Here is a 72,089-nt window from a genome sequence, read left to right on the forward strand (position 1 = left end):
ACGGGGACAGTTGAAAATGTGTGACCTGACCAGGGCTCGAACCCGGGACTTTCTGCTTTCGACTTTTTTCCTTTTTACCTTAACCATCGAACCTTCATCTGCTGAAAATAATATTTATTGAACAAACTAACAGCACATATATATAATGCAACAGTTCTTCAAGGTACAATTTAAACAAATACAAATGATTGTTAGGTTAACAAAAACATTAGAAAAACATTAAATACAACTAAATATAACACATTCTGTCTTCTTCCTTTTCTTATAAAGATGCAATAATCTTTACTGGACAAACTAACAGACAATGCAACAGTTCTTCAAGGTACAATTCAAACAAAAACAAATTGGTGTTAGTTTAACCAAAACATTAGAAAAACTTTAAATACAACAAGAATAACACATTCTGTTCTCTTCCTTTGTTTCCGATTCATGAGAACGTGGGTAAGGGTGTTGCATCATGTGACGGGTAGGCATGGCACACCCCAACTTGGAGGGGGTTCAAGGAAGACGCTGTGGAGATAACCGGCAAAAGTTTGTCGGTAAGATGGTTTTCGGGTAGGGTGCTATGCGCGGTCACAACTTTGTACCGGAAGTCGAGGACTGTATACGGACCACTCTGAAAGAGGTATTCTAAAGCCTGTCCTCGAAGTGTATGGTGCTTAGCAAGAGGGTAGTAAAATGTCTGGGGCAACAACAAGGAATCTGGGGTTACCGTCGTTGGCGGGACTCGGACGTAAAGGCCCACTATTCACTGGATGAGGAGCCAAACGTTTCATTTTGGGGGCCGTAAGATGGTGCTCGTCGGTGTCTTCGAGCTGACAGTCAGGGCAGAGTGGGGAAGTGGCCAGTCCTATGGATAAGTCGACTATTAGTTGGGAATTTGCCATAGACTAAAATATACCAGAGTGCAGACACAGAAGACGGTAAAAAGGGTGCATGCACACACACCCAAACCGTTCGCCAGTTAATGTCCGGATGCTGTAGCACCAGAGGGTCTTTAGGATTGGACAGCATAAACAAACGATAATAGTCAATTGTATGGGGGGTCTGGTGACTGGAAGATAGGCCCGAACGTACCTGAGTTCTATGAAACAATTGGCGACATGGTACAATAATGGAGAAATAGGTGCCACATTGATCGGTGGATCGAGAGAAGCTGGTCGGAGAATATCTAAGAGACTGCGTGTTAAGGACGGGATCGGCCCCCGCCAGAGCAGCAACATAGTATGGGCAAAGGGTGCAGAAGATCGTGCCCGCACGTTGATGATTCCGAGGCCACCTTTTGCTGGAGGCAGTGTTAGAGTGTTGGTGCGGACTTTAAAAAGTGCCCTTTCTGACAAAAAATATCCAAAGGCTTGACTGGATGCGGCGGCCAAGGGGTAACGGTAGTGGGAGGATCTGGGCGACGTGTACCAGTTTAGGGACGACATACATTTGACATAGGATACACGTTGGAGTTGATTTAAGTTACGGTGCACTTGACTGCGAACATGGTGCCGTATCGACTGCAAAAGCCGCCGGTAAGCGAGCGCCACTGTGTGATGTGTAGAGCTCGTAAATTCGATACCCAAGTAACGAAGAATGGTACTGACAGGGAGTGGGGTCGGCACCATAGCCGGGAGGCCGCGCCCAATGTGCATCATAGTAGATTTGTGGACATTAAGAATGCTACCCGAAATACGTCCATACTGGTGGAACCATTGGATTGCGTCATTGAGTTCTGTGGAGGAGCAGGTGAGAAAGAGGAGGTCGTCCGCATAAGCCCTGCAGTGAAAGGTGGAGTCACATGTGGGACCCTGCAGTCGAGAGGTAAGACCAGTGATGAGGGGCTCAAGTGCAATGGCATATAGTAAAGTAGACATAGGACATCCTTGACGCACAGAGCGGCGTATAGGAATCGGTCCTCCAAGCCTTCCATTTACTTGTACCACCGAGACCGCGGGAAGTAGTAACCGGCGAATGGCATCGACAAAGAGTAATTGGAACCCCATACGTGTCGCCACCATGAGGAGGAATGGGTGTCCAACGCGATCAAAGGCACTCGTGAAATCGATGGATACCAGTGCTGCACGAAGGCGACAAACTGCCGCCAGTGTGATGTCAGGGCATTCTCCTAGAGCTGTTTGTAGGGCGGCCCCACAACCACGTGCAGTTTTCTCCGGTGAAAGGACCGTAGGTAAGACGGTGCGTATGCGCGCTGCTAAGAGGCGTGCATAGATTTTATAGTCTGCATTCATTAACGTAAAGGGGCGACATGCAGAGACATGAAACCCACCCTTCCGCTTAGACACAGGTAGAAGAATGCCAGTGACGTATTCGGGTGGAATTGGGAAGGACGGAGTTCCTGAATCATTTCTGTCCAGCGTGGAAGCATTAACGTGGTGAACGCCAGGTAAAACTCCACGGGGAGACCATGCGGTCCTGGTGATTTGTTCTTGGCCCCCTTGTTGATCGCATCTACCACTTCTTCTGCAGTGATTGCAGACATCATGGACGTTGTCTCCGCTACAGTGGGGGTCCGATCAGGGGAAGGATGGAGATCATCAGAAATTGGCTATGCCATCAGTTCGTCGTCATAAAATTGGCGATAATGTTCAGCAACGGCAGACACCACTGCCGCCTGTGTTGTGTGGTGAACACCGTCGGAGGTCGTGTTGTTGGGGACGAAAAGTCGGTGTCGACGACGATGGTCGGATGCGGCATGGATTGTGGATGGCTTTTCGTCGTGGAGGAGGTCCTGTCGTCGAGAACGTACCACGGCACCATACAGTCGTGCACGTTGGAGAGAGAGGCTTTAGTACGCTGTCGTTCCCTATGGGTTTCAGGTGATGGAGGGAGCGAATCGAGCTCACGGAGGACGGAATAGTGAAAATTTGTGGTGCTTCCTTGCCACATTGCATGACGACCTTTCTGATCGCATGTTTGGCACATTTGAGCCACCAATGGAACGTGGATGTGTTCTGCGAGAGGCGCATTTCGCAAGACATCCATATAGTGGCAATACATTGTCGGCAGTATGGATCATTATGGAGGGAGGCATTAAGCTTCCAGTAACCTCTGATGCGCACATACTGACTGAGGTGGCAAAGCTAGGGAGCAAATGACAGCGCAATGGCCCGAAAATGCAAGGGGCCATCGTTCGGCTTGGGAGACTTCGTTGCCAAGGTGTGCAAAGACTTAAAACCGGTCCAGACTGCTCGCAGAATGTGCTGTATAATGGGTAAAACCGGGGATATTGCCTTGAACTTTCAAATGTCCACTAGATGAAAATCTTCGATTAAGGTGAGCAGCTCCGGGCACGGCGAATAACCAGGCATTTGGTCCTGCGGATGAGGACGCAGTTGAAATCGCCTCCCATGATAAGGTGATCATAGCGCCCAGAAAACAGAGGCGCCACGTCATGTCCGAAAAAAGTGGACCACTGCCGACGGTTCGTGGAGTCAGACGGAGGATAGATGATGAGGTGCGTATCGAAGATGGTAACAGCCATGCACCTGCCAGATGGAAGGATTGTCGTGTCCGTGAGTGGGATTCCTTCGCGTATGTAGAAAGCGACTCCACGCCCTGATTGATCACGTGTGGACGTGTATAAGTCGTAGCCGTAGACCGGTGGTAGCGTGGCAACGTGTACTTCCTGAAAAAGGGCGACGTCGACGTCAGAGGCCCGAAGCATGTCAGATAGGAGGTGCAGCTTGGGTGCAGTGCCGATCATGTTGATGTTAAGTGTGGCAAACCGGTACGTTTGTTTCAGTGGTGGTGGACGCGCATCTACCATCACCAAGGGGAGTATGAGGAGGTCATCGACAGGAAGTCCTGTCCCATGTGCTGCAGTGCCTTGCTTTTGATGTTAACAGGCAGCCTCGTCCGGGAGAGGCAACTCATCTGGAGGAGGAGGCGTACCTTCCTCAACCTCGTCGATCCATGCTCCTGTGCCGCGGGTCTGTCCAATGTCCATTGGAGTTGCATCGGGGTGAGAGAGATCTGGAGCTGTCGGCGGGGAGACAGGCGTCTCAACCTACTCACCGATCGTTTCATTGTGCGTGGCTACCTCCATGGTGGTCCCGTCCTGCGAAACGTCTCGTTCATCGTGGAAGCTGTCGCCGACCTCTGCGTGGAAATGTCGGCTGGTTGGGTGTCATCTTCGTCGTCTGTGGTAGCGACGCTTTGAGAGCCCGTGGGTGAACGGCGGTGGTGGTTGCGCCTACGTGGCGAGCGTTTTTTGCGCACGTGTTCCTCAGTGTCGGACGACGGCAAGGAGGAGCGTCGATCTAGTTCGAAGGCGTCGATGGGCACAATGAAATTGTCAAACAGGTGTTGTGAAGAAGTACTGGTCTCCTCAGCGTCCGGCGCGGGAGCTTGTTAGGCGGCGAAGTTGTCAGGTGGGACGTCTGCACCGTCCGTAGGTGAATGGGACGGTGTTGCGTGCCGATCGGAGGGACGGGACGACGGGCTGGACGAAACTGTAGACGTGGCAAGAGTGACCGGTAGGGCGGCCATCATGGGTGTGACGGAAGCGTCCGACAACGGGAGCTGCGCGACGCGTCGTTGAATGCATTCAGACCGTAGATGACCTTTCCCGCAACCGGAACAGGTGCGAGGTTGGCCGTCGTACATTATAATGGCACGGCAGCCTCCGATACGTAGATAGGAAGGCACATGTTTCTGCAACGAGATGTGGACCTGTCTGACACCGTTTAAAACGGAATAGTTTTGAAATTGTACCCATCGTTCGGCGACATGTTCCAGAACGTTGCCATAGGGACGGAGCGCCGCGCTGACGACGTCTGCAGGTAGTTAGAACGGCAGTGCGAAGATCCTTATCGTTCGTGTGCCGAGACCTGCGCGATCGACGGTAACGGATCCGACTTTGCCGTCGGAAAGTCCTCGTGAAGCACATTGTCGCACGCCGCATCGTTGATCATTTTAACGTATACATTACTGCTAACTATCGACAGGTGGATACCAGTTAGATCCGTTGGTGATACGAGTATTTTAACTTCGTCGCGAATAAATCGTTCTACCTCCAGGGCCTTGGGTCGGGCGAAGTCTGAACAAAAGTTGAAACGTAATATCTTGTTCCGATAGCTGTACGCCATGGTGGTCTAGAAGGGAAACGGCACTTACAGCGGCCCAAGTAAACACAAACACACGATGCGCGCCTCGCCTCCAGCACTCTGGCGCGTGACCGCCTCGCAGCACTGCCGGCGGCAGAATGTCGACTGAGCCACCGAGGACACAGAGGATAGGGCAGGGACTTATCTCTGGCGCGCTCCCCGTAGACTCACATTTACAACTTACTGCCCACACACTACATTCGTAGTGCCCCTGCCCTGTTCTGTTCTTTCAGACATGTCCAAAAGAAAAGATACCATTAGTGATCCCGCAGCTCTCGAAGAATGAAAGCGTGCCAAAGATAAGACCCTGCAGTCATGTAAGCAGGAGATCACAGGTTCGAGTCCCGGTCGGAGCACACATTTTCAGCTGTCCCCGTAGATATGAAGATACCATCTTGATATATGCAAAGTTATCTGGCGCAATATAACAGGTGTAGGCGAAACCAAGTTAATTGTTAAATTTTTTAGCGGCCATCTGACTCCTAAGTTACAGTTCTAGTGTCATTGAAAGAAAGTGTATGGTCAGCAGCGGGGACATACCCAAATCATGCGACATTAGTTATAGGTGACTAACCTACCGAGAAGAGATTGGGATGTCTATGTATTCACTGCGAAGGATATGGACAGACAGTCATGTGAAATTCTTTGGAATACGTTATCTGAAAATTGTCGTGAGTAGGTAGCTAGACAGCCCACACACAATGAAAATATCTTAGATCTTTTAGCTACAAATAGGCGGGCCCATGTCGACAATGTCAGTATAGAAACGGGGATTAGCGATCATGATCTCATTATACAATAGCAAATATGGCTACGAAATTTAATAAATCAGTCAAGAAGGCTAGGAGAGTGTTCCTGCTAGACAGAGCAGATAAAAAGTTGTTAGCATCTCACTTAGTGATTTTATATCACTTAGTTCTAGCAAGATGGACGTACAGGAATTAAGGGCAAAGGTTAATCAGATTGTAAATCATAGTCTGGAGAGTTATGTAACTAGTAGGTGGATGAAGGACCGAAAGTACCCACCATGGCTTAATAACGAAATTCGGAAGATGCTGAGTACGCTGAGGCTGTAGCACCCTCGGCTCAAGAGAGAACGCAAAAATTACAACAAGAAAAGGTTGGTAGAGATTCGTGCGTCTGTGAAAAGATACATGCGTTAAGTAAGCAACAACTATCATCCTTAGAAAAAGATCTGGCAGAGGACCCGATAAAATTCTGTCCTAGTAAGATCGCTAAGCAGGTCTAAGTCTTACATTCAGCCCCTTCTTGACCAGTCTGGTGTGGCAGTTGAAGATAGCAAAACGAAAGCCGTAAGTTTTAAATTTCACATTCAATAAGTCGGTCACGGAGGAAAATGGTAAAAACGTACCGTCATTTGACCATTGGACAGACTTCCGTATGGACAACATAGTAATAAGCACCGTGGCGTAGAGAAACAACTGAAAGACTTGAATGAAAATAAATCATCAGCTCCGAATGGAATCCCAATTCGGTTTTACAAAGAGTTCTCTACGGCATTGGCCCCTTACCTAGCTTGCATTTATAGTGAATCTCTCACCCAGCACAAAGTCCCAAGCAACTGGAGAAAAGCACAGGTGACTCCAGTATATAAGAACGATAAAAAACGGACCAGCAAAATTACAGATCAATATCTCTAACTTCGGTTTGTTTCAGAATCCTTGAACATATTCTCAGTTCGAATGTGATAAACTTTCTTGAGACTGACAAGCTTATGTCCACGAATCAGCATGGTTTTAAATGTATCACTCGTGCGAAACTCAGCTTGCCCTTTTATCAGATAGTATAGTGCCCTGCTTGACACGGTCAAGTCATTTAAATATCTGGTCGTAACGTTGAAAAGCGATATGAAATGGAATGAGCATGTGAGGACTGTAGTAGGGAAGGGGAATGGTTGACTTAGGATTATTGGAAGAATTTTAGGAACGAGCGGTTCACCTGTAAAGGAGATCGCATACAGGACACTGGTGCGACCCGTTCTGGAGTACTGTTCAAGTGTTTGGGATCCGTACCAGGTCGGATTGAAGGAAGACATCGAAGCAATTCGGAAGCAGGCTGCTAAATTCATTACCGGTAAGTTCGAACAACACGCATCCCTTACAGAGATGCTTCGGGAACTCAGATGGGAATTTCTGGAGGGAAGGTGACGTTCTTTTGACAAACGCTATTGGGAAAATTTAAAGAACTGGCATCTGAAGCTGATTCCAGAAGATTCTACTGCCGCCAACATACATTGGGCGTAAGGGGCACTAAGATAATATTAGTGAAATTAGGGCTCATACGGAGGCATATAGACAGTCGTTTTTCGCTCGCTCTATTAGCGAGTGGAACAGGAAAGGTTGAAATGGCTCTAAGCACTATAGGACTTAACATCCGACGTCGTCATTCCCCTAGACTTAGAACTACGTAAACCTAACTAACCTAAGGAACCCACATACATCCATGCCCGAGGCATACTTCGAACCTGCGACCGTAGCAGCAGCACGGTTCCGGACAGAAGTGCCTAGAACCGCTCGGCCACAGCAGCCGGCGAACAGGAAAGGAACTGATTAATAGTGGTACAGGGTACCCTCCGTCACGGACCGTAAGGTAGCTTGCGGAGTATCTGTGTAGATGTAGAAGTAGGTAGTTTCATGTTCCATGGATCATTTTGCACGTAAAATGGTAATGTGTGGCTTTACAGAAACGTCTTTCCTCACCTGTTCTTTCTAGTAACTTATTTCGCGATGTAGACGACTATATAATTTTTCAACAACGCTCATATTAGAAACATTTCCAGTTACCTTACGTAAAATTTCCTCACGGTTTAGTATGTGGTCAGCAGCACCAATTCACAAAATTCTCCTTCAGTTTTACTTTGACATATACAGTCCTGCTGCATCAGCCTCCTCGCGACAGCTGGTAGAGAGTACACAGTATTTCACTATCATCTCTCACCCCTCCCCCGCTTTGTCATGTCGATATTTCATAGTAGTTGATTTCTTTTGGTGAAAGACCTATTTCAGTGATATTAATGTCCTTCCGGAGGCTTTATTACTTGGATAATCGCGGATAGCACAATTTTCTCACGACCTCTACTTATTCCTCTTCGCAGGTCGTGGTCTATTGATTGGCGTCTCTGCCTCTAGATCACGGGATCCTGGGTTTGGTTCCCTGGCGGCTCGAAGATTTTTCTCGCTTGGGAACCGGGAGTTTGTGTTGTCTTTATTTTGCATCATCTTCATCGATGAGCAAGTTGCTGAAATGACATGAAATAGAAAGACTTGCACCAAGTGGCCGAACTATCCCTGACACGGTCTCCCGGCTAATAATGCCGCACGATCATTTCATTTCATTTGTTTATTCCTGATTGTTTCGCGTTTAGTCACATGATTTTCAGACCAAGGATAAGTTCGTGCATGTAACCCGTTTTTGCTACTGCAACATATAAAATCCAGCTGCTGAGCAAGGATTAATGAGTGCTTCAGACGTATTCAGTCATTAAACTACCGTAATTTAGGTACAAGAGGCTCTAAATAAAATCATTTTCTACATTAGGCTGCCTCATGCTGAAACTAAAACATTTGTTAAAACTTACTTTTAGACCCTCATTGCGGCAGTTCTCTTCAGGTCGACTAAAGATAACTGAAGATGACAGATGCAATGGTGGTCGAAACGTCGGTTTAAACACTGGTTTTAGTTTTAGAATAATGAAAGCTAATGACCAAAAGAATTTTATTCAAATTACGTATTCATAATTCGTGCAGTGACATGAACCAAAACCCTCAAGTCAAATATGGTAAACATCAGATCACAGTGACCACAATCTTTGTAAACCACTCAGTAGTGCTCCTTGAACATTTTTGTGATTCACAGTACCATTACACATGACGTGATGAGTTAATTTTCACATAGCGTATTAACCAGAAGAAGGTACAAGACGACAGAATGCATTTTAACAGCCGGCCGTTGTGGCCGAGCGGTTCTAGGCGCTTCAGTCCGGAACCGCACTGCTGCTACAGTCGCAGGTTCGAATCCTGCCGCGGGCATGGATGTGTGTAATGTCCTTAGCTTAGCTGCGCGGCCACTTCGGCCAGCTAAGTAGTTCTAAGTCTAGGGGACTGATGACCTCAGATGTTAAGTCCTATAGTGCTCAGAACCGTTTGAACCATTTGTATTTTAACGCGTTACATTTCGATCCTGGCAGATTACAACTGTCATACTGGGACTCGAGTCTGGAATCTTGCCTTTCACGGACATTGCTCTTATCGACTATGCTATTCATGGACGACTTCCTCTCCCCTATTTTTGGCACTTAACAACAACACTGCAAACACAACAATGTATGTTGCAGTCGTTAATGTAGTCTAAAATATTAATAGTAATATAGAGCGCAGAGGGCAGTGCAAATGTTATCCGCCCCGCAAAGCTGACCTGAACACGCCGAGACTCTGAGAGACGGAGGCGGCTGTTGGTTCATGTTAAATACGATCAATCGCACATAAGCTGAGAGTGTGGAATTGGAATTCCATGCGTTGAATTGTTTTTTGTTATAGCCTGTTGTGGTCATTACATGTCATACAGGACAGCATTTTCGTAGTCCCCAAGCAGATATGTGGTGATCTATTCATCCTCTTAACGATATTCCATTGAACACTTAGCAACTGCCTAACACGAAATCTACGTTTCTGGAATTGTCTGAATGTCCGTTCGTATTCCTATATCTGTTCAAGTAATAATAAGTGTCCACTTAAATCAGGCAAGCAGGAGTCTTTAATTTTATGCATTGTAACATTTATTTTAGATGCAGGAGCTCGTATACGTTACATAGTCTGTAACTGATGAGTATTTGGTCATTTTATGTATGATATTCGTTCCAGTGGGTAGATGCTAATCACAGTGCCACAGATTTATAATAATGGAATGAGGTAATAGCGACACCATTCGTATGTGATCTCTGCCAAATGCGAGCAATGCCCTTATCGATTGCTTTTTCCCAGTTCGAGTCCCAGTGGGCACACAGTTTTAATCTACCAGAATTTTTCAAAGGGAGCGCACACTCCGCTGTAGGGTGGGAAGTTCGTTCTTGTTCTATGTGTTTTCACGCACGTAAAAGTTACAGAACTGTGTTTGTATTATTATTATTCAGACGAGAAATGAGCTCAAGCGTCACCCAGGGTGATGCGGGGAAATTGCTTGATGCCTTAACCACTTAGAAAAGTGAATAATTATAGATTTTTTGTGCAATATACGCAACATAACCATTAGAAACTATATTAGTACCACGTAACTTCATGGTACACTTTGTAACTTCCCACACTCTACGTAGTCCACGTGCCACTACTGCTTATGCCAGATCCTTTGGTCTGATTTATAACCGGGCATCTGCTCCTTTCAGAAAAAGGAAAATACTGACATGGTCTTTTCTGACGATTGCTACTGTTGTACTGAATTACAGGCACCCGAGACAGACCTCAGAGTGGCTACAGCAGTCTGTGCAGAACTTTAGCAGTATCAGACCCGGCGGCCTGACCGGCTGAGTGGTAAGTTTGTGGGTGTGACGCCACAGCTGGTGGGCGGTTGCGGGCAGCAGGGACGTGACAAGAGGCAGCGGCCGGCGCACGTTCCAGCCAGCCGGCGGTCGCAGGGCAACTCTGTGTGCGCGGTCAGCTGTTGCCAGGGCTGGGGTAGCGCGCGGAACAGATGGCGCGCCGCTCAGGCTGCTGCATCTACCGTAACGGCGTCGTAACAAAGCACAACACCTGTTGAAGACAGCGTCCTTATAGAAGAAACTGCAATTGTAAAAGAGCATCCTAAAGGAGCCGTTTGATGATTTCGTTTCCTGATCAACAATTCAAACTTTCTGGCCTCCTACACTAGATTAGTAGAGCTGGAACTCGGCAATGTGAGTGCCGTACAAACCTGCCCCAGCCCTAGGGCAGCCCCGCACGATATTCTCAGTGAAACGAACCGGTGTCGTCAGTTCAAGAAGATCTGCGATGAAGCGACTAATAATTTTTTGGACATGTTCTGACAACTTTGAGGGCATAACGAACAATATTTTTGCATTTAGTCTGCTACGTGTAACTGCTCTGATTTAATAAAGTTATTGGATTTTAAACAATGTGGCGAACTGAGGACGTCCAATTTCCCATTCCTGAGCTCGTCTATGTAGGACGTCTCACGGCTAGCAAGCAATGAACTTGATTAACCGCTGAGTGGCTTTTACTAGGCGTTCCCTGACGATCACTTTCAAGCAGTTTCCCTGCAACCGTGTCGATGATGATTGAGCTCATTCGCGTATGAATGGTACCAATATAAATGCAACGCAGTAACTTCTGTGTGAGTGGTTCAAATGGTTCAAATGGCTCTGAGCACTATGGGACTCCCTAAGGACATCACAAACATCCATGCCCGAGGCAGGATTCGAACCTGCGACCGTAGCGGTCTTGCGGTTCCAGACTGCAGCGCCTTTAACCGCACGGCCACTTCGGCCGGCTGTATGAGTGAAAATACACATTACAAGAACGAATCTTTCATCTGCAGAGGAGTGTGCGGTGCTTTTGGATCATTCTGGCGGATTAATACTGTATGATCCCGGGGCTCGAACCCCGAATGCAGCTATTTGTGAAAAACTCAGACGATATGGTCATTGTGCGCAAAGGGCAAAAAGTTCACTGACGTATGGTTTCTTTATGACCTCATTCCAAAATTACGATTCTGTCGCATTACGATGACATCTGGCTACTGCGTCATACGTAAGACGACCAGATACTCATCAGGTACAGACCCTGTAGTGCATCTGAGCTCCTAGTTAAAGACCCATACACATAACCTTAAACGCAAAGTCTTGATTAATAATGTACGATGATGAGCAACGTTTAAGTAGCGGAAGTCTGATTTAAATGGACAATTAGTATCACTCTTGCAACTGCAGCGTGTGAGAACACATGCCTTGTAATGTCTCCACAGATATGTGGAGTGTCCCTGCTTCATACTCCTTTTTCTTGTGGCTCTTTCACTCACTTCCTCGTGCCTTATCATCTTTACACAGTTGGCTAAAGTGGGTAGCTTAAAATGTAGGGCCTAAGAGTTTTCTGCTGTGCTCTGAAATAGATACTGAGCACACTGCAATGCATGTTATGACACGGTATGGCTCACAATTCTAGAGTAAAGGTGCGTTCACTTGAACAGATATCGAAATACGTCACAAACAAACACATATTCGTGAAAAATATAGCCTTCAGTCTAGACAGTATCAATGTGTAGAGTAGAATATCCTTAAGAGTACGTACAGATCACCACACGTTTGCATGAGGACCACGAAAATTTCTAGACAGTTCTGTCGTACTTGACAAATAATGATCACACCAGGCTATAGAAGAAAACGGTTGGACACATAGAATGTGAACTCTGACCTCCTGATCTGAGGAGGCCTCTCGTTATCGGCAGCCGCATCCCGTCTCTCAGACTCTGGTCGTGCTGAGGTCAGCTTTGCAAGATGGATAACAGTAGCACTCCCCTCTGCGCTTAATATTACCATGAATACTTTAGGCATCATCAACAACTGCATCATATGTTATTGTGCGTGTAGTGGTGCTGTTGTGTTTGAAAAATAGTAGAGAAGTTGTCCCTGAATAGCTTCACCGATAAGATGAATACCCGTGAAAGACTAGATTCCATAATCGAATCCCAGAATTACAAACAGTTGTAATCTGGTAGGATCGAAACACTGCATGTTAAAATACGTCCTGTCATTTTTCAATTAGTCTAGTTAATGCTATCCACATGTTACTTTCTACCCATATTCTGCGGTGAACCATTTCATTTCTGACCTTCTCAATCTATTTACTGTTCAACATTCTTCTGCAGCTTCACATTTAAAATACTTCGAGCTATTTCCTCCCCACCTTTGTCACAATACACGGCTCACTTTGTAACGCCGGAAATGCATATCCTCCTATTTCCATCTATTGTACTACAAATTTTTTTCCCTTATTTTGTTACCGAGCGAGGTGGCGCAGTGGTTAGCACACTGGACTCGCATTCGGGAGGACGACGGTTCAATCCCGAGTCCGGCCATCCTGATTTAGGTTTTCCGTGATTTCCCTAAATCGCTTTAGGCAAATGCCGGGATGGTTCCTCTGAAAGGGCACGGCCGACTTCCTTCCCCGTCCTTCCATAATCCGATGAGACTGATGACCTCGCTGTTTGGTCTCTTCCAAAACAACCAACCAACCTTATTTTGTTACCTGAAGATATAAATATTGTTTTACTATTTCTATGTTGTTGTTGTTGTGGTCTTCAGTCCTGAGACTGGTTTGATGCAGCTCTCCATGCTACTCTATCCTGTGCAAGCTTCTTCATCTCCCAGTACCTACTGCAACCTACATCCTTCTGAATCTGCTTAGTGTATTGATCTCTTGGTCTCCCTCTACGATTTTTACCCTCCACGCTGCCCTCCAATGCTAAATTTGTGATCCCTTGATGCCTCAAAACATGTCCTACCAACCGATCCCTTCTTCTAGTCAAGTTATGCCACAAACGTCTCTTCTCCCCAATCCTATTCAATACCTCCTCATTAGTTACGTGATCTACCCACCTTATCTTGAGCATTCTTCTGTAACACCACATTTCGAAAGCTTCTATTCTCTTCTTGTCCAAACTGGTTATCGTCCATGTTTCACTTCCATACATGGCTACACTCCATACAAATACTTTCAGAAACGACTTCCTGACACTTAAATCTATACTCGATGTTAACAAATTTCTCTTCTTCAGAAACGATTTCCTTGCCATTGCCAGTCTACATTTTATATCCTCTCTACTTCGACCATCATCAGTTATTTTACTCCCTAAATAGCAAAACTCCTTTGTGCATTTATGTCGATGTATAATTGGTTTGTTTTGTAAATATTATTTGTCTTTTTACGCTGGGTCTTGCCTAGGGAAATCTATGCTATCGAACGAATACATCGATAGGTCGTGTGGAGAACCAAAGTGTTTAGGATCTTTGGTAGTGTTAACTCTGCCGCGTGGAGCGCGAGCAGAGCAGGGAGAGTCTGGCTGGAGTAGGGCGGTGGAGCAGGTGTGTTGTGTGACACTCCCGTGAGTTGCCGCGCTTTCGGGGTTTGGCAGCATGTAATTGCGCTTGACTTGGTATGATACGAGGGCGGTTCAGAAAGTAACCTCCGATTGGTCACAGTGCGGGTTGTGGGGGGAGTAGCGACGCCATCTGTGCGTTCACACACTCAACAGGTCAGTCGGCATCAAGCCGTGGTCGAGTGAACGTCGTACCTGCGCTAGTTTAGTTTTTGTGGCAGTTTTAAATGTGTGCTGCAATAGAAAACCCCGCCAAATGTGAAGTGCGTGCTGTCATAAGGTTTTTTACAGCCAAAGGATATTCTGCAGCAGCTATTCATCGTGAGCTTTGTGCCGTGTACGGACCAAGAGTTATGAGTGAAGGAGTTGTCCGTGAATGGGTACGTTTATTTAAAAGTGGACGAGAAAACGTTCATGATGAAGAGAGGAGTGGTAGACCATCATTGGTGACTGACGAACTCGTTCAGACAGTTGATGCAAAAGTTCGTGAAAATCGACGTTTCTCAATGTCGGAGTTGTCTACTGGTTTTCCACAGATTTCTAAGACTCTCTTGTACGAGATAGTGACAGCAAGATTGGGTTACCGTAAGTTCTGTGCACGATGGGTGCCCAAAATTCTTACCGACCACCACAAAACTCAAAGAATGGTCTCTGCATTAGACTTTCTGTCACGTTATGAGGACGAAGGAGAACCATTGTTAAACAGAATCGTGACCGGTGGCGAAACCTGGATTAAGTACGTGAACCCTGAGACAAAAGAACAATCAAAGATGTGGGCACATTCAAATTCGCCTACCAAACCAAGAAAAGCCTCGCAAGATTTTTCTGCCAGAAAACTGATGGCAACGGTGTTTTGGGATGCCAAGGGGGTGTTGTTGGTTGAATTCATGGAACGTGGTACGACCATTAATCAAGACGTGTACTGTGAAACAATAAAAAAGTTACGACGGGCTATACAGAACAAACGCCGTGGTATGCTAACTTCCGGTATCGTTTTCTTGCACGATAACGCCCGTCCTCACTCTGCTCGCAGAACAACGGCCCTTCTTGAGTCCTTCAAGTGGGACGTTATCAACCATCCACCTTACAGCCCAGACCTGGCGCCAAGTGGTTATCACCTCTTCATGCATTTGAAGAAATGGCTCGGGTCACAGCGGTTTGATGACGACGAAGAGCTCAAAGATGCGGTCACAGGCTGGCTCCAGGCACAAGCGGGTGATTTTTATGCAGAAGGAATTTCAAAGCTTGTGAAGAGATACGATAAGTGCCTCAATCGCTATGGAGACTATGTAGAAAAATAGTGCAAAGATGTAGTTGTAAGATGTATATATTAAAATATTTTTATTTAACTTGGTGTATTTTTTTAAATCAACCGGAGGTTACTTTCTGAACGGCCCTCGTAGTTTCTGACACGGTGTCGCGGACGGGAAACATTAGCTGGCGCACATCAAGAGCCCGTTTCGCCTGGCGACCGTGTCGAGAAGAAGGCGCGCCAACATCCAGCTTCTGCAACAGCGACGGCCGACAATGAGTGACTGTCGCCACCTCCTCGATCGACGGCTTCAAACCTTCACTCAACCAACAAGGAAGACTGGAAGCACGTAAAGTTTTAGAACTGTATGGCAGACCTCAGCTTTTCAAACTGTTCCATTTTCATAAGTAAAATTACAGCAACTTAGCATGAACATTTGTTGCACATTGTCCCAATTGCATTACCAAGCAAGGTCCCTTCCTTTTCCGGAATGAACCCGAGTGTCGTTGAAATTCAAACGCCAGCATTAAAGTAATATCATTCCATTTCACTGCTTTAATTTCAAAGTTGAGTTAAAGTATTCGTACCTGGCTACAATATTTAGATTACACAAGCAGAAATTAAGAGTGTGAGTTTTGTTACCATATTTTAGCTTACCTGTGACTGCAGCTCAGCTTGGTACGTACTAAATTTTACTATTGTTAATTGTTCAGAATCATTTAATTCAAGTTCAAAGTTAAATCTCTTATTTCTAACTTGCGTACATTCAAGTAGCTTTTGAAATGATTGTTGAGGTAGCCCAAGACTAAACTTATTTTATTGAATTTCGTAGTGCTTCAGAAACAATTCACTATTAATTTCAGTCACTAAATTAACTTTCAATTTTCCGGTTTTATTAATTCTTTTGCTAAATTAAGTCAGAGTGTAGCGAAATTTATTACTTCTGACAAACATTCAGTTTTCACACAACACGTGTCAACCTTCAGTCGCCACACTTTTAGTGCTAAATATATGTGCATTAATCTTTCATTTTCAGTTATTATAGTAGTTGTCCATGGGACTGGCGACCGTAATTTTCACCAAATCTCAAATATCTAATTAATGCCAATTAATTGTTAACGTAACGACCGCACATTTACTTTCTTTATTAACTTTACCCCTTTTTCCACCAATTTCATTTGCATTTTTCCTTTCATTTAGATGTAACCCTTTCCTCTCTCTTTACTGACAGATTAACTTCGGTGACGATTGCTTTTCCCAAGTTTCCATTAGGTACACGCGGTTTAATTTTTCACTGTCATTAAGGTCGATAAGTGAGGGGGAGGTTACAACTTCCATAAAATTCTGTGTTGGACACGTACATTTCTACACTTTTTTCTCTTGTTAAGGCCTTTATGAATACTTTAGGCATCATCAACAACTGCATCATATATTATTGTGAGTGTAAAAGCATTACAAATTGCGTGTAAAAGCATTACAATAGATATACTTGGATATCTTATTTATGAGGTTTTTTAAAACTGTACTGAACAAATTCTAAAAGCAACCAACTTGTCCCTTGCCATTGTTAACAGTCGAGGTCTTCAAATACAGAGATCGTCTGAAAGAGCAAGTGAGCGGAATGACAGAAGAAAGACAGGCGAAACAACTATTGAGATATAGACCGAGAGGAAGGAGGTACACTTCTTTTGGTGGGAATTATTCCCTTCACCCGTGCAGTTCTGTTTATTATGTCCTCCTAGCTTCTTCAGCCATACTTTATTCTGCATCGACATCATCATAATTGAAATAAGAACACCGTGAATTCATTGTCCCAGGAAGGGGAAACTTTATTGACACATTCCTGGGGTCAGATACATCACATGATCACACTGACAGAACCACAGGCACATAGACACAGGCAACAGAGCATGCACAATGTCGGCACTAGTACAGTGTATATCCACCTTTCGCTGCAATGCAGGCTGCTATTCTCCCATGGAGACGATCGTAGAGATGCTGGATGTAGTCCTGTGGAACGGCTTGCCATGCCATTTCCACCTGGCGCCTCAGTTGGACCAGCGTTCGTGTTGGACGTGCAGACCGCGTGAGACGACGCTTCATCCAGTCCCAAACATGATCAATGGGGGACAGATCCGGAGATCTTGCTGGCCAGGGTAGTTGACTTACACCTTCTAGAGCACGTTGGGTGGCACGGGATACATGCGGACGTGCATTGTCCTGTTGGAACAGCAAGTTCCCTTGCCGGTCTAGGAATGGTAGAACGATGGGTTCGATGACGGTTTGGATGTACCGTGCACTATTCAGTGTCCCCTCGACGATCACCAGTGGTGTACGGCCAGTGTAGGAAATCGCTCCCCACACCATGATGCCGGGTGTTGGCCCTGTGTGCCTCGGTCGTATGCAGTCCTGATTGTGGCGCTCACCTGCACGGCGCCAAACACGCATACGACCATCATTGGCACCAAGGCAGAAGCGACTCTCATCGCTGAAGACGACACGTCTCCATTCGTCCCTCCATTCACGCCTGTCGCGACACCACTGGAGGCGGGCTGCACGATGTTGGGGCGTGAGCGGAAGACGGCCTAACGGTGTGCGGGACCTTAGCCCAGCTTCATGGAGACGGTTGCGAATGGTCCTCGCCGATACCCCAGGAGCAACAGTGTCCCTAATTTGCTGGGAAGTGGCGGTGCGGTCCCCTACGGCACTGCGTAGGATCCTACGGTCTTGGCGTGCATCCGTGCGTCGCTGCGGTCCGGTCCCAGGTCGACGGGCCCGTGCACCTTCCGCCGACCACTGGCGACAACATCGATGTACTGTGGAGACCTCACGCCCCACGTGTTGAGCAATTCGGCGGTACGTCCACCCGGCGTCCCGCATGCCCACTATACGCCCTCGCTCAAAGTCCGTCAACTGCACATACGGTTCACGTCCACGCTGTCGCGGCATGCTACCAGTGTTAAAGACTGCGATGGAGCTCCGTATGCCACGGCAAACTGGCTGACACTGACGGCGGCGGTGCACAAATGCTGCGCAGCTAGCGCCATTCGACGGCCAACACCGCGGTTCCTGGTGTGTCCGCTGTGCCGTGCGTGTGATCATTGCTTGTACAGCCCTCTCGCTGTGTCCGGAGCAAGTATGGTGGGTCTGACACACCGGTGTCAATGTGTTCTTTTTTCCATTTCCAGGAGTGTATTTTCGTTGATATGCTGTTCACCTTTAGAGCTCATTCCATCTGGTTCTGGAATATTCCCTATTGTCGCATTTAGATCCTTACGCTAATAGGATCTGTGTCGATATACTTGTTCAGCTTTATCGAGTTACAATACTCTTGTGTTTAATCGTCTTTCCATTCCAGAGGGACAAATACTCCGATATCTGTTATATGACCTTGGTAAATATGACTTTAACCATTGTTTAACTTACATAACTTTCTATACTCTGCCCATTATCGTTGCCACTCCTCCACATGATCGTCCAGTCATTTCAACATCGCTATATATCATTAGGCAACCTTCTTTCGTACCATTTAGCTTCTTCTTAAGTTAATATGCCTGTTTGCACTATCATATGGTTAAACTCCTTGAACAGCTCTGTCTCCTTCCTACCCAACCTTCTCTCATTACAAGTTGCTGGTTTAAGACGTTCTTTTATTTTAAAAGTCATATCGTTCTCAAGTCTATATGTCTGACGTTGGTCAGTTGTAGAATTTTGAAATCTGTTTTACGTTCGCGTATTATGACATTCCTGGAGGCAAAAGATCTGCTCTATAGTAACCAAAATCGATTCGGAAAACAATTATCGCGTGAAACCCAGGTCGCTCTGTTCTTTCAAATGACACAGAAAGAAGTAGGTACAGGCCCCCATGTAGATGCCGTATTCCTTGAATTCCGGAAGACGATCGATACAGTTCCACATTGCCACTAATGAACAGATTACGAGCGTACGGAATATCTGACCAGCTGTGTTATGGGACTGAACTTTCTAACAAACAACGAGGAATTGAGAGAAGTCTTCAGACAGAAAAGTAACTTCGGGAGTGCCCGAGGGAGTGTTGTAGGAGTACTACCATTACTTTTCACAGCTCGTATAAATGACCTCATAGGTAACGTCGGAAGTTCCACAATGCTTTTTGCAGATGATGCTGTTGTATAAAGAGAAGTGGCGACGCTAGAAACTTGTAGCAAAATGTAGAAATACCCGTAGAGGATCGTCTTTTGGTGCAGGGAGTGGCGATTGACCCTCAAAATAAACAAATGTAGCACACTGCGAATACATAAACAGAAACACCCTTTATTGCATTATACTTCCATAGGCTTCCGCTACCAGAGTCAGTTGACATACAGGTTTTCTGAGTATCGTACTGCGCCATAAACACTATCCTGGAGAATCCAACGTTTCAGCCACAATTACAGTGGCCTCCTTCTGGGTGTAAGTGTAGTGGGCCCAGAACAAGGGCACCGTAACCGTGACCGAAACGCTGGTTTCTCCAATATTGCTTTTTACACTTTGACGCGGTACGATCAGTGCCAGACAGGACTGATGTAGGGAATAAAGAAGATCCAAAAACGAACAGCGCGTTTCGTTACAGGTTCATTTAGCAAGCACAAAAGCGTCACAGGAACTATCAACCACATCCAGTAGCAGTCGCTGCATCAGGGTAGTTTATTATTAGAGTTCCGAGAGCGTAGGGTCCTTTACGAGTCAACAACTGTATTGCTTCCTTCTGCGTACATCTCGTGAAAAGACCATGAAGATAGAATTAGAGAGATTCGAGATCATACGGAGGCTTACCGGTAATCTTTCTTTCCGCGAACTTTTCTCGACTGGAACACGAAAGTGCGAGATGACAGTCGTACACAAAGTACCCTCTGCCACACACCACAAGAGATCTTGTGGCGTGTAGATGTCGATTCAGATATAGGCCTCGGTTGTACCCGTCGAAATCCATCCCGGTTTGTATTCCTTTGAAGATCAATTCAGTGTTCCTTGACTGGGTTGCGGCGTCGTGCAGCTTCATCCCAGTTGTGAGACCGCCACTGCCTCTGAGCTGACAGGACTGTGTCTTCGGGTTTTCTCCCCCAGAGTGGTTGGCTTTTCTACGCCTATAGAGCCCATCCAGCCTCCACTTTCTCTTCTTCTCCTGCTGACTATCTCCTGTTTTTCTGCCTCGTTGCGTGGCTGTACTGCACCAACTGCTGTCCCATCTCTTGGGTGATCGTCCGGGCAGTCACTTTCCTTCCAATGGTCCCATGTTTACACATCTGAACGTCTTGTAGGTCCATTCTATCCACATGATCCTCCCAATTTTTTGCCTTGTCTTCATCGATTTATTCGTATCTCGTATTCGACACCGTCTTCATATCGACATATTTATTCTTTTGTTCCACGTTGTTATTCCATGTATCTTTCGTAGTACCTCCATTTCCATTGCCGTTAATTTTTGTTTTATCTTTTCCGTTGCTGCTCGTTTTTGTCATACATATGTCACAACGGGACGCACCATCATTCTATGGTGTGAAAAATTTGTTCCTCAATGTAACATTTTGCAGGCAACCGGCTATCATTACTCACTTTATCACTTGGTTTTTCACTTTTTAGCTGGTAGTAACAATCTCTATATAATTAAAATTCATCACTTGTTCAGTGAACACACCATCTCCTTCTAATTTACACCGGTACACCTGCCTAATATCGTCTAGTGCCCCCGCGAGCACGCAAAAATGCCGCAACACGACGTTGTATCCATTCGACTAATCTCTGAAGTAGTGCTGGAGGGAACTGACTCCATGAATCCTCCAGGGCCGTCCATACATCCGTTAGAGTACGACGGGGTGGAGATCTCTTCTCAACAGCACGTTGCAAGGCACCCCAGGTACACTCAATAATGTTCAGGTCTGGGACGTTTTGTGGCTAGCGGAAGTGTTTAAGCTCAGAAGAGTGTTCCTGGAGTCACTGTGTAGCAATTCTGGACGGCTGTGGTGTCGCATTGTTCCGCTGAAACTGCCCCAGTGCGTCGGAATGCACAATGGACATGAATGGATGCAGGTGATCACATAGGATGCTTGCGTACGTGTCACCTGTCAGTGGTCCAATATTACTCCAACTGCACACTCCTCACACAATTACAGAAACTCCACCAGATTGAATAGTCCCCTGCTGACATGCAGGATCTATGCTTTAGTGAGGTTGTCTCCATACCCGTACATCTCCATCCACTCGATACAATCTGAAACGAGACTCGTCCGACCAGGAGAACCTGTTTCCAGACATCAACAATCCAATGTCAGTGTTGACGGGCAGAGGCGAAGCGTAAAACTTTGTGACCTGCTGTCATCAAGGGTACACGAGTGGGCCTTCCGCCGCGAAAGCCCATAACGATGATGCTTCGTTGAATGGTTCGCACGCTCACTTGTTAATGGCCCGGTATTGAATTCTTCAGCAATTTGAGAAAGGGTTGCATTTCTATCATGTTGAACGATTCTCTTCAGTTGCCGTTGGTCCCGTTCTTGCAGTCGTAGCGATGTCGGAGATTTGATGTTCTGCCAGATTCCTGATATTCACGGTACACTCGTGAAATGGCCGTACGCGAAAATCCCCACTTCATCGCTAACTGGGAAATGCTGCGTCCCATCGCTCGTGCGCCAACTATAATACCACCGTTCAAACTCATTTAAATCTTGATAACCTGCCATTGTAGCAGCAGTAACCGATCTAACAACTGCGCCAGACACTTGTTGTCTTATACAGGCGTTGCCGACCGCAATGCCGTATTCTGCCTCGTTGCATACCTCTGTACTGGAATACGCATTCCTATACCAGTTTCTTTAGCGCTTCAGTGTACATTTTACAGGTGCTTTTAATATCACCATACTCTTAGTTTTCTTAGATGAGAACTCCAAGTTATATTGCTTAACTATTTTATTGGATTGGTGAAATCACGTTTGTAAATTATTCTCATTATTTGCTGTAAGTAGAGCATCATCAGCATAGAATATAATATTTACCACTTTATTCCCGATTTTATAGTCTGGTTTCCTTGTATGGCATCAGTGATGTGATCCACTATTATGTTAAACAGAAGCAGGGTTAGTGAGTGTCCTTGTACTATTTCTTTATCTATTAGAATTGCGTTTGTGAATCATTCGTGTCTTTTAATTCTCGTTCAAATGCCTCTGAGCACTATGGGACTCAACTGCTGTGGTCATCAGTCCCCTAGAACTTAGAACTACTTAAACCTAACTAACCTAAGGACATCACACACACCCATGCCCGAGGCAGGATTCGAACCTGCGACCGCAGCAGCAGCGCGGCTCCGTACTGGAGCGCTTAGAACCGCACGGCCACCGCGGCCGGCAATTCTCGTTCACTCTCTGTGTATTCTCGTATATCTTCTGTGGCTTTCATTAAACTCGTTACTACTCTCCTGACGAATAAGGTCTGAAGTCCTATCTAAGGCTTTTGACAAGTCAATGAAACACGGGTAAGCTGTGTTATTAAACTCTATGGATTTCTCCACAATCTGTCTTACAACAGGAATCTGCCATACGTCGCTCTCTGACAATCGAAACTCGGCTGGCTGAAAGAAGTGTGAAAATAATGCGGTACCTATTTCGGCTTACTTACAACACTCAATAGTTTTCGAGAAAATGACTGCCAATATCGACGCGACTTCATCAGTGCACGGGTGCATCGTAAAACCAACCAAGTTGGGCGGCAGAGCCGTAGTTAAGAGCACAGTTTCGAAAATTCAAATGCCGTCTTCAAATCCAGTCTTATGTTATTTCCTTCTTGTGCTGTCACGGAAGTATATCACGTCTGTATTTTTGTGACATCGTAAAACACAATGGAATTATTGACAAAATAAATAAGCATTTCAAATATTATTAAAAATAGATTATATCATCAGAATACAAGTAACAGTAACTGAAAATTAAAAACGTCAACGTTCTAATATTTCAATATTTTATTTCATTTTTACTGTAATTATTCGAGACAGCTGGTGCATTCACAAAAACATTCAAATCATTAATATTCGTACGACCGCGAGCAATGTGAGAACGCACATACACGATAGTCACATTTTTTGTGTGAATATGGTCAGAAAAACAACCTCGCGATCTGGCCATAATTTTTCGTTATACCACGCCTAACGAAGCATTTTCTTGAAAGCTCAATGTGCAGTCCTGAAGCACCGACTGCTCACCGACCAGCGCAGCGCCGCGAAACGGCATCAAGAAGGCGCTGACCCGAGCCCCAATGGACAGAGTGGGAAGTGTCATACCTCCAGTGAAAGTTCAACGCCCCCTGTCAACTCTGATTTAACCACGTGCACAGCGCTGGTCAGCCCAGTTCGGTCGCAGACTTCCAGACCATCGGTACTGAGTAATAGGAAGCCGATACTTAGCCTGCGTTCTGCGAGTAGTAATAATGGCTAAAGTACTTGCAACCAGGAGGCACAGGCAGCCACTTCATAAAGGCAGATCGAGTTTATTTTCTTTTTAGAAATAAAGTGTCAAACTAATTTCCAAATTTAATATGTGGATCATTTTTGATTCCTGCCACCGACCATTGCAACTTGTCTCCTTCCTTATTTATATCGGTGCAGACTGCCACGGCAGCCTGCAGTTGATCAACGAGTGCATTTTAATTGTATCACTTGTACTTGCGACTTACTTCGCTGTGTGAGGATAGTAGGGCACTTCTGTAATCGGTGAATGTAATTCATCATCTGTCAGTAAAATTATACGTCGCGGGCCACTTTGGTGGAATTACTTTTGATGATCATGTCGGTGTTCGAGTTTCATCGACAAACAAGCCATTCCACAAAGAGGGAACCTTTTTCCCACTACACGACTCAATACGTACAGAAACGGTTCCATTTTTACGTAAGGTCGCTAAACATTGTCCAGAATCAGATGATTTGTTTGTTTTGTGGGCTTTCCGGATTTAGTGGCTGTTGCGTGTACATTTTTATGTTGTTTAATAAATTGTCTTACGTCTTGATGGACTCGGGGGTCAAATTCGTCACTAACTTCTTGGAAAAAGAAAACAAATTTTTGTTACTTCATTACTCTATAGTTTTAATTAACTTTCCTACTGAATTTTACTTATTTTCTGTATCTCAGTGTGTTCATTAATATCCTTCTTTTTCTTTTGGAACATTCACCTGACTTCCTTCTGTGTTTCATAAAGATCGCCTTCCACATATTTTGTACATCTCTCCCAGTAAACCTCTTTTATTTTTCGAATATTCCAGTACACCCTATTACATGATTGACACTCTCTATAATCGACTGTAACAAACTTTACATTTTAAGAATGCTTTTTTCTTCTGAGTAGCTCATTCTTTAACATCTTCGCTAAACATGGTGTTCTGTATGTAGTGCTCCCTCCTATTACATGCACTCTTTCAATACCTAAAATTTCTCGTGCTACATCTTGCGTATTCAGACTAAGGTTAATACATCTAGCTTCTACATCTTGTTCGTCTAGACATTGGTTATTAATGCTTTTTTCATGTAGTCTGTTTTGATCCAGCATCTTAGTACTCTCATCCCCTATAACTTCAGTTTTAATCGTTTCTTCTCCTTGTTTGCTTTTCGGACTAAGTTTCAGAATTAATTTACACATCATCAGCCCATAACCAGATCGTACATTCGCTAACGTTAACATTATCACATATAATATTTAAATTACATGCATGATTCCATTGGTTATAATGTAATTAATAACCGAGCACTGATCTCTTGTATTACTCCAGATGTATTTATGCTGAGACTTTTATGTGTAACTAATACGTGATTCATTCAATGCCCAAAAATTAATTATGTCTCCTCCACTGTCATTTATTTGTATTTCATTAAATCTTTGTTTACTGCCTGGAGTAACTGAACTGCCAACGGTCCATTGAGATCTCCAATGAGCAAAACTTTTGCAGTTTTGGTAACAGTGTCAATAACAGCTTGAAGATTAATTACAAAACATTTCTCTTTCTCGTTCAGAACTGTCCACATCAGTTGTGTATGCATCTTGAGTACCCTTTCAAATGGTTCAAATGGCTCTAAGCACTATGGGACTTGACATCTGAGGTCATCAGTCCCCTAGACTTAGAACTACTTAAATCTGACTAACCTAAGGACAACACACACATCCATGCCCGAGGCAGGATTCGAACCTGCAACCGGAGCAGCACCGCGGTTCCGGACTGAAGTCCCTAGAACTGCTCGGCCACAACGGCCGGCTGAGTACCATTTCATTGACATAGATAACGTCAGTAATGTTATGACTAAATTTGTTGCGAATTAGGATCCCCACTCTTGCATGTAGATGTCTATCAATGCCACGGTAGAACAGTGCTTAACGTCCTCTTACGACTGAAACTTTCCCTTTTTTCTTTACCTGGTTCACTGCACTTACACTTATTTTGTGCTCTTCCATTTCCACAATAATTTCCTGCTCTTTATTACTCCATAATGCTATATTCCAAGTGGCAACTCTTAAGAACATTATTATACGATATTTTGTCGTTTCCTGAGGCATGATCTTCATGATTTCATCCATCCTGTTCCGAGGTTTATTGTTATTTCTGTGAGTAGCCTTTGAAGTTTTTCCTACCAGGCAAAAAGTTAATTTCAACTGGCAACACCCAACTTGTAGGACCTGAGTTTTGTTCTATAGGGTCTCCTTCATTAAAGATAATGAAGAAGAAAATGAAAGACGCCCTCAGGCATCGAAGCCTAATACTGTTGGGATCCTAAATATAAGTGTTGGCCTATGGAGGCCGATGGGAAAGAAAACAAAAGAAACCTGATACAAGTAAGTGGAAATAATGTGAGGCCTAGCTTAGGGACCATGTGGTTGCCACTCCCAAGAAGGGAATCTGTAATCTCACCAACTGATCAGTCTGGCATGAACGACCCAACCAGAACCACTGCTTCCGCCAGCATAGCTCATTGGTTCATTGAGACAAACAAACCCCACCACCACCACCAACTTAAGGTGGTAGTCCACGAGCAAGCCAGATTTTCTGTAGGGGTTTACTTCCCCGTCTCCGCCGCTCTAATGCCGAAGGGAAGGGGTGGAAACGAACAGAAATGAGGAAGACGGATCTTCTTGATACTCATTTTGTCTGGCTCCTCAAGACAGCCCCGTGGGAGAGCGCTTTATTTTGCTTCCAAGGCTACAGAATTGTTTCATTTGTTTTATTACGTCCCAAATTCTGGTGTTGTTGGCTAATACCACTTCTGTTGCTACTGAATACTTCGGTCTATGTATGGTTTACTGTCTGTGCATATTATGAGCTGTGGAGAGCACTCTGTTCAACGACACAAGAATTTTTCTTTTCCTCCTTCATTGGTTCTTCACTCCGCATTAGCAGGGAGAGACCGAATCCCTGATTTATTCCCCTTTGTAACCCCGTCACTTCTCTCGTGGTCTTCTGTTCTTATTGTTCTCTCTTGTTTCTTGCAATTAGTGTATGCTCTAACGCAAGGAAAAGGCCCGCACCACGGAGGGATTATCCGATTGGGACGCATATTGGTGGATATGATGTACATGTACAGACAAATAAATGATTACAGTTTCAGAAAAATTGGATGATTTATTCCAGATAAACAGTTTCACAAACTGAGTAAGCCAATAAAGAATTGGTCCACTTCTGGCTCTTACACAAGCAGTTATTCGGACTGGCACTGATTGACAGAGTTGTTGGATGTCTTCTTGAGGGGTATTTTCTTGAATTCTCGTGTTAGATCACTAAAATCCAACGGTTGTTGGAGGGCAATGCTCATAATGTTCCAAACGTTCTCAGTCGGGAATAGATATGACGACCTTGCTGGCCAAGGTAGGGTTTGGCAAACACGAAGCAGTAGAAACTCTCGTCGCGCATGAGCGGGCATTATCTTACTTAGATGTAAGCCCAGGACGGGTTTCCATGAAGGGCAACAAAACGGAAGGTGGAATATCGTCGACGTCCCATTGTGCTGTATGGATGACAACCAATTAAATGGCACCCCAGAGTATCTATCTTTCCTGGTCTTCGGGCCGTAAGGCGGGCGACAGTCGAGATAGCAACCCACCAATGTCTGGGGCGTCTCCAGACACTTCTTCTCGGTCGTCACAGCCCAGTTCGAAGCAGGACTCATCACTGAAGACAATTATACTCCAGTCTGTGAGATTCCAGGGCGAAGACGTGTCTGGTGAGACCCCAGACTGTAGTAGGATGCCATCCCGACTGTCGTCCGCCATCTACATGTACATCTACATTTATACTCCGCAAGCCACCCAACGGTGTGTGGCGAAGGGCACTTTGCGTGCCACTGTCATTACCTCCCTTTCCTGTTCCAGTCGCGTACGGTTCGCGGGAAGAACGACTGCCGGAAAGCCTCCGTGGGCGCTCGAATCTCTATAATTTTACATTCGTGATCTCCTCGGGAGGTATAAGTAGGGGAAAGCAATATATTCGATATCTCATCCACAAACGCACCCTCTCGAAACCTGGCGAGCAAGCTACACCGCGATGCAGAGCGCCCCTCTTGCAGAGTCTGCCACTTGAGTTTGTTAAACATCTCCGTAACGCTATCACGGTTACCAAATACCCTGTGACGAAACGCGCCGCTCTTCTTTGGATCTTCTCTATCTCCTCCGTCAACCCGATCTGGTACGGATCCCACACTGACGAGCAATACTCAAGTATAGGTCGAACGAGTGTTTTGTAAGCCACCTCCTTTGTTGATTGACTACATTTTCCAAGGACTCTCCCAATGAATCTCAACCTGGCACCCGCCTTACCAACAATTAATTTTATATGATCATTCCACTTCAAATCGTTCCGTACGCATACTCCCAGTTATTTTACAGAAGTAACTGCTACCAGTGTTCGTTCCGATATCATATAATCATACAATAAAGGATCCTTCTTTCTATGTATTCGCAATGCATTACATTTGTCTATGTTAAGGGTCAGTTGCCACACCCTGCACCAAGTGCATACGGTCCGACAAGCAAGACGGGTGGACTGGGGTGCCATTTCGTTTCGTAGAGGGACACGTTTGGCTGTCATCCACAGCACCTTCTTCCCAATTGAGGTCTGGAGCATAACAACAAACTCGGGATTTTGATGATCTAACGCGCCAGTTGGACAGAATTTGGCACGATGTTCTTCAAGATGACATCCATCAAATTTATAGATCAATTCCAAGATGAGTAACTGCTTGCATAAGGGCCGGAGGCTGGCCAACGCTTTATTGACTTGCTTAATTTGTGAAGGTCATGCTCTTAAATAAATTATCCAATTTTTCTGAAATTATAATTATTTGCTTGTCTCTCTATGTACATCACATCTACAGATTTCCGTCCTATTCGGATTGCTCCTACGTGGTGCGCCGTTTTTTTTTTTTTTTTTTTCTTTTCTATGTTCCTCTAAGAGTGTATATTACCATTTTTTCCCACAGAGTGAATCTATTTTTCTGAAGATTCAAATATTTTGCACCATGTTAGATTGTCGGACGCTTTTCTGGGTCGACAAATGAGATATCTTCAGTTTTCTTTCCATTTTGCTAGTCTGGGTGCGTCAGCTCCCAAACCGGTTCGCCGGCCGAAGTGGCCGTGCGGTTAAAGACGCTGCAGTCTGGAACCGCAAGACCGCTACAGTCGCAGGTTCGAATCCTGCCTCGGGCATGGATGTTTGTGATGTCCTTAGGTTAGTTAGGTTTAACTAGTTCTAAGTTCTAGGGGACTAATGACCTCAGCAGTTGAGTCCCATAGTGCTCAGAGCCATTTGAACCAAACCGGTTCAACAACAGATCTTGAATTTATCTGCCCCTGTTATTCAAAAGTCCAATGGTTTGCTACAGTTTCATTTAGCACTTTCTCTTGAATATTCATTTAGTTGCTACATCTTTTAATGATTTTAGAAATTCTTAAGGAATGCCAATTTTCCCTCCTGCCTTGTTTGATAGCTAGTTATCGCGGATTCTTTCACAACCCTACGCCTTACTAATTGATACTCATTTCGTCTTTTATCACTTCAGCAGGCAGTTCCTCCTCCTCATACAAGCCACTGATGTATTCTTTCGAATCAATTTTCTTCTCTGCTTTTAAACAGTGGAATTCCTTTTGTGCTTCTAACATTGACGCCCTTGCTTTTATTTTCATCGAACGTTTTTGTCTTTGCTGTACACTGAGTCTGTCCTTCCGACGATCATTTCCTTCCAGGTTTTTCACATTTTTCCGCAGCCATTTCGCATTAACTTCCCTGCGGTTTCTAATTATTTCATTTCCTGAACATCGGCTGTGACTATGTGTCCTAGGACTAGTGGAATGCCTCCTGCAACTGGCGACTACTGGAGAAAAATTTATTAAACAAGACTGCTACGTAGACAGAAATGTAAGACAGGTGGTACGTAAAAGTCATGGCGGAAGTCCACCGACCAGATGGCGCCAGGAATCCAGTGTTGCCACTGAAAATGGTCCTTCCTTATGCACCTAGAGTAATGGAGTCAGCCGAAAGTCGAAAGCTATGATCACAGCTTGGTATCTGAAGTGGGCATTTCGTGTTTACTATAAAGAATAATAAATTTATTCACTATATGTAGTCAAAGACGATCTGGCTCCTGTCAAGTCCTTCCAACCCACAGTTACTATAAAATGACATTAAAAGGTACGATAGCGTGGAGAGAAGTCTTGACCCCTGATTGGTTGGCGCAAACACTCGTTAAATACACCAGGAGGGAAAAGATATGGCTCGGAAACGACGCTTGTTCTTGTCCCCTTATCAACTGGTGGACACGTTTGGTATACTGATGCACAACACCGCCAAGATGTTGCGGATCAGTTACTTTGTTCCACTAACGTTGGGTTTCCCTATCCAAAGTCAGTTCATGGCCTGGCCGTTTTAGTTTAAATAATTAGCGTAATTGGACTTGATACAAGGAAACTTTTTTTATCTTCTGACTGGTTTGATATGGCCGACCACTAATTCCACTCCTGTGCAAACCACTTCATCACAGAACAGCACTTGCAACTTACGTCCTCAGTTATTTGCTGGATATATTCAGATCCCTGTTTTTCTCTACAGTTGTGGCTCTCTACAGCTCCCTCTAGTACCGTGGAACTCATTCCCTGATGTCTCAACAGATCATCATCTTATCATCCTGTCCCTTCTTCTTGCCAGTATTTTCCAGATATTCCTTTCCTCTCCGATTTTGCGAAGAACTTCCTCATTCCTTACCTTATCAGCTCACCTAATTTTAAACATTCGTCTGTAGCACCACACCTCAAATGCTTCGAGTCTTTTCTGTTCCGGTTTTCCCACAGGCCAGGTTTCACGACCATACAACGCTGTGCTCCAAACGTAAATTCTCAGTAATTTCTTCCTCAGATTAAGGGCTATTTTTCATACTAATAAACTTCTGTTGGCCAGGAATTCCCTTTTTGTCAGTGCTAGTTTACATTTGATGACATACTTGCTCTATCCGTCATTGGTTATTTTGCTGTCTAGGTAGCAAAATTCCTTAACTTCATCTACTTCGTGACCCTCAATCCTGATATAAGTTTCTTGCTGTTCTCAATTCTGCTAAGTCTCATTACTTTCGTCTTTCTTCGCTTTACTCTCAATCTCAGATCATTTAATTCTTTTTCCCTTTCACTCAGGTAGCAACGTCATCAGCGAATCTTATCATTGATATTCTTTCACCTTGAATTTTAATCCCACTCCTGAACCTTTCTTTTATTTCCATCATTACTTGTTCGCAGTACAGATTGAACAGTCGTGATGAAAGACTACATCCCTGTTTTACACCCTTTTTAATCCGAGCACTTCATTCTTGGTCGTCCACTCTATCATTCCCTCTTGTCTCTTGTACATACTGAATATTACTCCTTTATCCTTATAGCTTACTCATATTTTTCTCAAAATTTCTCAGAATATGGGACATCTTGCACCGTTTTAAATTGTGGAACGCTTTTCCCAGGTCTTGAAGACATATCTTGATTTTTCTTTCGTCTTGCTTCCATTATCAACCGCAACGTCATCATTGCTTCTCTGGTGCCTTTACCTTCCCTAAAACCAAACTGATCGTCATCTAACACATCCTTAATTTTCTTTCCCATTCTTCTGTATATTATTCTTATCAGCAACTTGGATGCATGAGCTTTTAATCGGATCGATAATTCTCACACTTGTCAGCTCTCGCAGTCTTCGGAATTGTATGGATGATATTTTTCCGAAAGTCAGACGGTATGTCGACAGACTCTCACATTCTACACACCAACGTGAATAGTCATTTTGTTACCACTTTCCCCAAATGATTTAGAAATTCTGGTGGAATGTTATCTATCCCTTCCACCTTATTTGATCTTAAGTCCTACAAAGCTCTCTTGAATTCTGATGCTAATACTGGATCCGCCATCTCTTCTAAATCGACTCCCGTGTTTTCTTCTGTCACATTACACAAATCTTCCCCCTCATAGAGGCCTTCAATGTACTCTTTCCACCTATCCGCTCTCTCCTTCACTTTTATCAGTGGAATTCCTGTTACACCCTTAAGTTACCGCCCTTGATTTTAGTTTCACCGAATGTTGTTTTGGCTTTCCTATATGCTGTCAGTTCTTTCGACAACCATTACTGTGATGTAAGTCGTGTATGATTACCGAAATAAAATCCAGTCTACGCTTTGTCTTGTTTATTCCAGGTTGAGACCTGGTGGCAACCTTGGTATCAAACTAGATCCTGCTGCTGTTGTACTTTCTGTATGCGTAGTGTTGGGTATATCCGTTTTGGGACAGGGCACTAGAGAAGGACTTATAGCTTAGCGACTGTTGTGCTGGAGCATTACAAAGCCTATGTCGGTCCACTGGATTCCGCAGGTTACGAAATCGGCACCTACTCGTAGCGCAATACAGCTACAGCATTTCGATCACTTAGCACCGATGGTTGAGTAAGTAGTTCTAGCAGCATCAATAGTAACAGTAACATTTTGCTTTATTTTGAATAGGCAACGGCCTTACCGCAGTGGATACACAGGTTCCCGTCAGATCACCGAAGTTGAGCGCTGTTGGGAGTGGCCGGCACTTTGATGGGAGACAATCCGGGCCGCCATACATAGTTGCCGTTTTTTGGGGTGCACTCAGCCTCGTGATGCCAATTAACGAGATACTCGACCGAATAGTAGCGGCTCCGGTCAACGAAAACCATCATAACGACCGGGAGAGCGGTGTGCTGCCCCCTCCCCCCTCCCGCCTCAATTCGCGTCCTCAGCTGAGGATGACACGGCAGTCGGGTGGTCCCGATGGGCCACTTGTGGCCTGCAGACGTAGTGCCTTGAAGTATAATGCCTTAGTATTTAACTTAAAGTGAATGTGGAATAGAACTGTAGCCAGAAGAACAGACAAGTTCAAGCAGGAGTCACGATCAGAGGTTTCCGTACAAACAGTATTATGTACATAGATTTTTCATCTATAGGTTTTGATGAGTGAGTTTGCAAGTGTCAAAAAATGTGACATAAATGACCGTTGCATTGACAGTGTAACGGCAGAATCATGAAAGGTTGCCAGAAAAATAAAATTAAGTATGAAGGTTAGCTGTATAAGCCTTGTAACTCAGGTAGAGACGGACAGTCCAAGCCGCTTTCGTCAGTCCATTAATAGGCCACTCACACTGATAAAGTGTGATTTCAAGTTCACTTATGTAAACTGGAGGTAACAAGCGACACAGTCACCCATCGTCTGCAAGAAAACAACGCAAACGGGAGTATGTAGAGGCCCTCAAACGTCAAAAACAACCAGAGAGCAGCGAGTAGAACAGTTCCAGCGAGCAGCAATAGTTTCAGACCGACAATATTCCAGATCCAGCAGCCTCGGAACAGAAGAAATACTTTAGTTGATCGATGAAAGATAGAAGTACAAAAATGTTCAGGGAAATACAGGAATACAAAAATACAAGTCAAGTCACTTAGGAATCAAATAAATCGGAAATGCAGGAAAGCTAAGGCGAAACGGCTGAATGAAAAATGTGGAGAAATCGAAAAAGAAATTATTGCAGGAGCGACTGACTTAGCATACACAGAAGTCAGAACAGCTTTCTTTAGAATTAAAATCCAAAGGTGGTAACATTAAAAGCGCAATGGGAGCTCCATTGTAAAATGTAAAGAAGAGGGCGGATGGGTGTAAACAGTACACTGAAGGCCTCTATGAGTGGGTAGAGTTGTCTGATGAAGTGATAGAAGAAGAAACAGAAGTCGATATAGAAGAGATAGAGGATCCAGTATTAGAATAAGAATTTGAAAGAGCTTTGGAAGATTTAAAATCGAATAAGGTAGCAGGGATAGATAACATTCCATCAGAATTTCTAAAATCATTGGCGTAAGTGGCACAAAACGACTATTCACGTTGGTGTGCGGAATCTATGAGTCTGGCGAATACCATCTGACTGTTGGGATAACATCACCCACACAATTTCGAACACTGTGAGAACTATTGTACAGTCATCTTAACAGCTCATGCATCCAAGTAACAACAGTAAGACACAGAAGAATGGAAAAGTAGAGGGTACGTTAGATGACGACCAGTTTGGCTGCAGGGAAGGTAAAGGTAACAGAGAGGCAGTTGTAACATTGCTGTTGATAATGCAAGTAAGACTGAAGACAAATCAAGACACGTTCGTATGATTTCTGGACCTGAAAAAAGCGTTCTACAGTGAAAACTGGTGCAAGATGTTAGAAATTCTAAGAAAAACAGGGGTAAACTATAGGGAAATAGGGTAATATAGAATATATACAAGAGCCAAGAGGAAAAAATAAGCGTGGAAGCCCAAGAAGGGTGTGCTCGGACTGAGAGGTGTGTAACACGGGAATGTAGTCTTTCACCCCTATTGTTCAATCTATAGATCGAAGAGGCAATGACGGGAATAAAAATAAAAAATAAATAAATTTAAAAAAAAGGTTGAAGAGTGGAATAAAAATCTTAAGGTGAAAGGATATCAATGATAAGATTCGATGATGACATTGCTGTCCTCAGTGAAAGTGAAGAAGAACTAAAGGATGTGTTGAATGGAATGAATTGTCTAATGAGTACAGAATATGGATTGAGAGTAAATAGAACAAAGACGAAAATAATGAGAAGTAGCAGAAATGAGAACAGCGAGAAACTTAACATCTAGATTGGTGATCACAAAGTTAAGAATTCAGCCACCTAAGCCAGCACAATAACCTAAGATGGACGGTGCAAAGAGGACATCAAAAGCAGACTAGCACTGGCGAAAAGGGCATTTCTGGATAAGAGAAGTCTATTAGTAGAAAATGTAGATCTTGTTTTCAGGAAGCAATTTCTGCGGACGTACGTATGGAGCACAGCATTGTACGGTACTGAAACATGGACTTTGGGAAAACTGAAATAGAAGATAATTGATGCATTCCAGATGTGGTGCTACAGACGAATGGTTAAGGGGGGTAGGACGTCAAATGAGCCGACTTGGAGCAGGAGAGGCATCACAGGACATTTTAATTTCCAGTGTGTATAATTTTACAAATAAATTCATAAAACTTTGTCAGAAACACCAGGAACTATTCAGGATTCACACTCATTGCAGTGGAAGTTCGAAAACATAACAAAATAATTTTTTTTACGTGCGAAATTTCATCGTTTCTTCACTTACTAAAGGCTGCATTTGTTGCTACAGGTACACTTTTCTTCATAAGTTAGAGAGATTCTTCGATGAATTTTGCACAGCATACATACCATACTCACAGGTGTATGAAACTCTAGAGTTTATTTATTTTATGAAACAACGAATGAACTGTTATATTTTAAACTTCATGCTTAGAAAAAACACAAATTTTATAGTTAATTACCTTAATTTTTACCACAGTTTTTAACAGAGTTGGAAAATTCTAGAGTTTCATACACATTTAAGTATGGTTTGTATGCTGCGCAAAATTCATCGAAGAATCTCTCTTACTTATGAAGAAAAGTGTACCCATAGCAACAAATACTTCCATTAGTAAGTGAAAAAAATGATGAAATTTCACTTGTAAAAAAAATCATTTCGTTATGTTTTCGAACTTCCACTCCTATGAATGTGAATTCTGAATCCTTCCTGGTCATGCTGACAAAGTTTTATGAATTTATTTGTAAAAGTATAGACAGTGGAAATTAAAATGTCCTGTGGTGCCTCTCCTGCTCCAAGTCGGCCCGTTTGACGTCCTACCCCCCTTAAAATTAGGTGGATGACAAGTTAAGCAAAGATGAGGTTCTTCGCAGAATCGGGAAGGAAGCACGGCCAAGAAAAAAGGGACAGGATGGAATGATACCTGTTCATCAGAGAATAGCTCCCAGGCTAATCTAGGGAGACAGAGGAAGACAAAGATTGGAATAAATGTAGCAAATAATTGAGGACGTAGGTTGCAAGTGCTACTGCGAGATGAAGATGGTGGCACAGGAGAGGAATTCGGGGCATGCTACAACAACCCAGTCAAAAATTTGACCTCTAGTTAATAGACTATAATACAAAACGAGTAAATTTTGTTATAAGGTACCAAGGATTCGAGGTGTAGAGGCAAGAGCGAAAAATGGGAGCAAAGCATAAAAATGGGAACATTGGAGTATCATGCAAGAAACCCTGTATCTGAATCAAGAACCCAAGGTTCAGTTTCTATGCAAATCTGACTCACCTAACTGTGAAATAAATCTCAGATGATGAAAGAATACGCTTGAATAGCCGTCTGTCACTCTGCAACTTTCATCTCAGAGGGTAGTTAGCACAATAGGTGTGAATAATTACTTGCGTTGCGGACGGAAAAGCAAAGGAACAGTGCGTGTCAGATAAGACCGCTCACAACTCAGCTCTCTGGCGTTCATCGTGTTCCGTGTGTGTCGGTGGCAGCAGCAGATTGACTGCAAAGTGTGGCTACTAAGGGGGTCGGGCGAAGTGGCGCCTAGCCAGCGGTGGTGGGGAGCAGATCACGTGCTGCGAATGTGAACACGTGAATCCACTTCTCCCAACATGTTGGCTACCGTTGTCTCTGGGGCTCATCACGGTACCCTATCCAGGTTCGTAGCTTCGAGCCCTCCGACTTCCCAGCCGTTCCTTCTATACTGCAATGCAGCAAATTATGCAGCTCTAGTGATTGAGCGAGAGGTACAACTTTCATTGGATGTATAAACCTAGTTGCGCCTAGCAGTACGGATTAAAATAATATAACCTTGAAAGAATGATGAAGGACAGACTGCCAAATAACGAAAACTCTGTGAAAGGAAGCACGTTCGAAGCAATAAAATTTAAATAATATCAATTAGGAAACACTTCCCAATTTTATACAAAATTATATTTATTTGATCAAGAACCGGCTTTCGGCTTCTGAGGCTATCGTCCGGTGACAACTGAATGTCACAGACATAGAAAAATTAAGTACAACACTCACTGATATTTTTCATGCAGAAGATACGAAAGACACGCTGGCCGATATGAACCAGTCACTACTTACCAAAACTGGTGAATCATCCCACACTTCAGACAATCTCGCAAAAAAGTTATTCTTGCAACTGCAGACCTGTATTTTATAGCACCAACAGCATATCAGAACCTTTATTCAATAGTAAAGACAATCTGTAAACCTTGGCACAGAGCAGTGAGTATAAAATCACATGGTGGCACTGTGGAAAAGTACAGGATGTCCAGGTTAAGAAGCATACAAAAATACATCTTTGTACTTCAGTACCTGTTAAGGTTTATAGCTTTGTTTGTCCAACATTTTTGTTCGTGTTGGTACAATTCTATTTGAGCACCGAGTGTAGCTTGATAGACACCGAAACACATGTTTAAGCACGACAAGTGTTATGGCCTCCACTACAGTGTAGATCAGGGGTAGGGGTTTGGGTTGATGTGGAGGAGGAGACCAAACAGCGAGGTTATCGGTCTCATCGGATTAGGGAATGATGGGGGAGGAAGTCGGCCGTGCCCTTTCAAAACAATCATCCCGGTATTTGCCTGAAGAATGGCCGGACGCGGGATTGAACGAACGGTCGTCCTCCCGAATGCGAGTCCAGTGTGCTAATCACTGCGCCATCTCGCTCGGTGTAGATCCCGATCTCTAGCCTTTGTTCTGTAAACAATGTCTCTGATAAACCCCATGTACTGAAATCCACCGGAGTCAGATCGCGAGATCGAGGGGGCCAGGCAACGGCACTCCCCTTCCCCCTTCGGAACCGACGCTCTGGAAACGTCTCATGGAGAAATGTGGTTACATCCCAATTATAGTGGTGGTGGTGGGGGGGGGGGGGGAGCATCGTCCTCCCTGGAACCCATAGTTCGCCAACATGTCGAGATAGATATGCGTTGTCAGTGGCGCGAATGCGATGTGTATTTTGAAGTTTTGTATTCCGTTAAGAAAACCACTAGATATCAGTGAACAGTTTGCATAGAATGCCAGATTAGTATGAAATGACCAAACTAAATTTCCTTTTTCCCTTTCTATTAGATAGGATGAGCTCGGAAAACTATCACCACACACTTAACAAACGTCTCCAAAACTTATGTACTGAAACCGAGAAGGAAAAAAGCGACAGAATTAGCTGATGTTCACTTGCGCATCAATGTGCTTCACACAAGACTATATTACATGATAGTTAGGACGATGAAGATACAATGGCGAAATACTGCATTCGGTCTTCCGAATTTGTTTCACTAGTGAGATCCATAATACGGTTTCATCTTTCATTCATCGAACGAACGTCGAAATGGCTGATATGGAGGTATTGATCATGGAATAGAAAATGGGCTAAAACTGTTCAAGAGTGGATGGCACCCGTAAGTTTTTACAGAGATTCTGCGAAAGATCTTCCTCTTCATCCAGCGATAGTCATTAGCGCAACCGAAGGATAGCTAGCGATTGCAAACGAAGTCAATGATATTCTGTTTTCAAGAAATGTTGTTGGATTCTTGTTTATAACTACAGATATTCGTCACTGACGTCAATCTGTTGTACAATTATGGAATATGTTTAATGTCCGTTCATTAGAACAATCTCCTCTACGAAATGCAACATGGATTCCCTACACATAATCTTGCGATATCTCGCCCTTCATGAGTCGAAGCGTGGAATTTAGATCCATTAATTGTGTTGGTTGGTTAGAAAACTTCAAGACAGAAGTAGGTCAGTTTGAGTTATGATGAGTATATAAAAATACACGAGTTTAATTATAATGGGTATTAGTGAAGTGTGGAGTTACGACGAACAGTATTTTTGATCAGATGAGTGCACCGTTGTCAATACAAACTCAAATATAGGTACTCTCAGCCCAGGTTAAACCTTAAAGCTTGAGATAAACATGTGTAGTACAAACGGTGATCACATGCTAGCATGATCTTGTATCAAAAATGTGATTCAAAATTAGTCCTTGTGCGACCTGTAATACTCAGTACTTATAGTATCGACTATAAACATCAATCAAACTTTTAAAATCACCAAAGCACTGCTACAGCATTAATCGAAATAATGACATCAACTATGTCATAGACAAACCTGAAGCAACCGTTTCAGCATTGCTTAATGTCAGCAACGTTATTATTGGTGATTTCGGTTAATTAGTTAAAAAAAATATGAAGAGCTGAATTTCCTCATCGGTGCAGTAATGTAGCCCGACATCTACCTAATTTTTCTTTCTGACTCTAAAACTAACTCCTAAGAAGAACAGGCCATGCTCACAAGCCTGTCAGTCCGAAAGTTGATCAACTGACAGAGTTCTATCTACTCCCGACGATGGTGTATAATTACCCTAACAAAAAAAATAAAGCATCTGATATAATTTAGAATGAACATTTATACGGAGAAGAACAAACTCTCTCAGCATACGGGAAATTCATTGCTTGCTTTCGTGAAATTGAAAAATTCAGAAAAATAGACACATCACAAAAAAGTTTTGCATCACCCCGGTTCCCAGAACTCCTGAAGATAGATGTTGACTGTGGATATTGTTTCACAGACACAGTCCCGTTGACTGTTCAGAGATGTCACTAAACACGCCCAAAGATGTTAGCAACCATGCATGAGCAGCACCTATTAGATGGACGGGGTCCGATAGCCGATCAGTTCCAGTCATTCCAACAGGAAGGAGGTACACGGATTGTGTTGTCTGTAATTCAAAGATGCCTAGACGGTCAATATCGCGGTTCGATCGCGTCCGCGATGTTACTTTGTGCCAGGAAGGGCTTTCAACAAGAGAAGTGTCCAGGCGTCTCGGATTGAACCAAAGCGATGTTGTTCGGGCATGGAGGAAATGCAGAGAGACAGGAACTGTCGATGATATGCTTCGCTCATGCCGCCCAAGGGCTACTACTGCAATGGATGACCACTACCTACGGATTATGGCTCAGAGGAACACTGACTCAAACTGTGCGCAATAGGCTGCATAATGCGTAACTTCACTCCCGACATCCTTGGCGAGGTCCATCTTTGCAACCACGACACCATGCAGTGAGGTATAAATGGACCGAACAACTTGCCGAATGGACCGCTCATGATTGGCATCACGTTCTCTTCACCGACGGGTGTCGCATATGCCTTCAACCAGACAATCGTCTGAGACGTGTTTTGAGGCAAACCGGTCAGGCTGGACGCCTTAGACACACTGTCCATCGAGTGCAGCAAGGTGGAGGTTCCCTGCTGTTTTGGGGTGGCATTATGTGGGGCCGACGTACGTGCTGGTGGTCATGGAAGGCGCCGTAACGGCTGTACAATACGTGAATGCCATCCTCCGACCGACAGTGCAACCATATCAGCAGCATATTGGCGAGGCATTCTTCATGGACGACAATTCGCGCCTCCATCGTGCACAACGTGTGAATGACCTCCATCAGGATAACGACATCGCTCGACTAGAGTGAACAGCATGTTCTGCAGACATGAACCCTATCAAACGTGCCTGGGATAGATTGAAAAGGGCTGTTTGTTGACAATGTGACCCACCAACCACTCTGAGGGATCTAAGCCGAATCGCCGTTGAGGAGTGCTACAATCTGGACCAACAGTGCCTTGATAAACTTAAGGATAGCATGCTACGACAGATACAGGCATGCATCAATGCAAGAGGACGTGCTACTGTGTATTAGAAGTACCGGTGTGTACAGCAATCTGGACCACCACCTCTGATGGTCACGCTGTATGGTGGTACAACATGCAATGTGTGGTTTCCATCAGCAATAAAAAGGACGGAAATGATGTTTATGTTGAGCTTTATTCCAATTTTCTCTACTGATTCCGGAACTCTCGGAACCGAGGTGCTGCAAAACTTTTTTGATGTATGTATTTCTACCTGATGAATTTTTGCTACAGCGGTATAGTTCGACCGCCACCACCTGAAGACAGGTGGTGATTCAAGACGGCACAAACAGTGAAATCTCCACCAGAGTAGAGTTAACCAGGAATTCTTGCGTAAGATATGTGTACAGTATGACATTCGGCTGTTTGAACACGCAGTTCGGGTGGATGCGAGCGGTTAGGCGAGCAACGTTTTTTAACTGATCTATGTTATCATGTGTTCTTAGCACTGCTGCCTTCAACACTTCTCCTCACGTATAAAATACCTTCAGAGAGATCCAGAAAAATGTAGACACTCTTTGATAGTTAATATCTATGCAACAAAATGATATATCGTTGCAATTTTGAGCGGTAGCGTAGTCCATTGTTTTATCAACATATCTTGGCGCGCGTTTTCCAGCAGATAACAGTGCAGCAATTAATTAAGTAAGATCGTTGTTTGAACAACGCATGGCCATATTTAAGTGGTACTGGAAATTCGAAAAAATAATTGTTGTAAAGCGGCAGATGTATAATGTGTATGGCATTCAGCCATCAACACGTACAACAATATATCGTACTCAGGATAGATTTGAAGCCGACGGTACTTTCCAGGATGTGCATAAGGAAAGTCTGGCTGACCAAAAGCAGCAGCAAGTCCAGCTTCCAACACTGCTGTGTTACAACGTTTAAGTAGGCCACTTCAAAAATTTTTGAAGCAGGGTCCTCGTGAAAGCGGGGTAAACCGATCAAGTTTCGACAAATTTTGAATACTGCAAAGTGGAAAGCGTATATTCCAAGATCGCTGCACGCTATGAACGAGGATGACCCGTATAGAAGGATGGAGTTTTGCGAGTGGGTTGGAGGCATGCTTCGCGAGGATTAACGGTTTGCAGGGGTGGCTGTCTGGTCTGACGAGGGACAGTTCAAACTGAACGGTAAACAGCCACAACTGCTCGTACTGGGGTCCTGAGGCCGGCCGGAGTGGGCGTGCGGTTCTAGGCGCTACAGTCTGGAGCCGAGCGACCGCTACGGTCGCAGGTTCGAATCCTGCCTCGGGCATGGATGTGTGTGATGTCCTTAGGTTAGTTAGGTTTAAGTAGTTTTAAGTTCTAAGTCCCATAGTGCTCAGAGCCATTTGAATCTATCGGACGTCAACGTGTAGTGTGGTCTATCATCGCTTGCTTTGACTGGCCCTTTCTTCTTTGACGGTACCGTAGTTAGTGAGGTGTATCTTCATATGCTGCAAACATAGATTTTACCTGCCATTCGAGAGGTGTTTGGAAATGAAAGATTTTACTTACAACCAGATGGAGCTCCACCTCACTACCACAGAGTTGTCAGAGACAACTTAGATGAAAATCAACCTTGACTTGGGCAGGTCAAACAGGAGCTGTTGAGTACCCACCACGGTTGCCAGACCCTACACCTCATGACTTCTACTTGCGGGGGACATTGAAAAATGAAGTTCATCAACAGACGCCAGCTACACTGAACCAGCTATAAGTAACCATCGAGGCGTCTGTGCCGCTATCACACCGGCAACACGGACACCCGTAGTTCGGTCAAAAGTTCAGCGCAATCGACCTTGTTTCGCTGCTAATGGGCGTTACTTAGAACACATAAAATAACTTTCCCACCGTACAAGAACTGTAACGACATGTCACTTTGTTCCATTAATATTGACTATCACAGAGAGTCTACATTTTTCTAAACTCCTCTGTATTATCATTCCATAACTTCAATACAAGGAATGACACGTCGAGCATCTTCGTTCTACCTATCTAATATACTAAATCTTTCTCCGTCTCCTCCATTTCATCATTACGACTCTGTGTCAAACGACGCAAAAACCTCCGTCTTATACAAAACCACTTTCAGGGCAGAAGGAGATTAATCATCAGCCTAGACTCATTTTCGGCAGGTGCCAACTGTTGTCCTTCTGTCTAATAGAAGAGGGCAAGTGTTTCTGGCACATCGTGAACGCTGTTCACACAACTCCTTCTATTTGTAGTTCCATTCTTCCATTTCATCTGCCATCTTAACCACATTATATCTCGCTCTTCCACCTGTAACATAGAGACCTCAGTCAGACTCACCACGTCTCTGGACCCGTACATGTCCGTTCGCTTAAGGCCTCTAAGATTGAGACCCCGAATAATTAATGATTCATGCATATAATTCCAGATTCCGGACCCATTCTTAACGACTATCTTGCTGTTGAACTTATTAGCATATCGTCAGTTTTATGTTAGGTTTCCCCAGAGCTTAAATGAGGATTGAAAACTTCGAAAGAAAGGAGATCATAATAGACAGATTCCTGATCTACTGAGCAACAGCAGCCAGAATCTGTTTTTGGATGCGATCATTTTGAGAGAATTTAGTTATTTGCAGCAGATGGCGCAAACATTAAATTCATATAAGTCTCAGCAGGTAGTCCTTGGACACTGCTCCTCCCATCCTACTTTTTCAGGCCGGGTCTCGCTATAGGTGGACACTCGGAGGTAATAAAAACCCAGTGTCCGACCGCTTCAGTTTCACTTTTCACCAAATCCTCTTCGGATCAAACTCTGCCGTTAGACGGCTTCGAAACGAACACGCTCTGATCTTTGCACCTGCCCCCTTGACACAGATCATAATTTACATGTTTTTACCTTGAATATAAGACAGTAATGTCCCTATCGTATAGGAGTCATCAATTTGCCTTTGTGAGAAAGACTACATCGCGCTCTTGCAGTGAGATGACATCTTCATCAATGTACTCGTAGTATGAATTCACCACAACCGCTTCCAACCCCATCTTTCTGACGTCGATCATTATCTAATGATAATCATTAAGAATGGGTTCGGAATCTGGAATTATACACTATGTGATCAAAAGTATCCGGACACACCCAAAACCATACTTTTAAATATTAGGCGCATTCTGCTGCCACCTACTGCCAGGTACTCATAACAGCGACCTCAATACTCATTAGACATGGTGAGAGAGCAGAATGGGGCGCTCCACGGAACTCACGGACTTCAAATACAGTCACGTGATTGGGTGTCACTTGTGTCATACATCTGTGCTCGAGATTTATACACTCCTAAACATGCCTAGGTCCACTGCTTCCGATGTGATAATGAAGTGGAAACGTGAAGAGACATGTACAGCACAAAAGCGTACAGGCTGACCTCGACTATTGACAGACAGAGACCGCCGACATGTGAAGAGGGTCGTAATTTGTAATAGGCAGACCTCTTTCCAGATCATCACATAGGAATTCCAAACTACATCAGTACTACGACAGTTTGGCGGGACGTGAGAAAATTCCGATTTCATGGTCGAGTGGCCAGTAAAGGTCAAGCGACGCCTCGCTTGGTGTAACGAGCGTAAACATTGAACGACTGAACAGTGTAAAAACGTTGTGTGGAGTGACGGATCACGGTACACAATGTGACGATCCGATGGCAGGGTGTGGGTATAGGGAATGCCCGGTGAAAGTCATCTGCCAGCGTGTGTAGTGCCAACAGTAAAATCCCGATGCGGTGGTGTTATGGTGTGGTCGTGTTTTTCACGGAGGGGGCTTGTACCCCTCGTTGTTTTGCATGGCACTACCACAGCTCAGGCCTACATTGATGTTTTAAGCACCTTCTTGCTGCCCACTGTTGAACAGCAATTCGGGGATGGCGATTGAATCTTCAACACGATCGAGCACCTGTTCGTAATGCATGGCCTGTGGCGGAGTGGTTACACGACAATAACACACCTGTAATGGACTGGCCTGCACAGAGTCCTGACCTGAATCCCACAGAAAACCTTTGTGATGTTTTGGGACGCCGACTTCGTGCCAGGCCCCACCGACCAACATCGATATCTCTCCTCAGTGCAGCAGTCCGTGAAGAATGGGCTGACATTCCCCAAGAAACCTTCCAGCACCTGGCTGAACGTATACCTGCAAGAGTGGAAGCTGTCGTCAAGGCTAAGGGTGGGCCAACACTATATTGAATTCCAGCAATACCAATGGAGGGCGCCACGAACTTGTAAGTCATTTTCAGTCAGGTGTCCTGATACTTTTGATCATTTAGTGTATATGTACAAAACGTTAGTTATTCGGGGTCTCATTCTTAGAGATCTTAAGCGAAGGTGTATGTACGGGTCCAGGGACGAGATGAGCGCGGCTAGGGTCGTTGTATTACTGGCTGAAGAGCGAGAAATAATGTGGCTAAGTTGGCAAATGAAACTGAAGACTGGAAATGTAAACAGAAACAGATTGCATGAACAGCGTTCACAATGTCTCCGATACACTTGTTTGCTGTTAGACAGAAGGACGACAGTTGTCATCTGCCGAAACAGAATCTACGCTGATGATTAATCTCCTTCTGTATTGAAAGTAGTTTTGTGTAAGATGGAGGTTTTTTTTTGCTTAGTTCGACTCAGAGCCTTACGATTGAGCTCTCTCTACCATTTACGATTCTCACAAGCCTTCAACACTTCCCAGCACATTACTAACGCAAGTGGTGTTTAAAGCATTTTGTATTTTTGTGGTGATTTCTCGATTCATTTTTCGTTGTCTCTATCAATACATCCATCGTATGCAAGTGATTTTAGAACGTCTGCGAATGCTGTTGTCAGCCCTGTGAATCCTGCTGTACATCTCAGAAAGGCGAGCTGAAAGGTAAATGGAATCTATAAAAGGGATATACAATGGAACTTAATTTCAAAGCTACACTATTGAAAGGGAAAAATTACATGAAGACGAGTTGGGAGATATGATACTGCGAAGAGATTCTGACGAAGCACCAAAAGATTTAAGTGAAAATAAGGCCCCTGGAACACATAACATTTCATCACGAGTATTGAGATCCTTGGAAGTGCTAGCCATAATGAAATTATTACGCGTAAGTAAGGGAATCTGAGAAGAAACTTGGAGGGAGAATTAAATTTCAGGGAGAAAAAAACAGAAACTCTGAGTTTTGAAGGTGACTTAGTTCTGTCAGACAGAGCAAAGGTCTTGGAAGAGCAGTTTAATGGAATGGATACTGTCTTCAAAAGAGTTTATAAGATGACTGGTAACACAGTAAAAGAACAGCAGTGGAATGTAGTCAAATTAAATTAGTTTATGCTGAAGGAATTAGATTCGGAAATAGAACACTTACAACACTGAAAGTAGGAGACGAGTTCTGCTACCATTGCAGCAAAATAACTGACGATGGCCAAAGTAGAGAAGATATAACACGAAGAGAAACAACAACACAACAATCACCTTCAAAAACCGGGTATTTGTTAATATCTAATACAAATTTTCGTGTTAGGAAGCATTTTTAGTATATTTATTTGGAGTGTAGCTTCGTTCGGAAGTGAAATGTGAACAATAAGCAGTTCAGACAAGAAAACAGAAGCTTTATAAACGTGGTACAACATTAGAATGCTGAAGATTAGATTGGTATATGGAGTAACTAACGAGGAAGTACTGAATCGAATCGGAGAAAAAGAAATGTGAGACACAGCTTTACTAAAAGATGGGCTTAGGTGAACGCTTCCTGGGGCATCAAGGTATTGTCTGTTTAGTAATTGTGGGGATGTAAAAATTGTAGAGGGAGAACAACGGATATATACAGTACCCAGGTAAATATGGATATAGATTGCACTGCTTAATAGGAGAGCAAAAGCCTTGTATGCGTTTAGCGTGGAGAACTTCAGCGGACCAGTCTTCATACTGAAAACCACAACAACAACAACAGCAACAACTATATATTAATCATTAATCTGTTTTATTATTGTAGAATCCCCTGTCAATATTTTTCAGTTTCTTAATTAATTAGTACCTCCTGTTAATAGGAATGAAGTCGTTTGCCACCCACAGTCAAAATGAAATGAGATATAATAAATAAATCCCTTGCTGACTGCAAAATTTCTTTTTCTTCTCCTGCATGCATTAGACATTTTCCTGCCCTTGAAGCTTTTTGATCAAATTCCTTACGTGATGATAAAAACAGACATCGTAAGGTTTCACTAGTGCAGTGCATTTGGGAGGTATCACTGTAATATTGCACTATGGCAATCCTTCACTTTGAAAAATCACGTCGTATGATCTTGGAATACTTTGTCCTCCCCACGATCTAATTAACAGAAATTTGTCCTCCTCCACGTAGGGCTTCTTCATATCAAATGTTCAAATGTATGTGAGTTCTTAAGGGACCAAACTGCAGAGATCATCGGTCCCTAGACTTACACACTACTTAAACTAACCTACGGTAAGAACAACACACACACCCATGCCCGAGGGAGGACTCGAACCTTCTTCGTATCAGTAAAAAAATTGCCCAGCTGTTGCAATTTTCCCAGATTTTGATGATATAATGACATTCATATAGCTTACCCCGTACTCAACCGTTTTTTTGAATCCTCGGTCCAAAATGTTTCTTTGTCTCTTACGAAAATATTAATAAATACAATGTTTTGAGCTTTAATTCGGTTTATTTGCGCTGTAAGTAACATAAAAACAGAAGAAAGTATTCCGTACATGGATCCGACCCGACAACCCTCAGATTACAATTCTGTATTCTTCCCGTTCTGCCAACCACAGCCTGGAACCCACGCTAACGGTAATGACTAATTTCTCTCAAGACTCGCGCCAGAAATCTACTTTTTCTAATCGCTTGGCGACCTGGAGCTTCCATTTCTATTACATTTATTTCTGTACAAGCCCTGCAAATTCCAACAGTATGGAGGAAACAGGTGGTGACAACTAGCCTCGGTCCTCTTGCTACTCAGAAAGCGTCATCTTGGAGACGTGAGGAACTCAAGTTTCGTCATCTCCCGTCTGCTGTTCTCCCAGGAAGTGCGCTGCCCCGGGGCTGCCGTCTTCGTGGACGTGCAAGTAGAAGCTGCTATCCGGGCCGCTCAGATATCCGAGAGGCCTTTCGCAACGATTTATTATCCTGACATAGGGCATTTTCTTATTCAATTATTCTCTGCGAATCCTTAGATTTCGCAGGAGGCGGTACTTTTTATACATGGTCCAGTCCCATTAACGTAACCACCGCCTATGTTCTACATCTACATCTACATACATACTCCGCAATCCACCATACGGTGCGTGGCGGAGGGTATCTCGTACCACAGCTAGCACCTTCTCTCCCTGTTCCACTCCCAAACAGAACGAGGGAAAAATGACTGCCTATATGCCTCTGTACGAGCCCTAATCTCTCTTATCTTATCTTTGTTGTCTTTCCGCGAAATGTAGGCGGCAGTAAAATTGTTCTCCGGTGAGCCTCAAATGCTGGTTCTCTAAATTTCCTCAGTAGCGATTCACGAAAAGAACGCCTCCTTTCCTCCAGAGACTCCCACGCGAGTTCCTGAAGCATTTCCGTAACACTCGCGTGATGATCAAACCTACCAGTAACAAATCTAGCAGCCCGCCTCTGAATTGCTTCTATGTCCTCCCTCAATCCGACCTGATAGGGATCCCAAACGCTCGAGCAGTACTCAAGAATAGGTCGTATTAGTGTTTTGTAAGCGGCCCCCATACAGATGAACCACATCTTCTCAAAATTCTACCAATGAACCGAAGACAACTATCTGCCTTCCCCACAACTGCCATTACATGCTTGTCCCAATTCATATCGCTCTGCAACGTTACGCCCAAATATTTAACTGACGTGACTGTGTCAAGCGCTACACTGCTAATGGAGTATTCAAACATTACAGGATTCTTTTTCCTATTCATCTGCATTAATTTACATTTATCTATATGTAGAGTTAGCTGCCATTCTTTACACCAATCACAAATCCTGTCCAAGTCATCTTGTATCTTCCTACAGTCACTCAACGACGACACCTTCCCGTACACCACAGCATCATCAGCAAACAGCCGCACATTGCTATGCACCCTATCCAAAAGATCATTTATGCAGATAGAAAACAACAGCGGACCTACCACTCTTCCCTGGGGCACTCCAGATGATACCCTCACCTCCGATGAACACTCACCATCGAGGACAGCGTACTGGGTTCTATTACTTAAGAAGTCTTCGAGCCACTCACATATTTGGGAACCAGTCCCATATGCTCGTACCTTAGTTAGGAGTCTGCAGTGGGGCACCGAGTCAAACGCTTTCCGGAAGTCAAAGAATGTGACATCCGTCTGATACCCTTCATCCATGGTTCGCAAGATATCATGTGAAAAAAGGGCGAGTTGCGTTTCGCAGGAGCGATGCTTTCTAAAGCCGTGCTGATGCATGGACAGCAACTTCTCTGTCTCAAGGAAATTCATTATATTCGAATTGAGAATATGTTCGAGAATCCTGCAACAAACCGATGTTAAGGATATTGGTCTGTAATTTTGAGGATCCGTCCTTCAACCCTTCTTATATACAGGCGTCACCTGCGCTTTTTTCCAGTCGCTCGGGATACGTTGGGCAAGAGATTCGCGATAAATGCAAGCTAAGTAAGGAGCCAATGCAGTAGAGTACTCTCTGTAAAACCGAATTGGAATCCCATCAGGACCTGGCGATTTATTTATTTTCAACCCATTCAGCTGCTTCACAACCCCAGGGATGTCTATCACTATGACCTCCATACGCGGTATGTTTGTACGATCCTCCTGCGTGAAATGCTAAATTTAAAATTTCAGCTTTCGTTTTGCTGTCTTCCGTTGCCAGGCCAGACTGATCAGTGAGTGACTGGATGGATGCCTTCTACCCGCTTACCGATTTTACGTAAGACCAGAATTTCCTTGGGTTTTCAGCAAGATCTTTTGCTAAGGTAGACGGTGGTAGTGGTTGTATGCTTCGCGCATCGCTCTTTTTACAGCAGCACGAATCTCTACTAACTTTTGCCTGTCCTCATTCTCCCGATCTTTCTTGTACCGCGAGTGCAAACTGTCTTTGCTTCCTGAGCATTCTCCGAATTGCGCTGTTAAACCACGGTGGGTCTTTTCCGTCCGTAACCCACTTTTTCGGCACATACTTCTCCAATGCGTGATTTACAATGTGTTTAAAATTTGCCCATAATTCTTCCACGTTCATCGTACGGGAAGTAAATGAAGTCGATTCATTTACTAAGTGGGATGCTAACAACTGCTTATCTGCTCTTTCTAGTAAGAACACTCTCCTAGCCTTCTTGACCGACATTTAACTTTCGTAACCATAATCGTAATGACAACATCATGATCACTAATCCCTGTCTCAACATCGACGTGCAACGACCACTCACAGACGACAAGTGACAACACTAACAGTGGAGGGTAAATAAAGCGTGTCCGGGGGGAGGGGGCGCGCGAAAAGCAGAGCAGTTGCTGTCGTAATTCAAAAACGAAGCAATTTACCTGACGTCAGGAAGCGCATATCATCGGTTTTCGGGCCAAGCGTGGAAGCATTTTTGAAACGGCTATGTTTATAAACTGTCCGCCTTGGTTAAACTATAATGTGTGTGGCAAAGTGCCGCTATCAAAAACCGCCGTCGAGGGAACTGTAGTGCACCACGGGCCACAAACGGGGTGAACGGCGGTGGGCGAATAGATGTGCAACTACTGACCAAAGGAGGTACCAACAATGTCTCCTCAGTGACTGTTCAGCAAGCGCTGCTGTGTATGGGCCTCGACAGCAGGTGCCTGGTTCATGCACCCATGCTGATTGCTGCTCAGCGCCCACGAAGGCTGGATTTTGCACGCCAATAGCGTCACTGGACGCCCAGTCAGTAGCGACAGGTGGGATTTTCAGGTGACTGATGGCGGTCACCGTGTACCTCGTGAAACGTCTGAAAGCAAACACTCTGTAACAATCGTCCGGAGTCCAGGCTGGAGGAGGCAACGTTAAGAGATGCGAATATTTACATGGAATTCCCATGCAGTTTTCCTTTCTCCTTGACACGACGGCATATACACTCCTGGAAATTGAAATAAGAACACCGTGAATTCATTGTCCCAGGAAGGGGAAACTTTATTGACACATTCCTGGGGTCAGATACATCACATGATCACACTGACAGAACCACAGGCACATAGACACAGGCAACAGAGCATGCACAATGTCGGCACTAGTACAGTGTATATCCACCTTTCGCAGCAATGCAGGCTGCTATTCTCCCATGGAGACGATCGTAGAGATGCTGGATGTAGTCCTGTGGAACGGCTTGCCATGCCATTTCCACCTGGCGCCTCAGTTGGACCAGCGTTCGTGCTGGACGTGCAGACCGCGTGAGACGACGCTTCATCCAGTCCCAAACATGCTCAATGGGGGACAGATCCGGAGATCTTGCTGGCCAGGGTAGTTGACTTACACCTTCTAGAGCACGTTGGGTGGCACGGGATACATGCGGACGTGCATTGTCCTGTTGGAACAGCAAGTTCCCTTGCCGGTCTAGGAATGGTAGAACGATGGGTTCGATGACGGTTTGGATGTACCGTGCACTATTCAGTGTCCCCTCGACGATCACCAGTGGTGTACGGCCAGTGTAGGAGATCGCTCCCCACACCATGATGCCGGGTGTTGGCCCTGTGTGCCTCGGTCGTATGCAGTCCTGATTGTGGCGCTCACCTGCACGGCGCCAAACACGCATACGACCATCATTGGCACCAAGGCAGAAGTGACTCTCATCGCTGAAGACGACACGTCTCCATTCGTCCCTCCATTCACGCCTGTCGCGACACCACTGGAGGCGGGCTGCACGATGTTGGGGCGTGAGCGGAAGACGGCCTAACGGTGTGCGGGACCGTAGCCCAGCTTCATGGAGACGGTTGCGAATGGTCCTCGCCGATACCCCAGGAGCAACAGTGTCCCTAATTTGCTGGGAAGTGGCGGTGCGGTCCCCTACGGCACTGCGTAGGATCCTACGGTCTTGGCGTGCATCGGTGCGTCGCTGCGGTCCGGTCCCAGGTCGACGGGCACGTGCACCTTCCGCCGACCACTGGCGACAACATCGATGTACTGTGGAGACCTCACGCCCCACGTGTTGAGCAATTCGGCGGTACGTCCACCCGGCCTCCCGCATGCCCACTATACGCCCTCGCTCAAAGTCCGTCAACTGCACATACGGTTCACGTCCACGCTGTCGCGGCATGCTACCAGTGTTAAAAGACTGCGATGGAGCTCCGTATGCCACGGCAAACTGGCTGACACTGACGGCGACGGTGCACAAATGCTGCGCAGCTAGCGCCATTCGACGGCCAACACCGCGGGTCCTGGTGCGCCCGCTGTGCCGTGCGTGTGATCATTGCTTGTACAGCCCTCTCGCAGTGTCCGGAGCAAGTATGATGGGTCTGACACACCGGTGTCAATGTGTTCTTTTTTCCATTTCCAGGAGTGTACAATCAGGACAATGAAACCTGTCATACAGTTCGCAGTGTACGTGCGTTCGAAGAGCGCCAGGGTGAATTTACGGTACTCCACTGTCCACCAAACTTCCAGAATTTAAAGGCAATAGAAAATCTGTGGGACCACCTCAATCGGGGGCGGCCGCGGTGGTCTAGCGGTTCTAGGCGCTCAGTCCGGAACCGTGCGACTGCTACGGTCGCAGGTTCGAATCCTGCCTCGGGCATGGATGTGTGTGATGTCCATAGGTTAGTTAGGTTTAAGTAGTTCTAAGTTCTATGGGACTGATGACCACAGATGTTAAGTCCCGTAGTGCTCAGAGCCATTTGAACCAACCCCAGTCGGGATTCCGCGGTATGGAACTACAACCTAGGAACCTAGCGCATCTGACCACCACACTGGTGGCGTCATGGTTTCACATTCTTGTCGATACTTTCCAGAACCTCACTGCATCTTTTCCTGCACATGTCACAGGCTTCTGACAGGCGGGCACATTAATTTGAATGGACAGGGTCCTCTTGTTATTAATGTTACATACAGTTCATGCAGTGTGCACATTGAAACATGAACATTCTAAGGATATCTAGTTAGATGTAATAGACGTACTGCAGAGCCTAATATTGCTAAATGGAATAAATTCACGTGTAAATTAATAAATAAGACATTTGTTCCAGAGGGAAGCAGTTTGGTTCACCTACTGCCTACAGTGGATGTTAGTGAGCATCCCGTCAGTAATTTTCTTTGAAGTGATCGATCGAGATTATTACTGTGTGGGTACAAGCAGTTACACGGCATGCATGTCAGGCTTGGACACTGGGATCTACGGTGATCTGTTCTAAGATGTAATTAGAGGCTTTCCTCCCAGCTGTAAGTACATTTTGTAAGAAAAATATAAAAATATAAATTGTACCACAAAATTTAAATGAATTGATGAATGACTTGAGTATCGCTAAGTATATAAGAGTCAAATAAATGGAAATAGCATCCACGCCCGATCGAAATATATAAAATTTCCTACAAAATGGAAAATGTAGTGTTACAACGGGCAACTTGAAAAAAAAAAAAAATCCCTCCGAGGCAGAAAACGCGGATACAGTGCACAAATGCATACCCTAGTTCTAAGTCAATATAAAACCAGTCGACTGCTCTTTTCATTTTTGATTCAAATTCAGAGACGTCAGCTTCAGGCGTGGCAGGCCTGATGTCGTAGAGGTGGTGTGCGACCAGGAGATGCGGGCGATAGAGACGTCTTCATAACAGCCATGGTGACTGTTAACTTTGTTTCGAAATGGGAATGTGAATGCCGATGATAGACATATAATTTTGAAGGAAATGGGCTGCGTCAGGAGGAGAGAGATTTCAGGGATCGCCAGCTACATAAGTACCAGTTTAGTTGTGTTTACAAACGTCAACCAGTGTACTTAGTTTCAGCGTGCCTTTTCAGCTAACACTTATGTAGATATTAGATACACAAATCCCAACTTGTAACTAAAGCACAAGAAATTATAATGGGATAAGTGGCTTTTGTGGTTGTCGCAGATTTATAAGCACATCTGATAGTTACACCGTTTGACAGGAATGAATATTCTCGCAGTTCGCAATGAAACAGGAAAAGCACTAGCTGCGTAAAACGAAACCTAGTTCTAAACGTTAAACATGCAGGGAATGCATCAGATTACTGGTTGTGGTACACAGCGTAACATGTTTGCCATCCCGTTAATCAAGTTGTTCCTGCAGTCAGTAGCAACACTTGTGGCGTTCCAAGTACGGAAACATAAAGCACTGCAGTGCATCGCATCTGCTGCCCTGTTGGGAATTGCCGCTTTGCTCCGCAGATGGAGCCATTAGCTGAGTTACGTCTAGCCATCGCACTGTACTTTAGTGGAACGCTAATCCAACAAAGCTGATGAAAACGTCGTGAGGAGTAAAGGCTTTCATGAAGTAGGGATCGTCGTTCAGAATAGTCGGGCAGAGTAGCGAGAACAGCCGGTGAAACATACTGTGGACCCAGGCCGTGTTCCTGCAGTAGGACGCTGGATAATTTATCGGCGAGGTAACATCCGACCCCTTTGCGTCTTTTTGTTATTCAGAGTCAATGCGTTACACCTAGATCCTAATTACTTTTTTTTACTTTTTATAATGAATTCCTTTGTATACATTTACATTATAAATTCCTATTTATTGCGAACTTGTGGAAGCGCAAATGTATTTTCTTAGTTATTTTATTTCAGAATAAAATTAAACTCTAACCAGAATACCTTTATCCACAAGTTTTGTGCCAGGTACTAAGGCACTGTAATAAAATAAGAGTAAAACATACTCAAAGACTAAAATTCATGAATGAAATAATCTTTAAAAAACAAAAACACCTGTTGCCTAGGCTGTTTCGACTACATCTACATCTACATCTACATGATTACTCTGCAATTCACATTTAAGTGCTTGGCAGAGGGTTCCTCGAACCACAATCATACTATCTCCCTACCATTCCACTCCCGAACATCGCGCGGGAAAAACGAACACCTAAACCTTTGTGTTCGAGCTCTGATTTCTCTTATTTTATTTTGATGATCATTCCTACCTATGTAGGTTGGGCTCAACAAAATATTTTCGCATTCGGAAGAGAAAGTTGGTGACTGAAATTTCGTAAATAGATCTCGCCGCGACGAAAAACGTCTTTGCTTTGATGACTTCCATCCCAATTCGCGTATCATATCTGCCACACTCTTTCCCCTATCAAGTGATAATACAAAACGAGCTGCCCTTTTTTACACCCTTTCGATGTCCTCCGTCCATCCCACCTGGTAAGGGTCCCACACCGCGCAGCAATATTCTAACAGAGGACGAACGAGTGTAGTGTAAGCTGTCTCTTTAGTGGACTTGTTGCAACTTCTAAGTGTCCTGCCAATGAAACGCAACCTTTGGCTCGCCTTCCCCACAATATTATCTATGTGGTCTTTCCAACTGACGTTGTTCGTAATTTTTACACCCGGCTACTTAGTTGATTTGACAGCTTTGAGAATTGTTTCGCAGGGAAGCCCTCACACGGCCTCCATAACGTACATATATCTTCTCACGCGATTTCCATATTTTTTGAGCCCTATCGAAAGACATTCGTGGCCATCGATTTCTTTTGGACGAGGAAATGCACGCCTTGGTACAGTCAAGGGTCCATAGGCAACAGCAAACATTTTTCGATGAATGCCTTGACCATGTTTTCTCACAGTGGGACAAATTTATCAACAGCTATAGCGATTATTTTTGAAATAATAAAGTTTATTTATTTTTCCATCTGTCTCGTATTTATTTGACTGCCCCTTACATTTAATAATTTCAAGTGTGTTACTTTTATTTCACTATCAATCAAACCACGCTGTATAATCAAATGGGTCGTATTTTTAGCTGCAATATCGCCAACAGCATGCCGCAGTAAGCAAACAGATAATGCTGTGCTTTTACATAATATCAGGTCAAGGTTGCACAAAAGTTGTTCACATTAACAGTGATTCGGGAACAACGTTACCAGTAGCATGTTTTGTCACTTTCTGTTAAAGAGGATTACGGTTTGTGTTAAAGGGCATTGCATAAGAACGAGGTTTAATTTCGGTATAGATATGGCTGCTATATGGAAATCAAATATTTAAAAGTTTGCCACGCTGTTCTTAAATGAGCACAGTCGACTTGCATTATGTTCTGAACAAAATGGTTTCACATTGCCGACAAACGATTGATGCGGCATAGTGGTAAGAAACTGGACATGTATTTTCGAGAAAGACAGTACAAATGACGATCCATCCATCCAAATTCAGGTTTTCCGTGGCTTCTCTAAATACACTACTGGCCACTAAAATTGCTTCACCACGAAGATGACGTGCTACAGAAGCGAAATTTAACCTACAGGAAGAAGATGCTGTGATATGCAAATGATTAGCTTTTCAGAGCATTTACACAAGGTTGGCGCCGGTTGCGACACCTACTACGTGCTGACATGAGGAAAGTTTCCAACCGATTTCTCATACACAAACAGCAGCTGACCGGCGTTGCCTGGTGAAACGTTGTTGTGATACCCCGTGTAAGGAGGAGAAATGTGTCCACCACGTTTCCGACTTTGATAAAGGTCGGATTGTAGCCTATCGCGATTGCGGTTAATCGTATCGCGACACTGCTGTTCACGTTGGTCGAAATCCAATGACTGTTAGCAGAATATGGACTCGGTGGGTTCAGGAGGGTAATACGGAACGCCGTGCTGGATCCCAACGGCCTCGTATCACTAGCAGTCAAGATGACAGGCATCTTATCCGCGTGGCTGTAACGGATGGTGCAGCCACGTCTCGATCCCTGAGTCAACAGACGGGGACGTTTGCAAGACAACAACCATCTGCACGAACAGTTCGACGACGTTTGCAGCAGCATGAACTATCAGCTCGGAGACCATGGCTGCGCTTACCCTTGACGGTGCACCACAGACACTAGCGCCTGCGATGGTGTACTCAACGACGAACCTGGGTGCACGAATGGCAAAACGTCATTTTTTCGGATGAATCCAGGTTCTGTTTACAGCATCATGATGATCGCATCCGTGTTTGGCGACATCGCGGTGAACGCATATCGGAAGCGTGCATTCGTCATCTCCATCTGGGGTGCCATTGGTTACACGTCTCGGTCACCTCTTGTTCGCATTGACGGAACTTTGAACAGTGGACGTTACATTTCAGATGTGTTACAACCCGTGGCTCTACCCTTCATTAGATCCCTGTGAAATCCTACATTTCAGCAGGATAATGCACGAACGCGTGTTGCAGGTCCTATACGGGCCTTTCTGGATACAGAAAATGTTCGATTTCTGTCCTGGCCAGCACATTCTCTAGATCTCTCACCTATTGAAAACGTCTGGTCAATGGTGGCCGAGCAACTGGCTCGTCACAATACGCCAGTCACTACTCTTGATGAACTGTGCTATCGTGTTGAAGCTGCATGGGCAGCTGTACCTGTACACGCCATCCAAGCTCTGTTTGACTCAATACCCAGGTGTATCAAGGCCGTTATTACGGCCAGAGGTGGTTGTTCTGGTTACTGATTTCTCAGGATCTATGCACCCGCATTGCGTGAAAATGTAATGACATGTCAGTTCTAGTATAATATATTTATCCAATGAATACCCGTTTATCATCTGCATTTTTTCTTGGTGTAGCAATTTTAATGGCCAGTAGCGTATTAGTGGCGGAGTGGTGCCATCGGAAAGGACACGGGCAATTTCCGTAACTATGTTTCCTCACTCGGAGCTTGTGGTCTGTCACTAATGAACACGTTGTCGATTTGACCCTAATCTTCCTCCTCAGATTAGCAGTAAATCTGACAGGACACGAACCAGTAATTCTCTTGCGTTCCTGCACGGTGTGTGTGTGTGTGTGTGTGTGTGTGTGTGTGTGTGTGTGATCCGTACTCCTCACTGGAAAGAGGCGATTGTATGTTAATCCGTAAGCCACTGTCTGTACTGACAGCAGCGAGGATACACCGATTACGTAGGCTACAGCGCTTCGAAGCTGCGTCAACAGTCGTTCGAAAGCTCCGCCCACCACCGCCGCAGCGTTGATAAGTAGTCCGTCATTCTGAGCAGACACCACGTTTCGCGGTCCACCGCCTGATGTACGCACCACTGTCACGCCCACGGCTTCCGTCCATCCGTCACAGCAGCAGCTTTATCCTCAGTACGTGGTACGATTTCGACTAAGTACAGTCATGAACTCCGACATTCCGCTTTGCTAATTCTGGAAAACGGTGACGGCGTACTCAGTTTTAAAACGTCAGATATTTTCTGCATTGACATATGGTCACAAGGAGTTCCTGTAATAAAGATTAGCGTGTTTCTTTTGCCCTGTTAAGCAAAGAGATACAGACTTCGAAATTTTGGTTTTTATATAAATTTTTGCAGATTTATCTTTCTTTTTGTTCCATAATACCACTTAAGGATATTAATAATTTATTACAGTGGCTTATTTCGTACTTAATTATCATATTTGTAAGTAAACATGAACTTTGAATTTTGTTTCCGGTTTGGTGCGTCGTACGCCGTTTTTGTTGGTATACCGCGAGTAAATGCCTGTCCTCTCAACGGCAAAATGCTTTCTCAAAATAGGAAAATTTACTTAAATCAACTTCGTTTCGGACGACAGGCCTTTTTTATCAATTTCAGTATGACTCACACGTACACCACCTCCAACTCTAAAAATTGGTAAAAAACAACACAAATCATATATGCAACGAACGAATATGTAACTGTTGATACTGAAATAATTTCAATGAACGTATATCAAAGGGCAAGTACTGTGTCATGCAAAATTATATAGTGTCAATGTGATGTACAATGGTTTCCGCAAATGTTATAAAACACTACATTTTCTTTTATTTTTTATTTGGCTTTAGTTTATTCAAACCTACTCCCATCAACAGTGAACAACTATAGAAACAAATACAGAGAAGGGGGGTTGGGGTTGTTTTGGGGGAAGAGACCAGACAGCGAGGTCATCGGTCTCATCGGATTAGGGAAGGAAGTCGGCCGTGCCCTTTGAAAGGAACCATCCCAGCATTTGCCTGGAGCGATTTAGGGAAATCACGGAAAACCTAAATCAGGATGGCCGGACGCGGGATTGAACCGTCATCCTTCCGAATGCGAGTCCAGTGTGTTACCACTGCGCCACCTCGCTCGGTAAATACAGAGAAATCACAATATAAATTCTTTTAACAAAGATTTATGATTATTTTACAATATTCGCGCAGGTTCAATACTTGCAGCTAGACTCCTGATGTACCACGTAATACTAACAATAGACAAAAAAGAACTTAAAAACTAAACAGAAATTGGCGGACGATACTTTTTTCATGTGTTACCATGAAGGTGTTTCGATTCCCGCCGCAAGCGTGTGGTTCACTGTCACTGCCAATGAAAGTGGGGATGTCCACCTTTTCTAGCTGAGATCCTCCTCCACCGCAGTGATCTTGCACCTCACTCTCGTTATTGGGTATTTCTGACCGTATCTTTTCCAGTTTCTGTCCTTCAGACACGCCTCAGTTTTGCGGATTGCTGATCTATTTTGCGGCTGTACTGCCTTGATTCAGATTTTTTCTAACAAAACTGGGACTATTTTTCTTGCCTCGCTTCCGCCAATTTCTCTCAGATCCTATCACTACTCAGTTTAATTTCTCCTGTTAGTACCGTTCTGGTAGCATTTCCCTGCCTAATTTCTATCAACTGCGCTGCGATCTTCGTCAACATCGCGAGTATAAGATCTAACAAACTTAGAATAGGCATTTCTCCAACAGGATCGTCGGAGCAGCTTCCCCAACACCCGCACTGGCGTCAAGCGGTTTATCGGACTCCGTATCCACATATTCTAAGTACATCAACATCTACCGCATGCAGCTCATTCGACGCACATTAATCACACACACACAGACACACACACATGCACACACACACGCACACGCACATGCACACACACCATCCATGCGCTTAAGGCTGTGAACTGAGTAGTTATTATGTGATAATATAGTACAAGGAGAGGAATTTCACCTCACGCAAGACACCGTCTTGTAATTCTGTTTTCACCGCTTTTTGTGCTGTATTTAGTGCGCTTATTTGTTTATTCCCTTTCTGCAAAACCGTCATTAGATGTGATTCTCAAGAAACTTTTGATACAAAATATTAACATTTGTAAAATGAGAAATTACTGTCAACTATATTATATTAGTTTGCATAGAGTATAGAGAAGGGATATGTATCACTGAGTTGAAGCATTCGATGTTATTCATTTACGATATATCTAAAGGTTATAGTTTTATAGTATATTTTTATAGTAAATTGTCGCGAAATTGAAGTAGATAGTTCCTGTGAGTTACTATGGGCAGAGGTCACTGTGGGCAACCGGAATAACATAATAATTGGATCCTTTTACCGACCTCCCACTTCAGTTGAGACAGTTGCTGAAAGGTTCAAAGAAAAATTGAGTTTGATTTCAAACACGTACCCGACTCATATGATTATAGTTGCTGGTGACTTTAAATTACCCTCGATATGTTGCCGAAAATACATGTTTAATTCCGGAGGCAAGCATAAAACATCATCCGAAATTATGCTAAACGCATTCTTTGAAAATTAATTCGAACAGTTAGTTCATGAGCCAACGCGAATAGTAAACGGTTGTGAAAACACACTTGACCTCTTAGCAACAAATATACCTGAGTTAATAACGAGCATCAAAACGGATACACTGGGCTGTCGTAGCTAGATTAAATATTGTAACCCCAAATCCTCAAAAATAAACGAAAGATATACCTATTCAAAAAGGCAGATAAAAATTCACTTGACGCCATACTGAGAGACAATCGCCAATCATTCCAAATTAATAATATAAGTCTAGACCAGATGTGGCTTGAATTCAAAGAAATAGTATTGGCAGCAGTTGAGAGATTTATACCAAATAAATTAACAAACGATAGAGCCGATCCTCCTTGGTACACAAAATTGGTCAGAACACTGTTGCAGAAACAACGAAACAAATATGCCAAATTTAAACAGACGCAAAATCCCCAAGATTGGTGATCATTCACAGAAGGTCAAAATTTAGCGCGGACTTCAATGCGAGATGCCTATAACAGTTTCTACAACGAAACTTTATCTCGAAACCTGGCAGAAAATCCAAAGAGGTTCTGGTCGTATGTGAAGTATGTTAGCGGCAAGAAATAATCGATGCCTTCTCTGCAAGATAGCAATGGAGATACTAATGAAGACAGTGCTGCCAAAGCAGAGTTACTAAACACAGCTTTCCGAAATAACTTCACAAAATAACACGAGGTAAATATTCCAGAATTCGAATCAAGAACAGCTGCCAACATGAGTAAGATAGAAGTAAATAACCTCGGAGTAGTGAAGCAACTTAAATCACTCAATAAAATCAATCTTCTGGGCCACACTGTATACCAATTAGGCTCCTTTCAGAGTCTGCTGATGCATTAGCTCCATACTTAACATTTATATACAACCATTCGCTCGACGACAGATCCGTAACCAAAGACTGAAAAGTTGCACAGGTCGTACCAATATTATAGAAAGGTAGTAGAAGTAATCCACTTAATTACAGGTCCATATCGTTAACGTCATACGCAGCAGAATTTTGGAACATATATTGTGTTCGAACATTATGAATTACCTTGAAGAAAACGGTCTATTGACACACAGTCAACTTGGGTTCAGAAAACATCGTTCTTGTGAAACATAACTAGCGCTTTACTCGCATAAAGTGTTGAGTGCTATTGACAAGGGATTTCAGATCGATTCCGTATTTCTGGATTTCCGGAAGGCTTTTCACACTGTACCACACAAGAGGATTCTACTGAAATTGCGTGCTTATGGAATATCGTCTCGGTTATGTGACAGGACTTGTGATTTCCTGTCAGAGAGGTCACAGTTCGTAGTAAATGACGGAAAGTCATCGAGTGAAACGGAAGTAATTTCTGGCGTTCCCCAACGTAGTGTTATAGGCCTTTGCTGTTCCTTATCTATATGAATGATTTGGGAGACAATCTGAGCAGCCGTCTTAGGTTGTTTGTAGATGACGCTGTCGTTTATAGACTAATAAACTCATCAGTAGATCAAAACAAACTGCAAAACGGTTTAGAAAAGATATCTGAATAATGCGAAAATTGGCATTTGACCCTAAATAACGAAAAGTGTGAGGTCACCCACATGAGTGCTAAAATGAATTCGTTAAACTTCGGTTACACGATAAATCAGTCAAATCTAAAGGCCGTAACTTCAAATAAATACCTAGAAATTGCAATTACGAACAACTTAAATTGGAAGGAACACATACAAAATGTTGTGGGGAAGGTTCATCAAAGACTGCGGTTTGTTGGCAGGACACTTAGAAAATGTAACACATCTACTAAAGATACTGCCTACACTACGCGTCAGTCCTCTTTTAGAATACTGCCGCGCGGTGTGGGATCCTTACCAGACAGGACTGTCGGAGTACATCGAAAAACTTCAAAGAAGGGAAGCACGTTTTGTATTATCGCGAAATATGGGAGAGAGTGTCACTGAAATGATACAGGACTTGGGCTGGACATCATGAAAATAAATGCGTTTTTCGTTGCGACGGAATACTCTCACGAAATTCCAATCACCAACTTTCTCTTCCGAATGCAAAAATATTTTGTTGATACCGAACTACATAGGAAGAAACAATCACCACGATAAAATAAGGGAAATCAGAGCTCGTACGGAAAGATATAGGTGTTCGTTTTCTCCGTGAGATTGGAAATATGGAGAATTGTGAAGGTGGTTTGATGAACCTTCTGCCAGGCACTTAAATGTGATTTGCAGAGTATCCACGTAGATGTAGATGTAGATGTAAATTTGTTACATAACTCAAATGAAGCTATCGGTTGTTAATGTTGGTAGCTTTAAATCTACTACAAAATATACAGCTTGTTATCTGAAAACAGCAAAATGTTTCTTTTATTTGTCTGTATACGGCATTACCGACTGAGATACACTAAATATCAGGTTATTTAGCGTGTTACTTACAGGCTTTGATGTTGTGGAGTTTTTTTTTCTCATGTTTGTATCGAGATAGCACGTTCATTTCTTTCGCTGTTGTCGTTACACATGCATTTTCTGACATGTTTTCCAAGCACAGTTTCCTCGCCATTACGTATTGTTAGGGGTCTGTGATGTTCATTTGTTTCGTGGCGTGTTTGTTTAGGATGTAGTGCGTGAATGTGAAGTGTCCTTGAGGCATGTCATGTTTAACTCATGTGTGTGTGTCCGAGATAGAGAGGGGGGGGGGGGGGAGGGAGGAAGTTACTGACAAGCAAGTAAAGTGCTTGGTGTGGTGTATAAGGGAGAGAAATTTAATTTTAGAGGGTGGTCATATGCAGTTTTGGGGTGGGGGTTATTTACATAGTTCTTCTTTTGTGGCAAATAGGGTTTTATTGCACAATGATGTGATTTGGTTATATTTTCTCTTCTTGGGGCAGAGAGGATCTAATAAAGCAACACCGACCCTAGATGACGTGGGAAAAGGCTGAGGTGATGATGATGAATTTTCTTTTATTGTTAATTTTTGGTATAGGTTGTTTCGAATTTTAAGAATTTGTAAATCAGATTATAGGTTCGTTGGTTAGTGAGTGTTTGCTATAAGGTGATCTGAAAATGTTGATTGTAAGCTACTACTTTTCAAGGGTCTGATTCTAAAATTCCTCCATGTTTGACCCACATACACACATTGACAGCAGTTGCAGGTTAGTTGACATATACCAGACTGGTTGTATTTGTCCACTAGGTCTGTTCTATATTGTGGTGTTGATTCTGTGTGCTTTGTTGTGTCCTTGTTTATTTACCGAACTGCCCACCCTGTGAATGGTTTTGTTGTAAGTCATTACGTGCCATTTTTTTGCTTACTGTCTGCCAATTTGTCGTGAGTTGCGTTGTGTGTGTGTGTGTGTGTGTTTGTGTGTGTGTGTGTGTGTGTGTGTGTGTGTGTTTCCTGCAACTGTCAACTGTCACAACCCGATTATGCGACATGGGGTTGATATTCCGAATACCGGATGAGTCGTAAATAAGGAAAAATATTTCGTACGAAGTGTCACACATTGAGCTGCAAAAGTATATTCGTTTTCCCCTTGTTCCTATGTCACTAAGTGGCAGTACAGCTGAATGCTATAAAATCGACAAATGTGAAGCCGTCTTTTGGGTGCTCCTGTGTGCCGACGTATGCCGAGGAGAAAGATCAGCAATATCGCACAACGCGCGAGTGTTATAGGTAGCCGACGCAGCCGATTGGAAGGCGAGGCCTGCGACGCAAGTGACGGTCTGTGTGACAATGCGAGCAATGACGGCGTCCACATATATCTCATTCCGTTTTCGCTACCCGATATTTTATATTGTGGTTAGTTGGCATATGGAAAGGAAATTGAGAAGGGACTGTTACTGTGTATGCATGTTTTATTATTTGTTTTTCGTCTCCTGTATTTAGTCTTAAGAAACAAGCACAAAGAATGGGAATACAAAAACGACTACTCAGGACTGTCTCAATTAAGCCTAAAGAATGCAACCGTACAAATCTACAGCAACATAGAAACACACGGTAAGGAGCTGCTGTAGCGTTTCATAACTACTGTCCAAAATGACGGCCATGGTGTGTCTATGGCAAAGTTCGTCTCTTCACAGAAAAGATTACTGAAAACGATCCATCATGTCATATCTCTTGGCGTAACACTAAAGGCATTTTGTGTTCTGCGTCGTAGATTGTTTTGAAATCAACAATATATCCCTCATAAGTCACAGATTTCAGATGGCCACCCAAAAGGAAATCCAGTGGATTAAGGTCTGGCGACCTAGCTGGCAATGATACATGATCTCCACGACCAATCCTTTTGAAAGGGAAGGAATTGTCCAAGTGACTTCGCACTGTGCCACTGAAGTGAACTGGAGTTCCATCATTCATGTACCACAGGTTTATACACGAAGCCAAACTAATGTCTTCCAACAATTCTGGTAACATATCATCCAGGAAATTCAGATATCACTCTGCTGTCAGCCTTAGTGATAGCATATGTTGCCCTTTGAGATGCCGATCGATAATATCACACCAGATATTGACACTGCGCTGTGGGGGTTTTCTTCTGCCTACTCATGCAAATTATGCGAATTCACTATATCCTACTTCGTGAAATCGGCTTCGTCGATGAACAATATTGTTCGTGAAAAATGCTGGTCGTGCCTCTGACACCATAGGATGAATCTGTCGATATCCAGCCTTTGCTGGTAGTCTCCAGGCGACAATGCATGCGAAAGTGTTGGTAATGATTTCTGTGTAGTGCTCACGAAACAAAAGGTTATGCATCTTCAATTTTTGTAGTCGCGTCTTCCTCAGTTGCGTGTAATATTAAGGTATACTGATAATTTTTACTTTACGGACCGTCTGACTACAACTGAATGAAACATAATTTTCGTACCATACACGATTCACCTTTATTTTCTGCAAGGCATCTTCAGTAGCCTGGAATATGTACATATTTTTGCTATTTAGTTTACATTTTGGTCAGGTTATAAACAGTTCTGGTGTTTGGTTTTTGCTATTATGTAGTAATATTTTGAACTGTACTTACAGGATGCGTGGACGATTTTCTATATATTACGGTCGTGTTGCATTTTTGGTGTTGTTCCTCTTCTTATAAATGACAATTTGCGGTTTTTTTTCCCCACATTTCACAGCACTAGAAACTGAACACGTGTTTTAATGCAATATTTTCGTTTGTGTTGGCGACTATCAGATGTTATTGCCAAAGATCGAATGTTATTGCCAACTTTCAAGTGTAATTATTGAAGTATCTGTAATCTGTTCGTGTATGTATTTTTTGTGGGCTGTGTGTGTGTGTGTGTGTGTGTTTTGGCGTGATATGACTTTTTGTGGGCTGTGTGTGTGTGTGTGTGTGTGTGTGTGTGTTTGTGTGTGGGTGTGTGGGTGGGTGAGTGGGTGGGTGGGTGTCCAGAAGACGAAAGGGCGTGGGGGAGAAGAATTTTTTCTCGTTGTGAGAGGGACGAAATTATCTTATCATTTCTTTTATGAAATGTAGTAGGAAGCCTGTGCTGATGTGTGTTTGTTCATTTATCACATATTTGATTTCAGCGATGGCTTTCTGAATGTGGAAGTTTTCTTGCATTTGTATAAGATGTTTGTCATGGTTGCTTATTCTCATGATTTTCATTTCATGTTCCATGTTTGTAGAATGGTGGTTCTGGTGTTTTAAATGTCCTGCAAATGTGGAACGGTTTGTTTCGTACTTCCAACTTCTGATATGTTCTTTGTATCGTGTTTTAAAATTCCTGCATGTCATTCCTACATATACTGCATCACAACTTTGACATTAAAGTTTATATATTCCTGAGTGTTGGAATTTGTCCCTCTTGGTACTTGGTTGGCTTAGGGGTGATTGGAGGATCTGACCAGTCTTGTATGCTTTTTGGAATTCATGTCTCTTTAGGATGTTTGCAACTCTGTATGTTAATTTCTTTGTGTAAGTCGTGGTGTACCATCTGGTCATTTTCTGTGTCGTGTTGTCATTGTGTGTGTTTGCTGAGTGTGTTTGTAAGTTAATAACTTGTGAGTTCTCTTGTATTCTGGAAGTGTTGGGTTTGTTTTGTATTTGTGTTTTTGTTTTTTGATGGAGCCTGTGTACTAAATGGGTGTCACATCCATTGTTCCTAGTTATTTGTATGATTTTATTCATTTCTTTTTCATAATTTCTCCCGTTGAGTGGGATTCTGTTTAATCTATGTAACATATCTCTCAGTGCTGCAAGTGTCTGGTTGTAGGGTGGTTGGACGTGGAATGTATTATTGTGTCTGTGGCTGTTGGTTATCTAAAGATGTTAAATGTATGTTTTCTTTTTTATTGTAATGTCAAGAAAATTTCTTTGATTTTCCTTTTCTTCTTCAAGTATGAATTTTATGTTCTGATAAGCTTTGTTGATTTCCGAGTGGAGTTTGCCTAATTTTTTCACTTGGCTCGTCTACCAGACAAATAATGTCATCCACATATCTGTATCAATATATGATTTTGAAACTTTCATTAGTAGTTATCTTTTCAAATATCTCATTTTCTAGTTGACTGATGAAAATGTTAGCTAATGTTCCTGATATTGGGGATCCCATGGACAGTCCATCACTTTGTAGATGATATTTATTCGCAAACTGAAAGTAGTTTTGTTCAGTTGTCAGTCTGAGCATATTTGTTATTTCGTTTATTCATTCTGTCGTGAGGTTGCTGTGGGATGAGAGATTTTGTTCTATGATTTCTGTTGTTTCTGTGATAGGGATGTAGGTGTACACATTTTCTATGTCGAATGAAATCAGTGATGCTGTGTGTGGTACCTGTACGTTCTGTATGTGCTCTGTTAGGTTTCTTGTGTTTATCACTATTCTATTGTTTTCTACTTTATATTGTTTTGTAACTAACTTTTGGAGGTGTTTGGCTATGTGGCATGTTGAGGTTTTCTTGAAGTTGATAACAGCTCTCATTGGCATTCCATCTTTATGTGCCTTTGGTTGACTGCGGATTGTTGGTGCTTGTGGGTTTTTCTGTGTTATGTAATATTTCTGTTTGTCTGTGAGTGTGTGTGTTTCGTGTTCTTCAGTGTTCGTTTCAGGTTTGCCTGGAATCGTGTACTTGGATCTGACTTCAGTTTTTGTATGGCGTTGGTATTTGTGTATTCCTTGGTTTTTGTGATGTATTGCTCTTTGTCCATGAGTACTGTTGCATTTCCCTTGTCTGCTCTTGTTATTAATATGTTGTTGTTTGTTAACTTTTGTTTTAACCTTTTCATGGTGGCTGCTTCTGTTTGGTTGTTCTTATTGTGTGTCTGCTGTGTTTGCTTTATTATGCCTTTTATTTCTTTTTTTACTAGTTCTCTCGTCAGTCCTATGTCTATATTACAATTATTTTGTTGTTCTTCACATGTAAGGATGCGTTGAGTTTCCACTATGAGATTTTCTATTTATTAGTTGTTTGCTATTGGTACAGTGTTTCAAACCTTTGTCCAAGAGCATTTTTTCTTTTTCGTGTAGTCTCTGTTAGGTTAACTAAACGTGGATGGAATGTGTGTTGGTGTTCTTGTGGTTTCACGTTTAAAAGGTAAATGTATTTTTGTGTCTTTTTTACTGTCAGTTTCATTATCTTCTGTTTATGCTTGTTTTGTAAATGTTTCACTACTATGTATGTGTTCAGTTTTTCAATTAGTGCCATGAGACCTGTGGCGTTTCCTTCATTTTGTGCCAATTCTAGATGAGTCTAATGGAGCATCATGTTTAGGTACTGCTTTTTCGAATACAGCATCTTTTCCGCGTAAGTCACCCCTCTCTGTCAAATCATACCTCTCGGCCTTTCTAACATATTACAGCCCCTCAGATGCGGGGGTTGTAACGCTACACTAACGGTGAAACAACGAATAGACGTGAAGGTAGTGGACGTCCACGGTTTTTTCGCAAACTGTGGAGCTTGCAGACTTGCCCGTTCTTTAAAACAAGAAAGGCGACGATTTGCGGCTGATCTGATGGCAGAGTAAACAATGCTGACCCAGGCACAAGTCTTTAGAAGCACACCGTTCAGTACATATTATGAACATGGGACTCTGCAGCCGACAACCACTGTGTGTTCCCATGTTTATTCAACGAAATCATCAATTACGAATGGAGTGGCCACGAGACCATCGAGGTTAGACCACTGCACAATGAAAAAACGTCTTCTGGTAGGATGAACAGTCTTTCTTGTTACACAAGGTCGATGGTCGTGTCCAGATATGCCATCATCCAAGCAAATGTACACCGCAACACGGACACTGGCAGTGAGGAAAGTATTACGGTATGACTTGAAAGGTGGCTACACTGAGCCACAGCGCCAGAGATCGCTAGAGAGCATTGTTCCGCCGCCTCCACTGGCAGTGATTATTGAGAACTCATAGTGGGCAGTGCTTGTCGAGGACTCGTAGTAGTCAGTTCGTGTTGAGATGTGCTAGTAGGGAGTGCTTGCTGAGATGTGATACTGAAAAGTTCTTGTTGAGATGTGGTAATAGCGAGTCGGTGTGGAGGTATATTGTAATGATTAGAGTGATTTTGCTCAATATATGAAGGTAACGAAACTTGATTTATTTTTCATTATTTCCATGTTTTAAATAATGCGTCATTACAGGTTCAGTCAACAAAGCATCTGGCTTGTGTTCTTGTATTAGAGTTTAATTCTGGTTTTCTTGAGTAATTATGGTATTTTTATTTTCTTTAATTAATTCAGTATAAATGATATTTAAAATTTCTTGTGTTATTGAAGAAGAACCGTGCCAGATGCGTACGTTGAGTCATACTTCCACACACAGAACAGTTACACTTGTGCTTTGGTTTCGTAGGTTTTTATAGTTGCTGGGGACTTAATTAATAAATTGTGTTAATGAAAATTTCCATTTCATTCTTTGTTATTGTTCTAAGCAGTCAGATTACGTAATAATACTAGTCAGGGCCAACCGTTTACGAGACTTCGTAATCGGACAAACAGCTACTAAAGCAGAAATTAAAATTATTTTCATCTTTTTTAATTAAGCCCCCATACACGTGGCGACCGCTGCTTCGGATCGTCCCTTGGAATTCTTCTGATTGTAGAAATAGTAGACAGTGGGATTGTTGTAGTAATTTGTAGTTTAGTAATTGTAGTCTATATTGCATGTGTAGATCTGGTAATTGTCATTCTTCTAATGGTATTTTTTTTCTCTGAATTTGATTGTTGTCTTGTATACGCGTTTGACGATTTAGTGCAATGATTTCAATTGTTCGTTAATCGTGTTTGAGGGAAACATTTCGAGTGAATGGTATTGTTGGAGATAAAGAGTCATTGTGTATAATTTCCGTATAGTGACGAGTTTTGTATATTTTGTAAATGATCACGCGATCAATGAAAAAGGCAAAAATGATGGATAGTGAGAATGACGAAATTGTTAACATGGCGAACTCGCCAACAGAGGAAAACAGTATGATGGATAATGAAGTGGAAAACAATGTAATAAGTCGGGAAAATAGTCCGGAACCATTTCAAAATTTTTCTCAATCAGAAAATTCACAGAATACGAGATCAACGACAGAAGATTCTGTAATAGTATCGAACACAGATAGCTTTACAGCTATGACGAAGGAAACTGGTTTTGCGAGAAATGTTAGGGACGAAAAGAATTTCGAACCAGATCATACGGAGCAGTTGATGAGTGCAATATTAAATTTGGGATCACAGTTACGATCTGAATTAAAAACAGAGATGGGAACTTTGGCAACACGGTTAGACTCACAAATGGAAACACGGATGGGAACAATGGAAACTCGGTTAGGATCTGAATTAAAAACAGTGGCAACACGTTTAGAAACAGAGTTGGAAACAATGGAAACATGGTTAGACTCACGAATAGGGACATGTTTCAAAAATATGAAAGATGAATTAAAGAAAGAAATCAGAGAAGAAGTACAACCGATTTTGAATGCTCACAATAATAGATTAATTGCAGTAGAGATTAGACAAAGGGAACAGGATAGAGAACAGGAGGAAAGAGATCGCGTGATAGTACAAAAATTTTCAGAGTTAAATTTACAACGTGCACACGATAAGGAAGAAATATTTGAGAGAATCGAGGAATCCGTACCAAATGACAGAATAAATAATCTAACACAACAATATGAACAGTTAACTACCAAATGTGTCAACACTGAAACCCGAGTCGCGACACTTACGGAAGACGTAAATAAACAGAAAGAAAAAATAGGTGACTTATCGGAAAGAGTTGAGAAGATTTCAGATAAATTGACAAATCTTAGTTTACATGGGGACAGAGATTCAGATGATACAGCACCATTGCCATTTGCAGAAACCGAAGAGTATCAGAACATAAATAAGCATGTTGAAAATCAGGGAAAATTTAATGAACGCGTGAAAAGGGAATTTGAGGCATTAAAAAAGCAAGTCAAACAAATTGAAGGCGAAATCGTAGGAAAAGACGGCAAAGGAAATTTAGAATCGCAGATACCAGAGGGGTTTGAAGAAAATAATTTGTTTCATTTACGGGACGCAACAAGAGAGCGCCAGGCGCGCGAACTTGACAATAATCGTCATTGTGACTGGGACAGACGCGGTAGGTCTTTGTCGCCGCGAGGCGGAAGCTTTGACTATAAACACTTTTTGACTGTTCGGAAATTTAAGATCTTTTGCAATTCTAGGAATGACATACGTCCATGTTCATGGTTGGATCGATTTACGTGCGCACTTCCGCCAGATTTGCCACTGAGTCACAAACTGAAATTTATGTGCAGTTATTAAAGTCCTCAGGGGATTCACTACACTAAGTGAATATGTGCAGTAGCGATCACAGGGCCCCGAGCTGTGGTGGTGCTATTTTCCTTTTAGTTTTCTGCACCGCTGCCTACTCTTTCGCTATTCTTTGCATCTATAAAAAACAATTCTTCTACTATCCTTCTATCTAAACAGTAGGTAAACAATAACCGGATATGACTATTTTACCCAAAAGTGACTTTGGAAATTACCGTTTGGACTTACTATATTTTCTGCAGCATTCATTCGTAGCTTAAACGAAATTTTACCTGTTTATCTTCGTGACAATATTACTTCTTATGTTGACGACATTCTTATTGCTAAACGTTCTTGGAGAGAGCATAACAAAATTTTGGATTCATTATTACGTATTTTTGCACGAGTTGGCATGACAGTGAACTTGGAAAAATCTGAATTTGGTCGTTCTCAGGTGAAATTTCTCGGTCACATTATTTCTACAGAAGGTATTCTCCCTGATCCAGAGAAACTAGACGCTATTCGTAATTATGCTGTTCCTACCACAAAACGTGATGTTCGTAGTTTCCTTGGTGTCTGTAATTTTCTTAGACGCTTTGTTAGATTGGACAATTTGGCCACACCTCGTTTATGTGAACTATCTGGAAAAAATTCTAATTGGTGTTGGGATGAGGAAGCTCAGTCAGAATTTGAACAACTTCGTGATGCTTTAGTTGCTGCTCCACTTCTTTCACATCCGGATTTATCTAAAGATTTTTGTTTGGCGACGGACTCATCGTACAAAGGCCTAGGTGAACATTTATTTCAAGAGATAGAAGAAAACGGCGTTGTAGTACAGAAGACTATTGCATTTGGAAGTCGTGTTCTCTCTAAATCCGAAAAGAATTATTCGATTACGGAACTTGAAGCTTTGGCTGTTGTATGGGCTTTCACAAAATTTCGCACATTTTTGTTTGGCAGACATACTAAGGTTTACACCGATCATCGAGCTCTGGAATTTCTTATGTCGACAAAATTAACTCATGGCAGATTGTCACGATGGGCGTTGTACCTACAGGAATTTGATTTTAGTATTGTTTACATACAGGGATCTTCAAATATTGTTGCTGATGCTTTATCACGTGCACCTATGGGTTTG

The sequence above is a fragment of the Schistocerca nitens genome, chromosome 2 (assembly GCF_023898315.1).
Source record: "Schistocerca nitens isolate TAMUIC-IGC-003100 chromosome 2, iqSchNite1.1, whole genome shotgun sequence".
Classification (NCBI taxonomy): domain Eukaryota; kingdom Metazoa; phylum Arthropoda; class Insecta; order Orthoptera; family Acrididae; genus Schistocerca; species Schistocerca nitens.